This window comes from Rhizophagus irregularis, chromosome 2 (genome assembly GCF_026210795.1).
Source record: "Rhizophagus irregularis chromosome 2, complete sequence".
Taxonomy (NCBI): domain Eukaryota; kingdom Fungi; phylum Glomeromycota; class Glomeromycetes; order Glomerales; family Glomeraceae; genus Rhizophagus; species Rhizophagus irregularis.
In genome coordinates this window covers 418,322-490,410 of record NC_089430.1, presented here as the reverse complement: position 1 = coordinate 490,410, position 72,089 = coordinate 418,322, and the positions used below count along the sequence as shown (strand labels likewise).

Below are 72,089 nucleotides of genomic sequence, written 5' to 3'. Positions count from 1 at the left end.
TACCGGATTAGGTTATTAAATAAATATTACAGTAAATTCACATATTGGTTCGATTTCTTCTTTTATTAATTTTTGGATTGATGTTTGTGATTTTTTTTGGAACCCTTTTATGTTTACTTCTTATTTAATAGAAATACATCGTATTGATTGATATACTTATTGTTGTATTAGATGGTATGCATTAATTAGTTAAATAAAATAGTAGGTTGTTTCTTTCATGGATTTTGTATTTGTTTATAAATTTTATTTTGAAATACAGTACCTTAAAATATTTCTGATATGAAGCATGAAAATAATCTTATTTATCGTATTATTTGTGAACGAATAAGAAGAATCTTATCTGGTATGCTATTATTAGGGGATTTTTACTCATTAAACGTTCAAGAAAATTCGGCATTTATAATTTTGACTGGTTTGAAAAAATTGGAGAAAATTCACTGTTAAGAGAGAAAATTAAACCGGATTTAAATTCATCCAGCTCGGATGGCTCGGATGAAAAATCAATCCGGTTTTATTTTCTCTTTTTTTTTTGTATTAAATAGTAATTTTTTAAATTACTAGATTGTACATGATTAAAAATAAATAATTTAACGTTGAATTTAAAATGTTCAAAGTATAGATCGCAGGCATCCGAACAATTCAAGAGTTCATTTCATGCATGAATGTGATGGAGATTGTAATAATGATAAACATGTTTTCACAAATCGGTACTATTTGAAAAATATGTATTATTATTTAGCAGTATAATAATAAAATTTATTAATATTTTAAAAATATTAATAATATTTTATAAAATTGTAAAATTGAATAATTGTGATGATATATTTTATAATATCTTGGTAAGTATTGGTTCTGACATGGTTTTCAGAATGATTTTTATTATGTGAAATATCTTTACAATCTTATTAAAATACAGATTTTATGCTCTTTTATGATATTATATAAGCATTGCATGACATCTTGAAAAATTTGCATTGCCTAGTTACTCCGAAAAAAAATTTTTTTTTTATTTATTGTCCGAACTTTTTTCGTGGTCGTTACAATTTTTTTTTTTTTTTCCGCTTAAAATTATCAGTAATTATTTCGAATATTTTGAACTCTAATTCTTTCTTTGTTAAATCCTTTTCAAATTTTTCGTATTTCAATTTCCATTAAGATGGAATTTCATTCTTTGGTCGAGAACTGCTTGTGTTTTGTCTATCTTTTTTGTGAATCAAAATTTTATTTTCCATCTCTTATTAAATGTTTTTTAATAAAAAGATGGTAATCTGCTGTATTTTTGTGTAAAAAGACTATACGTTTAACTTTTTTATCATATTGTTCTGTCAATTATTTCATCCTTTAACCATATTTTCTCTTTTAAAAAAAAATTGATCATGTTAGTGAACTAAAAATCTCATTTAAGAATGAGTAATTTGCCTAAATATAAAAAGAGTGAAAAGAATTGTCATATTTATTTAAGGTCTAAACCAAATTTTTTATTACTGTTAGTTGTAAATAAATACATTAAAAATGAATAATTAATAAGTAAAAAAAAAAGATTAAATAAAAAAACTGAAAATAAAATATTTAAAGAAAAATTTTTAAAAAAAAACCGAAAAATAAAACCAACTATATATATATATAGTAAAAAATTTTTTAAGAAAAATAATATAAATTTCAGATTTAATAAGAACCGAAAAAAAGGAACCTAATAATAGAATAAAAAAAAAAGGTACCGTATAACGGGGGCCACAGTACCCCGGGTATGATACAGATTTCAGAGGTTTTGACCTTATACCCCCCACCATTGTGTGAGTTTTTATTATTAGTAGATATTTATAAAACTTATATAATAATTGGGTATTTATCATGAGTAATACCTAGGTATTTATTAAATTATTTTAAATAATAAAATTGGTAGAAAATGGGAGTTCTTTTTTGTAGGGTACTGTGTATAGGGGGGGTACTGTGGCCCGCAAAATACGGTATTTAACAAATTTCCTGATTTATGAGAACTGAAAAAAAAAAATTAATAAAAGTAATAAAGCCTGTTATTTTGGACAGTTATTTGGTTATTTTGCCAATCACATGGTTCCAAGAAGATGAAAAAACATATCTTTAGATAATACCAGGTACACGGAAGAAAATATTACAAAATATTAAAATATTTTTAATAAACTATACACAAATATGTCAAATAACACTGGTTTAACGCAGAAAGAGGAAGTTAACAATTTTTAGAAAAAAAAGAAAGGTTTTATGAGGAATTCGTCAAAGCAGACCTGTCGAGTACATTTTATAAAGACATTTTTAGAGAACTTTTCAAAGTGAAGTCGCCAGAACAGTTTAAGTCGTTAGTTACAAATGTAATAAATGTATGGAATATTTTACTAGCAGAGATAATAAAAACCAACAAATGGCAAAATGTATACAACAGACTATATTATACTTTTATTATAAGGATGAGTTGACTTTTTGTTAAAAAAAATTTTGCGAAGTTCCTTGAACATTATTCTTCATCTATCCAAAGCGAGCGCAGCAATGATACGAAATCACGTGAGCTGGATGAGAAGATACGCAAATTGGAAACCGAGGTAGCCAACAAGGAATGAATAATATCGAAGAAAGATGAGGAGTTAATAAAGAAAGATCGATTTATAGTAACTCAATTAGAAAAATTAAAAATCTAATGAATAGCAAAAAGGATTTGGAAGCGGAGATTACAAAATTGGAAAATCGTAACAGGGAGTTAGAAGTTGATTTAACAGTTAAAGAACGAATGAGATTAGAAAAAGGAGAAGAGATAAAAATTATTTCTGGTAAATTGACAGAACTAGAGCAGAAAAAAGATACAGACTGACACGAGTTTATCGAACAAAAGAGGGAAAGATAACTAAAGTAAACAAAGAAAAAAATTTTTCAAAGGGCGTACAAGTTGGAAAAGATACACAAAATATCCTAAAATAAAGATCACTGAAGTGCCGGTCAACTGTATGTCATGCATTACATGGAGATTAGTTATACGGATAAAACACGTGGAATCACGTTTTACGATTTTTCTTGGTACTGGAAGGATGAAGTAATATATGAGATGATAGGAGAAGTAGCTACGTAGAAAAACTAACAATCAAACAAAGTTAGAAATACAAGATGGTAAAGGCCAAAATTTTCTTTACAAAAGATTATGAAGAAATTTATAAGTGAGGAGGATCGATATAATAATTATAAAAAATGACCGTGAGTATTTTTTCCGAAAGTTTGATTCGAAGTTGATGTTACAAGAAATCAATAAGAAATTTTGCTGGCAAGCGATTAAAAAAATAACGATAGATAATGGAGTGACTGATGGAAAGATAATCAAAGAACATATTAAGAAATACGATGGTCATTTCAGAAAAATAATTAGGATAAATAAAATCACAACGAGAATGACATGATGAACGCAGTATATAAAATCAATGGAGGATGAAATCGGAAAAGGGTTTCAACTGAAAGCAAAGATGAATTAATCATGAAGGATGGCACATTTGGGACCAGGAAGATCCAAAGGACGAAGCAAAATAATAAAGTCGTTGTCAACAATCCATCAGAGGATGAACAATTTTGTGAGGTAACGGGTTTCCCTGAACTCAATAGTTCATTTACCCATCCAGTACCCAAAAATCGTTTGATCTTAAAAAAAATTCAACACCTTCCCCGTAAACTCTTTAGCCATCTTCATCCTCCTTTATCACCTAAGCATAAATTGGCAAAAAATGTAAGAAAAACTGTCGGACGTAGACAACAATTGAAAATTGCTCATCGGAAAGAAGAAAGACGCTTACAACAAGAATTAATAGAGAAAGAAAACCATGATCGTAAGAAAGATCTGGCATACATCCAAGAGAAACGTGTCAAATGAGAAGCCAAAGAAAAAGCTGCTCGTGAACAACAAAAAGCTGGCACAGCACGCTGCTTTGCTAATGAACAAAAACAACAGGAAGCTAAATTACAATAACAAGCACAAAAAGCAACGCAACATACCCAACAAATGAATAACGATACACCTCAACACACTCCGTCAGTCAAAGATGTCGACAAAAACATTATCAATGATCCAGGACCTTCAACATCAACATTAACCACTTCATCATCTACATCCTCCATATCAACATCGCCCACTACACCTCAAATACTTTTTCCACAAGTATTTTAATAACGCCCGTTACTAACATCAGTGCCTTTACACACGTTAGCGATGTTTGTTCCAACATGCAATCCAAGTACGAATTTCACATCAACAAGAAAGATGCTAAATTTCTTTCACGCAACAATATTTTCATCAAGTGCTCTCTGCCACCAACGAATGACAGTGACAATGAGAGCACTAATAACCACAAACGCTCAAAAGCAAGGATCAATGATGAAACTGACACTCCTACCTCTGGCTCTAAGAGGCAGTATTTACAGACGGTATTTTTCAAAATGAAAGATCAATACAGGAGGGATAGTAATATCGTGAAATTATTTATACAGTCATGCCTAAATAGTTCGAGATTTGTTTTTAGGCGGGATGGTCTCACGCAACGCATGGGATTAGGTTTCAACTTTTAGAATGTTTAGTTTTATTGCTTTAATTTAAAGTGATTACTACATGGTGTTGTACCTTCACTGTCGTCATGCATGTTAAAATTAAAATATAATAATAATCAATATACCGATATATATTAAAATTCGATATGATGAATTAATGATAAAATTTTACTTCTCAAGAACATACAATATAAATATTATACGTCAAACAAATTTTTGTTGTTATCATTCAGCCCAATAGAATTTTTATAGATCAATATTTTTATTAGGTATAGCAAATATTTTTGCAGGAAAAGTTTAAATAAAGCTTATAAAATGGATTAAAAATATTAAAAATGAAATTTATAGAAAGCTTATTAATAATTAATGCATGATCAAAAACGTCAGAGCGATAACACACTTATTAGATGTGGGGCTATATCGGTTCTGTGACCGATATAGCTACTCCCTCATTCAATAACTATTCAATATAGTGAATTTTTATATTAAAACCTAAATGTTTAATAAAATGACCTTTTTTTTTTTTTTTTTTTTTTTTTGGTAAAACGTATTTTATTACTTTATTAGTATATATAACGCATCATAATACAAAATAATTATAATATCAATACTTGAAATTCAATGTCTAAAGACAAGGAATCCCTTCATACCAAAGCCATGGGTTATCTAACCAAGGCGCGAATAAACATAACCAATGAATTTCAAAACTATACTGCTATACTGTTACATTTTATACTATCACTATCTTGTATTTAACTAATCTAATCGTAAAATTTTGTTAAAGCTATCGTTAATTGGTTGTATGCGACTAGTGAATTTGTTAAATCACGTACTAACAAAAGCAAATTATAAAATAAATATACTATTATGATGCTAATCTAGATCTACCTATTCTAAATACGTTACCTTACTTGCGATTTTATATATGTTTTTAGTCTTTTTTATCTATTTTACTATATTTTTTATTAATTTTTCCTTTATTTTTATTTATAGAACTTTCTCTTTTTCCATAAATCTCATGAATTATCTCCATTGTTTGTTCATTCTTAACAAAGCGGAATGCGTATATTCGTCACGTTGTTGTTCCCACTCCATCCGAGAATCATATGTTCTTGAATCTCTATACCGATTGTTCGTTCCCCTATTATATTCTTGTCTAGACGGTCTTGAGGCCCTGTTCCAATTATTCGTCCCTCGTGAATATTCTCGTATATATCTATTATCATCGATAAAATCATTTAGTCTTCTTCTCCACGGCGGTCTTCTATTCAATTCTTGTATATCGCCATTTTCGTCTATACAATCATTCTCTTTCTTAAGTAAAAATTCCTGTCCTATATTGTAAACTTTCATCGATTCCGTAATCGCGTTCAGCAATTCCTTTTCCTTATTAAAATATAAAATTAAAAACCGTATTCCTTTAACTCTAATGATTTTTCCAAAAAAACCACGGTATGTCTTCACAAAGTCTTTGATTATATTAACATCATCATATTGAGTTTCACTATCTGTTATTCGTTTAACAGCTTGCCAACGGAATTTATGTTTAATCTCAGCGTATTGTAAGCATGAATCAAACATTCGTATAAAATAAGTACGATTTTTCCTTGGTAAAGACACGTTAACGCCACCCTCTTTGTATATCTTTTCGTACTCTTTGCTGAAGCGCAGCATTGTCTTAACGGTCTTGTACTTATGACATCGTTTAGTCCACATATACTCAACGTGACCCACATTGTCGTTCAATAGATCAAAAATCTCCTTGTCAGTCCAATACGCTGGTATATCATAAAATGTAATATCACGTGACCTTTCAGCATAATATTTATCCAGATAATCTTTATCATTATTATCTCCGATCGTTCCCAAATCGATTTCGTTGATCGTCCCATTTCTGATATGATTAGCGCGCGCCCGTTTCCTTTTTTTGTTTGGGCGTTTTTTCTTTTTCAAATTACTCGTTGGCTGTTCCTCCAAATCCATATTTGTCGAATTACTCGTTGGCAGTTCCTCTTTTTCTTCTAATACTTTTATTTTTTCCCATAAAATATTATTTGCTTCATTTTTCTCCAATATAATTCGTTCCTTTGCTATTACATCAGCTTCTAAATTTCGAATTCGATTTTCCAGATCTGCAATCAATAGTCCACTTGTTAGATCACTATCGCCCACTCTTTTTTCCAATTTTTCAAAATTATCCAAAATTTCTGCGTTCTCCTTTTTGATTTGTTCATAATTAAGCGCAGCAACTCTCGCACGATATATTATTCCTTCTAAGAGTAAATTTAATCCCTGTCCTGCCCGTTTTATTAGGAATAAAGATATAAAATAATATACTGCAAGTACTTTCGTCGTTGGTTTGTTGAGGCGTGTTGGTATTTTTCCTGGTTTTGAAAGAGGGTCCGGTCCCATAAGCTTTCTTTCTACCTCTGTATACTCTTCTATTTTTTTACACTCTACAATCTTTACTAAATATTCGTCGTAAATATCATGAAAATATTCGAAAAATGCTTTAATATATTTCTTTTTGTTGTCGTTAACCCACGTCATCACCTCTTCATCTTTTACTTCCACTGTTGGTTCCATATTATATAGCTTCGTCAGTAAAAATAAAAATTATTTCTTCCAAAAAATTTGGTTTAAGAGATCGACGGGGAAAGTTTCGTTCTCGCATCCTAATAAAATGACCTTTGTTATAGTGAAGATTTTCACTATAACGAATTTTTAAAGTTAGATCATAATAAATTTTTATCACATGATACATATGATATTTGTCATATGCAAAATTTTTACAATGTTAAAAATTCATATTTTAATGAGTTAGACTTTTATCAAAGAAGAATGTCAGATTTTTTTTGCTATATCAATTTGTTCTATTTTTTAGTCAATTAAAATATATGTAAGTCACGTGATTATAATAAATTTTGGTATAGTGGATATAGTGAAAATTTTATCTTTATTTGCTATTTGCTATAGTGAGTTCCCCCACTATAAAAGAGAACCATTTTAAAAAAAAATAAATAAAGATACCATTTATTGGAAATGAATAACAAAAGAAATCAAGTAACAAATTAAAAAAAATGGTTCCTAAAAACTGCAAACGAATTAATAAATAAATAAATAAAAACGATCAATTCAAATATAAATATTAGTAATCAACGAAAAATAGCATTAAGCTATGAATTTTTGATCGAATCACTTTTAACTATGCTGAACGCAACAAAATCCTTTACTACCAGGTCAGGCGCAGACGCAATATGTTACACAATTCAAAATTAGGGTAAGTCTAAACGTGACAGTCGTGACATTGAATATATAGAAGTATATTTTTTTACATAAAATAAAAAAGATATACTGTACCTGGCCAAAAAAAATAAAATTAAAAATTTTCGAACTAGAAATAATTTTTTCTTAAATAATAAGTATAATCAATACTTATTTTAATGTTGTTCTTTTTATTTAATATTAATACTAATAAAAAAAAATTCATTTACAACGTTGTCACCATACCTATTTTATGTGAAAATAAGTATATAAAGCATCAGTTTTCCTATAATTTATCTTATTCAATATGGTAAAGTTTATTTTTTACTCACATTATAATTCCAACTATGAAATTATGATATAAATAAATAAAAATCTTTCTATCTCTTCAAGTCTTGTATACATTGGTCCTGGAAGACCTCAACCTGTTCCAAATTATTGATGAGTTGTTACTGCTTTTGTAACTCTTTCTGCAGCTGTTGAAGTTGCAATTATTGTTCGATTATCACTAAATTAATATTATATAATATATACAGTATACCGAAATTTCATCATGCAACATTGCAACATGGTACAACTAGTAATGGACTAAATAATTATTAAGAATCTTACAACTTTGTGTACTTACATTAAAAACAGAAATACAAAGTTATACTAAAAATTTAAATAAATCATAATAATACTAAGAAACGCTAATTGTGAGCTGACGATCACGTTAGTGAGCAGAGATACACCCAGATTACATTATCTTCGCTTTGTGTTAGAAATTAGACACGCAAACACACCACTCACACCACTCGCACTTAATTTTTGAAAAAAAAAATCAAGTTAGAATTTTTGGCTTTATTATTATTTTCTTTCTTTTTTTTTTTACTAAAGTACTTTAAGTATAGAAATTAAATATGAAAAAATAATTATTTCTTAACAAAGGTCAATAAGAAGAACCATCTTAGAAATGACAAAAACTCATAAGATTAAATGATTGATAATGGAAAAAAAAAATACAAATAATGATAAAAAGGGAGGAAGGGAAGGATGAAAGAGAGGAAAGGGTTTTTTCTTACGAAACTTTATTTTTTTTTATTTTATTATGTGGTGCTTGTAACAGAATGCTGAAATTATTTGATCTAAATTAACTTGTTGTTTTTTGAGAAGATACTTTCTTTGGTTGTTTCATTTACTTAGGTCTAAAAAAAAGCAATATCATCATCATCTCTTCTATTGTCTTCATTCTAATTTCATAAACATCTCAAATATTTAATAACAACTTGATTTCATTTCCTTGCCAGATAGAAGGTATGGTAGTACTAAATGTTGTTATATATATTGTATATTAAACAAATTTGGTTAACGATCGTAATGTTATACTACAGAAACGCATAGGTACTGAGATATAACAAGATCGTCACAAGGTAACTGTATATATGATATCATACGTTACACAATTCAAGTTATCAGTTATACAAATTTTTTTTTAATCAGCATATGTTCAGGTGACATCTGAAAGCGACCGCGTGAACGATGACGGTTAAACATCTAGAAGAGTTTGAGGAACGCACGTTTAGAGATATACAATTTTATTAAGAAAACTTCAAGAATATGACGGTCATCATCTTTGTATGATACGGAACAAAGTTTTTAACCGTACGTATAAGAATACTCAAATATGTGAGGACGCAAGGCGAACTTTTAAAATTCGATTAATAATTTTAAATAATAAATTGATAAATGTTTTTGCTTAATTACGTAAATCTCAATTTTTACATTTGTCAAAAATTAATATGCTACAAAAATAGACTAATACAATTAGATTTTAATTGTGTAACGTATAATATTATGTATACATTACATGTGACGATCTTGCGTTGTAGTTTATTATTACGCCATATTTCCTTTTTAACCAAATTTAGCGTCTTTCTTCACGCCATTTAAATTGAAGAGTTTGCTCAAAAATTAATATTCTATGGAATATCTTACAAAAAATTCTCTAGACCTAGACAGTGGAAAGGAAATTATTGCAAAAAATTTTGCAAATTGGACTAGTGGGAATGAAATATTTGATAACCTCATTCAAGAAAAGCAATTAAAGTACAATGGATTTGGCGTAGTATTTGAATGGATACCGTATAGTGAACTTATTGATATTAAAAAAATAGGAAATAATGGTTTAGCCACAGCAATATGGAAAGAAGGTTCATTGCATTATTGTGTAAATGAATGGATAAGAATATCGTATGAAAAGGTTGTATTGAAGTTTTTATATGACTCTCAAAATATTTCTGACGAATTTATAAATAAGGTATTAAATCTTTCTATGAATTTTAATTAGAATTTTGTTATATACATGTATGTTAAATTTTTTTTTTTGTATTTTTGTAGACCAGATCATATACTGATAAAAAATATGGATTATCTCAAAATCCAGACACAAGTGATTATATTTTTGTATTTCCTCAAAATTATCTTGAACGACTGTGTTGTGAAAAATGTGGTAAAGAATGTGTAAGTATACGAGATAAATGGTGTAAAGCATGTCAAATAAAAAATAATTTTACAAACTGGACAAGTGGAAATGAAAAAATTGATGATTTTATTCAAAAAATGCAATTAAAAATTAATTACTCTAATGATTCTCTATTTGAATGGATACCATATAATGAGTTCATCAATGTTAAAGGAGTAGGAGATGATTGTTTGAATACAGCAATGTGGAAGGATGGTCCATTATATTATGACACTAATAAAAAAGAATGGGTAAAAGAAGCATATGAAAAAGTTTGTTTAAAATATCTACATAACTTGCAAGATATTACTGACGAAGTTATCAATAAGGTATAAATAATTTGTAATTGATTAAAATATTAATACAATATTGATTTATTTTATTTTGATATTGTGATAGATTAAATCATATTTACTTGGTCATTATGGTTGTCCAAGTTATGGAATATCTCAAAATCCAGATACAAAAGATTATATATTGGTTTTTAAAATTGAATATATTAAATTGTATTGTAAAAAATGTGGTAATAAATATGGAAGTGAACGGGATAAATGGTGTAAACCATGTCATATAAATTACCTAAAAACTAATTTTACAAACCGAACTAGTGGAAATGAAAAAATTGATGGCCTCATTCAAGAAATGCGATTAAAAATTAATAAACCTGATGATACTGTATATGAATGGATACCATATAATGAGTTTATCAATGTTAAAGAAATAGGTGATAGTTTGACTACAACGATATGGAGGGATGGTCCATTATATTATGACACTGATAGAAGAGAATGGACAAGAGAATCATATGTAAAAGTTTGTTTAAATTATCTACATAACTTGCAAGATTTTACCGATGAAGTTATCAATAAGGTATAAATAATCTGTTAACTGATTAAAGTATTAGTACAATATTGATCTTTTTCATTTTGATATTTTTGTTAGATTAAATCATATTTACTTGGTTATTATGATTGTCCAAGTTATGGAATATCTCAAAATCCAGACACAAAAGATTATATTTTAGTTGTTAAAGCTAATTATATTAAACTTTATTGTAAAAAATGTGGTAATAAATATAAAAGTACCATATTGGATAAATGGTGTAAATCATGTATGAATTGCCTAAAAAATGATTTTATAAGCCGGACTAGTGGAAATGAAAAAATTGATGACTTCATACAAAAGATGCGATTAAAACCTGAGAATCCTGTATTTGAATGGATACCATATAATGAGTTTATTAATGTTAAAGAAATAGAAGATAATTGCTTGGCTACAGTAGTATGTAAGGAAGGTCCATTTTACTATGACACTAGTGAGGCAAAATGGATAAGAATATCATACAAAATAGTTTGTTTAAGATATTTGCATAACTCGCGAGATACTACTGATGAAGTTATCAATAAGGTAAAATAATCTGTCAATTGATTAAAACATTAATGCAATATTGATCTTTTTTTTATTTTGATATTTGATAGATTGAGTCATACTTAATTAATGGCTATATAGAATATTATGGAATGTCTCAAAATCCGGACACAAAAGATTATATTTTGGTTTTTTCCAAAAATTATCTTAAACAATATTGTAAAAAATGTGGTAATAAATATGAAAGAGGACTGTGTAATCTATGTTTAAAAGATAATTTTAATAAGTGGACTGGAAATGAAAAAATTGATAATTTTATTCAAAAGATGCAATTAAAAGTTAATGAATCTTATGGTTTTCTATTTGAATGGATACCATATGATAGATTTGTTGATATTAGAGAAATAAGAATAGATAACTTTGCCATTGCAATATGGAATGATGGTCCATTATATAATAGAAAAAGAAAATCAAATGAAAAGATACTTTTAAAATATCTACATAACTCTCAAAATATTAATAATGAATTTTTAAATAAGGTATGAGTTTTCTATTAGTTTAGTTTAATTATTAACAACTATTAATATAACAATTCATTATATTTAACAGATTACATATTTAATGGAAAATAGTTATGGAATATCTCAAAATCCAAATACAAAAGATTATATTTTAGTTTATAAAGTTGGATATCACTGTGAAAACTGTGGTGAAAAATATAATTACAAATTTGAAATAGATAATAAAAGCTGTATGTCATGTCAAACAAATCATGAAAATAGCAAAATTAATAATTTAATTCAAGAGATGAAATTAAATATTGATCATAACTCTATTCACTCTAGTATTATATTTGAATGGATACCATATAATCAGTTTAAAGATGTTGAAGAAATAGGTAAAGGTGGTTTTTCTACAATATATTCAGCAATATGGAAAAATGGTTTATTATATTATAGTAAAGAAAGTTGGGAAAGAAAATCGAATACAAGAGTTGCTTTAAAATGTTTACACAATTCACAAAATTTTATTGATGAATTTATAAATGAGGTAATAATTTCTTTATAATTTTTTAGCAAAATAATTTATACACATTTGTTGACTAATATTATTTAATAGGTTAAAGCATATCCGAATCAAAATATAAAAAATATCCTTAAAATATATGGAATATCTCAAAATCCAAATACGAAAGATTACATTATGGTTCTTGAATATGCAGAAGGTGGAAATTTTAATAATTATTTAGATAAAAACTATGAAAATTTTGATTGGTTTAATGGATTAAAAGTATTAACTAATATTATTAAGGGTCTTAGTGAAATTCATCAAAAACAGATGGTTCATCGGGATTTTCATGTAGGAAATATATTATTTATTAAAACTTTAACATACTCATATTCTTACGATCCTCACAAATATGATGCATGTATTTCTGATATGGGATTATGTAAAAAAATTGATGATATTAATGATACAAGTATTTATGGAGTTATGCCTTATGTAGCTCCTGAAGTGTTAAGAGGAAAAACTTATACTCAAGCAGCAGATGTATATAGCTTTGGTATGATTATGTATGTTGTAGCAACTGGACAACAACCTTTTATTGATTGTGCTCATGATGGAGTTTTAGCACTAAGTATATATAACGAGATTAGACCTGAAATAAATGAAAAAATTATACCAAAATGTTATGTTGATTTAATGAAAAGATGTTGGGATTCAAATCCAGACAATAGACCAAATTCTATTGAAATAAATGAATTGATTAATCTATTTTATTATTCGTTAGATCAACAATTTGAAAAAAAAGTACAGCAACATTATGAAATTGAAAAGCAATTTAATGAGACACAAAGATATAGAAGAAAAAATATTTTATCAATTAAAAATAACCAATTAATTACTCACACACAAGCTATATATACATCTCGATTACTTAACCCTTATACAAATAATCTTTCGAAATATGATACCGTAGAAATTACTGATTTTATAAAGTTGCATTTTTATATTATGTTACCTTTTCTTTTTTGTTCATTTCTCATTCCTATTTTACATTATAGTTTATGAGCTTTAATCATTTTACAAATGAATGATTTAAAATTACAAATGTAAATTATTTTAACTAAGCTTATAGCATATCTTGACAGTTTATCGACCAAAACTTATTAAGCTTGATTTTCCATAAATATTTTATGATATTATTTTATTTACAAGATTAAATTCAGAATATATAAATATTGGTTTGATTTTTCTTTTATTGATTTTTGGATCGAAGTTTGTGTTTTTTTGGAACCTTTTTATATTTACTTCTTATTTATTAGAAATATATCGTATTGATATAATTACTGTATTAGTGTAAATAATACATTAATTAGTTAAATAAAAATAGGTTGTTTATTTTATTTATTTTGCATTTGTTTATAATTTTTATTTTGAAATACAGTACCTTAAAATATTTCTGGCATGAAACATGAAATAATCTTATTTATCGAATTATTTATGGTACGAATTATTTATGGAAAAAGACGAAAAAGTATAATCAAATCATAATGATAAATAATGATACTCCCCAGAATTTCGTAAAGATGTTAGAATTTAGATTCTTCAAAAAAAAAAAAACTTTCATTACGGAATTAAAGAATCCATTTATGATGAATATTTTATGAAGTTGAGAAAATTTACTGAAAATCGTATCCTGGTATAGTTACATAATATTTTTATATATATTTTATAAAATAAGGCTTTGGAATATTAATTTATTGAGTGTTATTATGCCTCAAGTGTCGATTCGCGTCAGGTGATAACCGTGATAACCGACATGCGTCAGATATAATTGATTGAATCGTTAAATTTTCTCTCAGTAAATTTTTGTTATTAAATAAATTTATTTATCACATTACAATCCTAAATAACAGGTAAATAACAAGTAATTTCATTAATAAAAAAAAGTGTCTATTATGGAAGACTTGATTGTGCGACACAGGTTGACGCGCGTCAAATATCAATCAACACCTGACGGAAACCCAAAAGATCAATGTCCAAAACTATTTTATAATTCTGGCCAAATTTTTAGTTCTGGCCAGAATCATATATCACATGACATCGGATAAAGTTTAGCCACGCCGCCACGGGAAAGAATGTTACACAGAAATTTTCATGCCTGCGATGAAATTTTGTGTTACACAAATTTATAATGCGGGTCAAAATGAATAATGCTGGCCAGAAAATTTCGGCGACTTTCGGCTGGAGTTTCGTTTTGGAATGATTGGCCGAAGGCCGAATATTCCGAAATTGCCGAGTTTAGTGCGTCAGTCGCAAATTAAACATTATTTACATAATGTGATCTATATTAGCAATTTTAGATTATTTCAACCTGTAAACTCATTTTTTAAAAAAGAAAAAATATTTATTATGTTATACTATCTATAACTCCCGTATGATCATGTGGGAATTTACGATGAGGATCCATTAGAAGTTTTAAATATTATCCAAAAATGTATTTGCCATCCTCAATGTTATAGTGATAAGATTGCTGAAGAATTAAAAAGCAATATCATTATGGAATTTATAGATTCTTAATTTCTTATTCACAAGTATATAATAAAAGTGACTAATAAAGAGTTAATCAGGAAGAAGTGAATACTTGGATTGTAATATGATTGATAATTTCAAGTGTGTACAAAGCCAAATAATTTTATGTAATTATTTTATATAAATTAATTTTTACCATCACTAGACAGTCAAAACAAAAAAAATGCCACTAGGAGTCTACCATATAGTCACATCACTCACATAATAGTCACATGGTAGTATCGTTAAGGTTGCTAAATCAGAGGTTTCAGCAAAAGTAATACACAATACTAAATTGAAGCATTTATTGACACGGAATCAAATATTAGTTAAATAATGAAATATATGTATTTTCTGTTCCTCTCAGAAAATAAAAAAATTTCATATTTTACTATAAATTGCATTTGTGATATCGAAAAAACTGACCGCCATTCTTTTCGCTGGGGTCTGTATTAAAGAATTGATTTATATCTATCAAAAAATAAAAACATTTTATTTTTTAGCCAGATGGAAAAACCATCAACCAGTCTGGCAAAATTTCTTTTTAATTTTTCTTTTGATTAATTAGTTTATTTATCATATTAAAGAAAAAAAATACTTATCTAATTTAAAAAATGATATAAAAAAATTATTTTCAGCCAGATAGATTGATATATCAAAAACCATTAACCTGTCTGGCTGAAATCTTTTTTTTTTTTTGCTAATATGATTTTTTTTAAGAATGAAAAAATTTTTAAATTAAAAACATCAAAATTGACATTGCTTAATCCAAATATCCATCTTTCGATTGCCTGATATATGTGGATTTGACTACATCACATACTACACGGTTCATTTTGGTTAAGAAGTAGAGAGTAAAAAACTCTAATAATTTATTTACAAAGTCAATAGCAAAAAAAAAAAATTATTACAAACCAATTAAGATTTGACCAATTTTGCTATTATTCATTAAAAAAAAATATTATTATAATTATAATTAAGAAGAAAGATACAACTGAAGAACAATTGCATAATTTGTAAAAAATGGATAGTAAAAATATTTGATATAAAACCAATCAGAATTTGAACTAATTTTGCTAAATAATTCATTATCAAAGAAAAAAACTTTGAGAAATAATTTTTTAGTATTTATTTCTAAGTTACATTATTGTTGATTAATTTTTATATATTATTATTTCTTTATTAAATGTTTGAAGACATTTCCTAATGTTTAAATCAAATAAATGGATTTTAATCAATAAATATATTAAGTCTTTTTTTAAAAATCCAATGTAAGTTTTCAATAATAAATTTTTAATTAAATTGTAAATAATCAAAATGTTTAGGACTTCATTAATAATTTATTTCTCATCCGGAATTTAATATATATATAATGACGTCATACCGATCATTTTTCACATAATTTTGATGAAATTTTTTTTTAAAAAAATAAAACTTAATATAAGCTTTGTATAGCCTTTAAAATTGTAAATTATAAGTCATTTTGACAAATTTAATTAATACCTTAAGAAAGGTTATAAATACCATTTTTGACATTTTTGATAATTTACGACTTGGAGGGTGAGGAATATCGGATCTTCACCCAGGGAGGAACAAATTCCACTCTAATATATAAGTAGAGTAATGGAATTTCCTTTACTCGCTCATATTTAACTTAATGTTTTTTTTACTATTTTTTAAAGTGTTATTAACTTGAAACATTTTAATTGAATAATAGATTTGTTTATTTTGGCATTTCTTTTATGAATAATTTTTGTATAAATTTAATAAATTTTATCATTAAAAAAGCACGAAGATATTATATTCGAAAAAATGTATATATGAATTTTTTGGTAAATGTCACGTGATCCTGAATGATTGACAAATTTCTCATAAAAACGTGACTTAGTAAACCTACATCTATAAAATGTTGAACTCCTTTTTTTTGTAAAAAAATCGAATGGATAAATTTTCCAATTTATATTCTAGAATTTTTTTACAAACGTCGTAACAAATAGACAAAATTCAGTATTTATCATAGAAGAATCTTTCAATTCTAAATTATAATAAATAATTTGAAGTTTAAATTCAAAAGTTAAACAAAATACCTAATTTATTTTATTTTCCAATTTTGTACTTATTTTGAACATTATACATGTAATGCAAAAATTATAACCTAATGATGCTGTGCTACATAGAATTAGGTTTGTTGTAGCATGTGATACAAATTTGTTGATCAAAAGGCGGCGGTACACGAAAGTGACGAAACTCCGTTCTGAAACCCTTCTTTCCAACAAAATTAAAAGTAATATTTTGTTATGTCTGTTATACGAGTTGAGTTAATTAATGTGACAATCAATAGAGCGATTACATTAATAGATTATAATATTCATAATGATATAGACAAACAACATGAATTTATACAACAAACGGTTCTTGCTGATAAATCTTTCACAATGATGAAAAAAATGAAGCAATAAAAAGTACTGATAAAAATAAAGTTTTTTTTAATAAAGGGATAAGAAGAATTTGTGAAAATTGTAACCAAGAATGTTTAGCTATATCATATTGTGAATATTGTGTTCGAAATTATTTAAAATTAAATTTTTTAAATTGGACATCTGGAAATAATGATATTGATAATTTAATACAAAAATGTCAAATGGAAACAATTGAACCAGAAAAAATAGTTGAATGGATTCCATATGATAATTTGCAAAATATTAAATATCTAACAAAAGGTGGATTCTCAGAAATTTACACAGCAGTTTGGGATGATGGAAGATATGATGAATGGGATACTATGAAGCAGCAATTAACAAGATTTGAAAATCAAAATGTAGCACTTAAAAGATTAGAAAATGTTGAAAGTGCAGATCAAAGTTGGTTTGAAGAGGTTTGTAACCTAATGAATCAGTAATTGATAATTATCTTATTAGTGATAAATTAACTAATGTTCTTTTTTTTTTAGGCAAATTCACATTTTACTATAAGCAATAAACATCCAAATATTGTCCAATGTTTTGGCTTAACGCAAGATCCATCAAATGGAAATTACATGCTTGTAATGAATATAGCAGATTTGAATTTAAGAGAATATTTACAGCGAAACTATAATCAACTTACATGGAAAAGAAAAATACAATTTGCTTATAACATACTAACTACTGCACTCAAAGATATTCATGATGAAAATGCAATTCATAGAGATTTACATTCTGGTAATATATTATTCAAAGAAATTAATCAAAAATTTGTTATTAGTGATCTTGGATTTTGTGGTCCTGCAGACAAATCATCAAAAAGTATATATGGAAATCTTCCTTATATAGCACCTGAGGTTATTTCTGGAAAAGAATATACTTTTAAATCTGATATTTACAGTATTGCAATGCTTATTGTGGGAAATTTCATCTGGAAAACCACCTTTTAATAATTATGAACATGATTATTATCTTGCAATGAATATAATTAATGGTATAAGACCAAGAATAGTATCAGGAACTCCTTTAGAATACAAAAATTTAATGAAACAATGTTGGGATGCTGATCCATTAAAAAGACCTGATATTACAACATTTTGGAAAAAAATAAATAAATAAATATAAAATATCTGAATATGCTAAATGAATTAGAAGAAAATAACAATTTAGAAATAAATAAAACAGATAGCTTAGAAGAATCAAAAGAAACAAGCAGCATATTATTTACAAGTAGCAAACTTCATAATTTTGAAAATTTACCTGAACCAAGAAATGCTACGGAAGGTATATTATTACATATTGGATACTAATTCAATTACTAATAATTAATATAATATATTTTATTTTTATTTTTATTTAAAAACAACAGAAGAACAAGAAGGTATAAATTTTTAGCATTTCACAGCAAATCATATGATGATTTTTATATCCCTGATAGCAGTAAGTATTTATCAAATTTGTATTTGTAATAAATTTTTTATAGTAGAGCTTTTTAATTAATTTTATTTATGCTTTTTTAGTTAATGATTTTGCCAAACCAAGTAGTAGTAAGAATAACAGTATGTCAAAAAAAATAAGCAGTATTTTTAAAGGTAATTATTAGTATATTTTTTACATATTTAAAATAACTATGTATAATGAATATTAAATATATATCTAAAAAATTTTTGTAGTTAATAATGTTGATAGTCAATTATACGAAAAATTTGAGAAACTACAAGTCAAAAATGGCGAGTAAAATAATCAATATAATGTACTAAATTGATCAATGGCATTTTGTTAAATATGATTTATTTATTTATTCATATAGATTTTCATAATAATAACAATGAGACAATGAAACATCATTCTTATATTGATGGTATGTGAAGTTAGCTTTTGTATAACTGGAGTAATATTACTGATAATAATGATTTTATGTCCTTATTTTATAAGATGAAGATGAAGTACATAATAATCCAAATCTCCATTCAGAAGAACAAGACGAATTAGAAATTCCTGAATCCTGATGGTAAAGAAAATTTTCTAAATGATGATATTTAGATATTATTTATCATTAAATCTAATTTGTTGATTTTTCAATTTTTTAGATATTTGGATACGAATTATATAAATTTTTATGATTGATATTTAAAGTATTCTTTATACTTTTTTTTATTTTTTTTGAATTATTTAAAACACTAAGACTAGAGTAGTAAGTTATTCTTAGTTTGTAATTTTAAATAATTCATTTAATAAATTATTCAATTTTATATAAATTATTAAGTTTTTAGTAACTATTAATTATGTAATCAAATTAAATATTTACCAAAGTAATGAGAATGAAGCGTAACCCACATCTTAAATAACAGACATCACGTCAATTATCGTATAATTAATCATTCACTATAAATTACATCATCAAAAATTCTCATTATCACAGATGTAGTATAAACTATAAATGGTTAGATTAAATATTTTAGACGTACTAACCCAATTTAAATTTATGTATTCTCTTTTTTTTTTGTTTTATTAAGAATTATTTAATCATTAAGATTTGAATAGTAAAATATGTTTACAATTTACTTAGTTTGTAATTTAAATTTTAAATGATCCCTTTTATATTTATAAACTATTAGCCAAAATAAATTTTTCTCTTATAAAATGAAATACTGTCTAAAGTGAAAAACAAACAAATTTTAACTTTGTAAATTGCACTAGTAATATTTTATGAGGATATTTGGCTTTATAATCCCTCAAAAAAAAAAAAAAAAACTGGAAGTCAAAATATCTATTATTAGAACAAGATATTGATGTTATTTATTTATCTTTCTATCTTATGTGATTTGAATATTAGTTACATCACATTTCAAGATAATGAAATAGCCTTTATAAATTATGATAGATCGGACTTACCCTAAAGATTTTAATGTCTGCTATGCTAGTTGATGTGAACCATTAGAAAGTCCGAGGTGAGCTTCGTAAATTTTTACACGAGTTTAATTAATTACTTTAAAGGAACATAATAAATGAATATATTCATTTTAATAAATTTTTTCAATCAATCAAGAAATAGCTTAATTTAAAGTCTAATGGCAATACATGAGTAGATATAACGATTATCTAAAATTACTAGTCTAATTGCCAGTAAATGTCCTATAATTTCATAATCTTTTAGCGAGTTCTAGAATGTAAAATTTAAATTTAATAAAGTATTAAAATGCAGTAATCACATGAATATGCAAAAATGCAATGCAAAGATAATATTTATCCTAGAGAAATAACGTAAGTATAATGGATAAATAATTAGCGAATGGGTAAATTGAGAACCGAGGGAATAATTACTATGGTTACGCTGATGGAGATTCGTTTAAATCAAATAACAGATTAATGGATCAAAATAATAAATTAACTCGTTTTCACACGGTAAAACTACAATGGAAACTTCAGTTAATTATTAATGAGGTCCACAGACCTGAAAAATTACTCTAATAAAACTTTGAAATTATAAACCTCTTTTTTTATAAACTTCTAATACTTGGTCAACGTAATCTCTAAATAATTATCTGTTATTCCCAATTTTTGATTTCACTAAAATAATTATCCGCAATCACTTCCTCTGACAATTAGCAAAGACATGGTTGATATTTATGCATATGGTCTTGTGGGTGGAGAACGTTGACTTTAATGCACATACAGAACATATAACAGCTTTAACTCCAAATGCGCCAACTCTTATTTTTTACATACTGTGTATTACGAAAAAAAAACCCAGCTTTTACCGTATTAAAAAAAAAGAGAGAAATTTATTCATACTTTTTTATTTAAAAAAATGGTTTTAATGCAAAAAAAAAAAAAGTTTTCTTCGTAAAAATATCATATTTAATAGAACGATCGACTTGATGGAGACGTGTACATTGTATTTCGTTATTGAATGTAATTGAATCCAGAAAGTACTTGAGGGATAATGTATTTATGTAGAAAATGATACGACTAAATATAATTAAATTATACAAAATATTTTTTGATTAATTGTTTAATTTACATTTTACTAAGTTTATTTAATTTGATTTTAGAACGAAATTATTACTCAAAATATTGAGTTATATTCATAATATTGCAGAAATTATTTACAATTCGGACTATACAAATTAATTTATTTATGTAACTAGCAATTTTATTAATATACACTTTCAGAAGCAATAGATAAAATTAAAAATATAATGAAATTATTGACTTATCAATCATATTGACCTGAATTTGACTTGGAATACCTATAAAATTAAAGAGCACTAATGATGTAATGATGACATGTACAATAACCAAAATTTGTAACACGGGTCACTGTAACGATTAATTAGCAAAAGGAAATTTATAAATAGTCTATCAAGAAAACGAATAAGATTTAACGTCGCCCTTATTAGGGACCACCAATCAGATACTAACCACCTCACTTAACATACTTTCCTCCAACCTCCGATAAAGTATGCGTATTGCGATTGTATTTAATATTTGGCAATTTCAATGACATTTTTGAGGATCCTTATCATAGTCCTGCCATGTAAGAGAAGATTTTGCGGAATTAAATTATAATGATTGATTTTTTTTTAGTGAAAACATTTGTCAAAAGATTTTCAAAGTCCCAATTTCATCCAAAAAATTTATTAATTAATAAATTGTAATTACAAAATTTGACGTTCAATTAAAAATTTAAAAGTATTAAAACATATTATTATTTTTCAAAATTCATAAAATCAATTATTTAAACATAAAATTTTTATGTCGATAAAGCAAAAAAAAAAGGTGATAAAATAGTGAAATTAATTATATGTGCTTATAAACTAAAAAATACCGTCAGAGTTTATGTTCAAGAAAGAAAAAATATTATAAATCGATTTATGCTTATCTTGTGGATCTGTAATATAAGGTACCGGGCAATACAGAATTTGTATGAAAGGAAGACGCAAAGAAAGGGGCCTAAAAGAAAAAGACCTAGAAGACCTAGACAGAGAGAAGATAAACCTAAAAAAAAAGATGACGAAAAAAAAATAAAATGAAACACTACATACTCAACCCACACTCCCACAGACCCACACCAACCCGCCCTATAAAAAATTGGATACGTTTTTTATAAAGTTTTTATACGATTTTTTTCCTTAGAAATAACGTATCATAATAGGATACGGAAAAATGCACAATTCCGTATCACTAAAAATATGGTTTGGATACGGAATTTGCACGGAATTCATATGGAATTTACATGATTTGATCACTGATTTTATCACGAAATTTATACGATTTGGTCACTAAATTTACTAATTACAGCTTACTATAATTGTATTTACATAAATCTAATTTTACTTTATTAAATTAAATAAAAAATAAAAAATAAACAAAATACAAATATATTATGAAAATTCCCTCTTTATTAAAACCACCCTATTGCAACCAAAATTATCTGTAAGTTCAGGTTCATTTGGAGTCAAACAACCTAAAAAACAAAAAAAAGAAACATAAGAATGTCTAACTTAATTGGAAACAAACCCCCCCTTCATATAGTATCTGCAATCGTCCAAGTCACCAAAGGCCAGCATTCCTACAAAAAAAGAAAGAGAACTCCAGAATGTCTGACCTACATAAAAGAAAAGAATTATGAAGCATCTGATAAAAAAGAAACCAAAACAACAAAATAAATCCAATACTGACCTACAAAAAAAGAAGACTCTGAAGCAATAAAACTGAAACAACCTAAAGGACTCTCAAACTGATCTACAAAAAAGAAAAAAGAAACTGAATCCTCTCACAAAAAAAAATCTGCTGGCCTATGAAATAAAAAAAGGGATAAATATAAATAAAAAAGAAAAGGGAATAAAGAATAGATCAAAAAAAAAAAAATTTAAAGAGGGGTAATGAAGTTAGGAAAGTTAAAAAAATTTTTTTTTTAAAAAGAGGACGTCAAAGTTAGAAAAATAAAAAATTTTTTATAAAGAGGAAATAGAAATATAAAGAAGAAAATTTTTTTAAAAAAAGAAGAGTGGGAATAAAAGAATAAAATCAAAAAAAAATTTTTTTTAAAGAAGAGTGATGAAAAAAAAATTTTTTTTAAAAGAGGCACAAAAAAAAAAAAAATAAACGTATCATAACAAAACAATAAACAATCACGTGATCTCGTGTTATGATACGAGATTTTTGTAAAATTATTTTCTAAAAATATTAAGTTTAAAAATTCCGCATGATTAATTTTTTCCGTATACATTTTGTATACATTAGTTTTTTTAAAAGATGTTCAAAAATGAATTGCTTATTAAATACACGGAATTTGTATACGGAATCTATAGAAACGTGCATAAAATGTATACAAAACGTATCCTTTCCGTATACATATTTCTTATAGGGCCGCACTCCCAACCCACACTTCTACACTCCCAACCCACACTCCCAACCCGCACTCCCACACCCACCCGCACTCCCAACCCACACTCCCAACCCACACTCCCACACTCCCACCCGCACTCCCAACCCACACTCCCACACTCCCACACCCACCCGCACTCCCAACCCACACTCCCACACTCCCACCCGCACTCCCAACCCACACTACCCACATACCTAAAGAGAGGTGGAAAGAATAAAGGCCTAAAAAGGAGATCTAATGAAGGGAAGACCTGGACAGAGAGAAGATAAACCTAAAAAAAAGATGACGAAAAAAAAATAAAATGAAACACCCCATACACAAACCCACACACAACCCACACTCTCACACTCCTCCCACACTCCCAACCCACACTCCCACACTCCCACACTCCCACACTCCCACCCGCACTCCCAACCCACACTCCCACACCCACACTCCCACACCCACCCGCACTCCCAACCACACTACCCACATACCTAAAGAGAGACGTAAAGGAAAAGGACCTAAAAGAAAATCTAATAAAGAGAAGACCTAGACAGAGAGAAGATAAACCTAAAAAAAAAAGATGACGAAATAAAAATAAAATGAAAAACCACATACACAAACCCGCACACAAACCCATACTCTCGCACTACCCACATACCTAAAGAGAGACGTAAAGAAAAGGGCCTAAAAGGAGATCCAATAAAAGTGTTTGAAACGCCAAAAAAAATAAGAAAACTACGAAGAAGATAAGTTACTACCGCACTAAAGTGTGTGAGTGAGGTTTCTTATATATAAACAAAATAAAGTTAAAAATAATAAAAATTAAAATAATTTTTAAAAGAAACTTTTTGAAAAATATCCTCCACGTAGTTTTGAAACGCCAAAAAGGATAAGGAAACCATGAAGAAGATGGGTTACTATGTGAAAAAAAAAGTTTTTGTTCGAGTTTTTTTAGGAGAAGAGAAGGATATTTTTTTAAAAAAATTTTTCGGATGGAGAGGTACTTTATATAAAAAAAATTGTCATACAAAAAATTTTTTTTCCCATGGAGTTTGTGAGTTTGCTATAGCCAGAATCAATAATCGCGTCATGATCAAACAAATCAATAGTAAAAAGATGACTCATGGTTATTGATATTATTGATCATGTGATCATCATGTGATGAAAAATAAGCTTGCTTGAAGCTCGATATATTGGATCATGCATAAAATTTTGAAGGTCCGCTTATAAGATTTATAAAGTTAAATCTGGTTGTTTGCATGAGTCTATGAGACGTGATTTGTATATTATAAATAATATAAATAATATAGTGGTATGGTTTTTATTTTATTTTAACCTTTACGCCGCAGCTCCTGATCGTCAGTTTATTTGATAATGTAAAATAATTTTATTTTTTTTTATACAGATGTTAGTGATAATGTACTTCGAATAAAACAATATTATTTTCTTTATTAAAAATTATTTATTTGTAAATTAAAATTTATTCCTTTCGATAAGGGATTTTTGCAAACACATGCATTTAATATTTTAATTGTTTATGTACAAGATATCAAAGACGACTTATAAAGAAAATTCAAACTAAATACTATGAACCAATTCCATTCATTAGCGGAAGGACCAGAAATGTTACTTTAGAAGAACGTGTTCAAAGCATTGAAAATATACTTAAAGAATATTATCTTGATACCAGTTTCTTGAATTTATTAGGTAATAGAAGATAAAGTCAATTATAAAGTCTAGATCGTTACTGCGGCATAAATTTCTTGAATGTCACCTATAGAATTATGTATTATTAAATAAATACAGTTACGAATTTTTTATAAAATAGTTTTTTGTGCGAAATTTTTATTTGAAATTTTTTTTTTTTTCTTTTTTCAAATGACAAATATTTTCAAATGAAACCATTTTTTAGAATTTTTTTTTTTCAAATGATGGGAGATGAAAAGAAATGATGAGAAGATAAAGAGGAGTGATGGGAGACGAAAAGGATTGATAGGAGACAAAAAGAAGTGATAAGTAAAAATTTCTTAATATAAAATACGATTAACTTATATCAATTAATTAGTTACCTAAGTTATTTAACATGGTTTTCATTAGTTTCCCAAAAGTTTGTCATACAATATCTAACGCTAATAAAAAATGTACTAATTTCTAGACAATTTCACAACTAACAAAATAAATAAACTCATAATTAATTAATTATACACTATCATCTGCTATTATTTTATACAATGAGACTTATCCTAACTCAATAATTATTTTTAGAATATGCAGTAAACATTTTCAAATATCCATTATATCACTTCTAAAATAGGAAAAAGAGCAAACTTTTGAAAATTTCACTATGATTCCTATTTATGATTTTATGATTTATTGTGAACCTTAAAAACTTTAAAAAAAGTTGAGATTTAAACTCTTAAAGGATATAATAACGGATAAAAACTTTGTGCACTTATTAAATATGTCTAATAAAGTGTCTATTTATCCAAATATCAAAATAAATTTGACAAAAAAAATATTAAAATTTTATTGTAAGAAACGAAGTTGATGTGGCTTAGAATTGATCAACACATGATCGGCATAATTTTGAAAACCGCTGTAATTAATTTTTCATTTTTCTCCAAACACAAGAAATAAAAAATAGTTATCACTGCTTACAGTATCAAAAGATTAAGCCATTAAGGTATATTACACTATTAAATATATTTTTTTTTTATCAATGAAGTAAAAAAGTTAATTTTATCAGGATATAAGTTCTACCTAAAAAAGGAAAATTTCATCATTTACATATCAGATATGTTTATTTGTATTATTATAAAAGGAAAATTAAAATAAACCAGATAAAAAATTTTTTTTTTTTCTGAAACTTTAAAATCCGAATCTTATTTTAAATGAAGAAACCCTTAGTCATGAGGTCATAACATTAACACAAAAATTCTAAATTAAGGTCATTATGTAATATCAATTAGGGAAGATCTGCATTTAATGACAAATTAGATTTTAACGTAACATTCGATTTTTTTTTTTTTTACATTTTTTTTGAAAAATAATTTTTTTTTCAATTGAGTATTTTCACTAAATTATAAGTAAGTGTTATATTTTTACTTAGAAAATATTAATAAAATGGATACTTCAAAACAAAATTCAGATACAACTAAAACTGATGTTAAAAATTTATGGAAAGAATGCGATGGTGAATATCAGGTAAAAATATTATAATATAATAAACAATATAGATATTTATTAAAATTTTTTAATCTTTCATTTTGATAGCTCCACGCTACAATTTTTTCAACTGATTCAACTACTGAATCAGATGAAACTGGTTCCATTCTTAAAAGAGTAAATATTATGGATTTAGAAAAAAGAAAAGAAGCATACGGAGTATGTGGAGAATGTAATGAACCAGGTACAGGATTATATTGGTGCCAACCTTGTAATGCTAAAAGATTAAAGGAAAATTTTAACAATTGGACTAGTGGAAATAATAATATTGATGAATTTATACAACAATCACAACTTAATGCTTTTTTTTGCACAAAATGTCTTGAATGGATACCTTTTGAAAAATTTGAAAATGTTACCTATCTTACTAGAGGTGGTTTTAGTAAAATTTATTCGGCTGACTGGCCCGAAGGAAAAATTGGGCATTGGGATATTGAAAATCAAGAATGGATCCGAACTTCAAGAAAAGTTGCATTGAAAAGTTTAAATAATTCATCTAATAATATAAGTAATGATTTTTTTAATGAGGTAATTAAAATAAATATTGCTTATTAATATTTGTATTTTAATACGTAATTTATTAACAAAATTTCTCTTTTTAATGAATTTAGATTAAATATTATATTTCAGGTCATTTTCATTTTTCTATTACTGTTATGTGTTTTGGAATAACTCAAGATCCAAATACTAAAGATTATATGATGGTTTTAAAATATTGTGAGGGTGGAAATTTGAGAAATATTTTAACGAAAGGTTCAGATTATAAAACCAAAATAGATTATTTATTTTATATTATAGATGGACTATCAGGTATTCATGATGCTGGAAATATTCATAAAGATTTTCATTCGGGCAATATATTACAATATAATGATGATGAAATACTATCAATTAGTGATTTGGGAATGTGTCAACCAGTAAATGATAATGAACGAAAAGGAATTTATGGAGTAATACCATATATGGCACCCGAAGTTTTACGTGGATATCAATATACAAAAGCATCAGATATTTACTCATTTGGAATAATAATGAATGAACTTATGTCAGAAGAAATTCCTCATAATGATATTCCTCATGATCATTTTTTGGTTGTTAAAATATGTAAAGGATTTAGACCAAAAATTTCTGAAGATACACCAAAATTAATTGTAGATTTGATTATTAAATGTTGGGATGCTAAAGCAGAAAATAGACCAACTGCTAAAGAATTACGTCAAATATTTTATAAATATTTTTATGATGGCATTGATGACGAAAGTGACGAAATTTATTCTCAAATAAAAGAATGTGAAAAAATTAAAGAGAATAAATTAAAAAACAGAACAAATGAAAATAAATCTAAAAATCTTCAAACACACCCACAAGCAATTTATACTAGCAGACTTTTAAATTTTCAAAATCTTCCAGAACCAGTTAATTCAACCGATTATTTATCTTCAGTTCAAGGTAAATATACGTTTTATAAATTAATATGAAAATATATTTTATTGATTTTTTTATTTTTTTAATAGAAACTATTTCATCATCATCAGCAAATCCAAGTAAGTATATATTTGCATTATTAATGATTATCGTGATTATTATATAATAATATTTATTTTCATTTTATTAATAGTTTCTGAATGTTTGGATTGTGAATTAGATGAATTGGGTAAGATATCTGTTTATTAAACATATGAAATTATTAATTTAATTTAATTATTATTTTTTTTTTAAAAAAAAAATAGATCTTAAGCAAGATGATGATGAATAAATTTTAAGAAGTAAATTTATTTATTGCATCGCCTCTAGGCGAAATTATGTAATACCAACCAAAATAAAGGAGAGTGACATGGGTGATAAAAGGTAGCGATGACATCGCACGCGTGATGAATAAATTTTTTCAATTTTAAATTAGTATATAGTTCAAAAAAATTTTATGTTATATATTATTCCATTTTCTTATATAAATTCTTTTTTGATTTCAGTACTTTTATTATTATATTATCTTAGCAAATTTCCTTATATAAATTTTTTATTTTTATTATACAATGTAGCGACGTGATCAAAGAAAAATAAATAAAATAAATACATCATCTATTTTATTCTCTAAAATTTTTAGTTATAAATATTATTTTAATATTCTTTGACCAAAATTATTCGTATTGTACAGTATATACTTAACAGTAATTGTGCGGCAAATTTGACGGATTGACATGATTTAATTAATCATTGGCGAAATAGAAAATTACGTGGCTCCAAAACTTTAAAACATTCGGTACTTTATACAAAAAAAAAAAAGAATATCTCGATCTTTAATTTCCTATTATTTAATTTTATTTTTATTTTCAGCTAAATCAAGTTTTATGAGAGCAAATTGAATTCCAAATTTTAATATATTTGTTTTTTTCATTTAAACATTAGAATGTTTTCAAAAAAAAAAAAACTGAATTCAGTTTTTTTCAATAATATCGATTTTGGAAATTTTTTTTCAGAAGCATGATTTATTTATTATTTTTATTTGTTATTTCACATCATCTGAAATTTTGCGTAATACGGGTTAAAAAAATTTTTTTTTTTATGATTTATGAAAAAATATATATTCACGGGAAGGGGGAGTGGGCGTTATAGATTCATTATTCTTATCTTAAATCCAATAATCAAAATCTAAGATATTAAATTCGCGGGCAAAGTTTTCATGTAAAAAAGAGTATACGTTTTGATGATCGTTTACCTGGGAGTTTATGGTTCACTTTATTTTAAAAAATATAAAAAAAAAATTGTAATACAGTATTTTAAAGAGTACAACAGATTACCCAACAAGAAAAAGTTATTGTCTGATTTTTACTCTACGATAAAATCAATTATTTCCCAAAATTATAAAACCATAAAGAAAATTAAAAATAGAACTATGTAACTTGGAACGTTACATATGAGTCATTTTAATCTCGTGACCCAGGAGATTTTTAACAAATAATATTTCTCATATTTTTATATACTTCTAATAAATATAATACTGCGCCTTATACTTAATAAATTCACTGACTATACATCAAGCAGCTAACTTATTAAGGAACCTATTTAGTTTGATGATATTACTTTTGTAACTTTATTCGGGCAAATTATATCCCGTCTCGATGCTGGTACAAATTTTTTCTTTTAATGTATTAAATCGATCAAAACTATCATACCAACTAATGTACAATTTAGATGATTATCATCTTAAAGGTTGCTAAAAAGTTAGAGCAAAATAATTATCTTGTTGATATAGGTAAATTAATACATTTGTCTATTTGTATCCACTTAATTACTTAATTATAATTTATTATATTGTTTCATTATGAAATTTAGGACTCAAAACTACTAATTCCATAATAATTCACTTTCTTAAAATTATAAGATTTTTTTTCTTATTTCAAGAGGATTGGATATGCACATGTAATTTCAACGGAGGATATTTATGGCCAATTGGGGTCCAATAAAGTTCGAACAGTATTATTATATGAAAATGTGCAATCATGGGAATTTTCAGTATTAATAGAGTTAGAAATGAGAAAATCTAAAGATTTTATTATTTAGATTATTGTCTAAAAAAACTTTTGACGTCTTAAATAAAAATAATCTAACGTTAATTGGAATGATCGATAAATTGATACCGTGATTGTCAATAAAAGATTTATGCTTACGCCATATTCCCTTTGTTAACCAAATTTAGTTTTATTGCACCGTCTTTTCACGCCATTTAAATTGAGGAGTTATTTTTTCTCAAAAAATTTAACATTTCAATGGAATTTCTTACAAAAAATTCTCTGAACCTAAACAGTGGAAGGGAAATTATTGCAAAAAATTTTGCAAATTGGAGTAGTGGGAATAAAATAATTGATAACCTCATTCAAGAAAAGCAATTAAAATACGATAAATATGACGTAGTGTTTGAATGGATACCATACATTAAACTTATCGATATTAGAGAAATAGGAAATAACGGTTTAGCCACGGCAATATGGAAAGAAGGTTTATTACATTATTGTAGACATGAATGGATAAGAATACCGTATGAAAAGGTTGCATTAAGATTTCTATATGACTCTCAAAATATTTCTGACGAATTTATAAATGAGGTATGAGATTTATCTATAAATTTAATTAGAATTTTGTCATATATGTTAATATTTTTTTTTTTTGTATTTTTGTAGGTCAAATCATATGATAGTTTGTTATTTGAAGGTATTTTAGATAGTAATTATGGATTATCTCAAAATCCAGAAACAAAAGATTATATTTTGATTTTTTCCCAAGAATATTTTAAACTATGTTGTGGAAAATGTGGTAAAAAATACGAAAATAGACAAAATAGACGGAATGAATGGTGTAAAACATGTCAAATAAATCATTTAAAAAATAATTTTACAAACTGGACTAGTGGAAATGAAAAAATTGATGATTTCATTCAAAAAATGCAATTAAAAATTAATAAATTTAATGATGCTATATTTGAATGGATACCATATAATGAGTAAATCAATGTTAAAGAAATAGGAGATAATTGTCTGACTACAGCAATATGGAAGGATGGTCCATTATATTATGACACTAGTAAAAAAGAATGGATAAGAGAATCGCCACATGAAAGAGTTTGTTTAAGATATCTACATAATTCACAATATGAGGTACTAAATTTTCTATTGATTTTAGTTTGAATATTAACATGATATTAATTTCTTTTTTTTTTTATTAGATTGAATCATCTTTATTAAATTATATTTCATCAAACTATGATTATTCAAACGATGATTATCAAAATTATGGAATATCTCAAAATTCGGACACAAAAGATTATATTTTGGTTTTTGAAACTAAATATATTAAAATTTATTGTAAAAAATGTGGTAATAAATATGAACGTGAATGGGATAAATGGTGTAAAACATGTCATATAAACTATTTAAGAAATAATTTTATAAACCGGACTAGTGGAAATGATAAAATTAATGACCTTATTCAAAAAATGCGATTAGAAATTAACAAGCCTCATGATCCTGTATTTGAATGGATACCATATAATGAGTTTATCAATGTTAAAGAAATAGGAGATAATTGCTTGACTACAGTAGTATGTAAGGAAGGTCCATTTTACTATAACACTAGCGAGGAAAAATGGATAAGAATATCACGCGGAATAGTTTGTTTAAGATATCTGCGTAACTTACAAGATATTACTGACGAAGTTATCAATAAGGTATAAATAATCTGTATTGATTATATTAATACAATATTGATATATTATGGCATATCTCAAAATCCAGACACAAAGGATTATATCTTGGTTTTTTCCCAATATTATCTTAAAAAATATTGTAAAAAATGTGGTAAAAGAAATGATATTTATTCGAATATATGGTGTAAAGTATATGTAACGGGGTTAGACCTGAAATAAATGAAAAAATTATACCAAAATGTTATATTGATCTAATGAAAAGATGTTGGGATTTAAGTCCGGATAACAGACCAAATTCTATTGAAATAAAAGAATTGATTGATCAATTTTATCATTAATTAGATCAAGAATATGAAGTAGAGGAACAGCAATACCATGAAATCGAAAAGCAATTTAATGAGACACAAGAATATAGAAAAGAAAATCTTTTATCAATTAAGAATAACCAATTAACTACTCAAACACAAGCTATATATACTTCTCGATTACTTAACCCTTATACAAAGAATCTTTCAAAATATGATACCATGGAGATTACTGATTTTACAAAGTAAGTTGCATTTTTATGCTATGTTACCTTTTATTTGTTTTATTTCTCATTCCTATTTGCATTACAGTTTATAAGTTACTATAATCATTATCATTGATCGATAACTAATTTAAATGTTAGTAAAAGAATGTATTGAATTACCAATAAATAATGTAAAATTACAAATGTTTTACTAAGCTTGATTTTTCATTGAATATTTTGTAATATATTCTATTTACTAGGGTAGAGAGTAAATTCAGATATATGGTATTAATTTTTGGATTAAAGTTTGTGAATTTTTTGGGATTTTTTTATCTATTTCTTATTTAGTACTGTATTGTACGGTATATATTAAATAGTCAAATAAAAACAGTTGGTTTACTTCATTGATTTTATATTTATTTATAATTTTTATTTTGAAATACAGTACATTAAAATATTTCTGGTGTGAAATATGAAAATTAATCTTATTTATCAAATTATTTATGGAAAAAGACGAAAAAACGTTGTCAAATCATAGTTAAATCATACAATAATGAATACTCCTACGTATATAATATCGTGAAATATATTTATAGGTTTTTTTTATACCATATATACAGTAATAATAGTGTAATAATAGAATAGTCATTTCGTTAAATTCGTTTTAAAAACGTAAGAGTATTTTTTTTTTTAGTGATTAAAATTTTTACGCTGACATTAAACCCGTTAATCTAGACTTGTTAAATGAAATTTAGCTATAATAGTTATTTATTCAAAACATTAGTTTAACAGATGAATAAAGCAAATTCTTACCTTTCTTTATTCCTTTAGCCTATTATTAATTCAGTGCTGGTAAGTTAAATTTAATCACACCTAGGTACAAATTAATGAAACCTTTTTATACAATCAATAAATAATTAGGAAACAGTATTCAAGTAAGCTTCTATTAGCAATAATGTTTTATTGTCCAGTAGACGATTTATTGATAGTTAACCCATCTTCCTTCCATCCCCTTATTCACCCCTACATTTTTCTTTTTTGATTCTTTTTTTTTAACACTGATAATTTGCTATTTGTTTTATTATTCGGAATGGATTTTATTCCCATGATTTAAAATATTACCATCATGAAAATCACAATGAATAAGATCTTGGTTATGTATGTCATTAAGTCCAGAAATAATTTCATATAACATATATAAATTTTGATTCCGATCACTTTTGATTATTCTTGTTAAGTTTCCTCCTAAATTACCGTTGTTTGCATAATCCATTACCACCAATATAATTTTATATTAATTCTTTGATAATGTAATGTTAATAAACTGTTTGCTAGCTATTTTTGTTGTTTAGAATAGGGATGCCAACAAATCTGATCGGTTAATTGTATATATTTAATATATTCTGAAAAAATTTTCTTTTTTACACTTAAAAATTATGATTTTTATAGTTTTATATATATAGTATTTTCATTTTTGAAATTATTGTCAAAATTCAATTTTACACATTCATCACATGATTTTCGCATCACTATAATCGGTATTATTATTATTGCAAAAGAAAAATTATGTAATTAAAAGACATGATATATAAAGTTATAATCAATATTCTTTGATATTATCTTTATTCAGTTTTACGATTAGTTTTGTGTTCAGTTTTATTGGTCAGTTTTATAAGTCAGTTTTGCATCAGTTCAGTTTTGGTTTTAAAAACGAAACTGAACTTAACCGATTGTTGGTATTCCTTAGTTTAGAATGACAAAAAACATTAGTTTTTTTTTAAAAAGATAGAAAAGAAATTGATTATGGTGTCTATCGTTTATAATCCTAAATTTCAAACGTTAAGAATCGGGAATTTTCAAGAAATTAATTTTATGAGATAAATTTTTTTTTTCTTACAAAATAAGAGAGAATGATATAAATAGAGAAGTGGTTTGAATTTTGAGCCAAAAAAATTTTGATGTTTGTACTAAAAGTATTCGAGAGTTTTTCGTCCAAATTGGGAATTATGGTTAGATTAAATAATTTAATCTGATCATCGGATATAAATCTCTGTTACGTGACAATCGTGACATCCTTTTATGATAAACAAATCAAATATCATATTAAAAGATAAATAAAAAACTAATCTTTTTTTTACGAATGGTAGGGTGTTTATTTTAACATTCGAAATTAAACATAATAAACTTGTAATATTCTAAGAATTTTTAGAATGGATTAATTCATTACTTTTTTTCACAGCTACTGTAGGGAGTGCAGAAGTAAGTTTTATTATTTATAGTAGATAAAATACATATTTCCCAAGTTCAAAAGACGAAATAAAAATTAATAATAAAACAAAAAATTTAAGGAAGAAATGAATTTCTAAGTTATAAAAAATAAAAATACGTCTAAACTATTAAAATAACCTTAAATAACCAATGAAATTAAAAGTTTCCATTCCCAAAAATAATTTAATTAGTTCAAAACTGTATGGTAGCATAATAATTTCTACTTAAATATACTATAATGATAAATTCCTTTATTTTATACTTCAAAGGTGGACTAATTTTGTATAGAAAAATTACTAGAAGTAAAAAAATACATTTTAAAGAAAAACTAACTAAAGTAAGTTAACAGACGTGTTCCCCATGTAAAGGGATCACCCTTCGTGAAAGGAAAAGAAAAAAAGAGAAATAGCTATTATCAGTGAAACTACGCCGCTGAGATAACTCTTGAAGGAGTATTAGAAAAAAATAATAACAAAGAAGTACGAACTCTGATCAACTTTACACAATAACTTATTTATCTTCACCGTCTGTAAATACTGTCATAGGCGGAATTGTTCTTTTTAAACCATTTTATTGTCCTAATTAAGGGTATAGTTATTCATGCAAAGGGGAAGGTAAGTGAAAAATACCCGATGTACGAACCGTAAAAATCGGCGTATTAATAAGATCATTGTTAATATTATCATTGAATTATGGCTTTTTCTTTCTGTCGTTTGGATGAAGTTTCCTTTATCTCCGAATATGGTTACACATTTCCTAATTCTAATGAAGATCACTGGCCATTTTGGGTCTAGGTCAATTCCGAACCGCAGTAAATTAACGGTTAAATTAAATGTAACACTGCGTCCAAAATTAATAATATCATTGTGCTACGATCAATGAATAAATTATTAATAAGGTACATTTATGATTTTCTATAAATACTTAAAAAGAATGATTATACTACAAAAGTAATTATACATCTCAATTTGTCGTTATTTTATTTGCAAAAGAAGGAAATGATTTTTCTTATTTTCCGCTTTTGTACAAATTATTGCTCCATTTTTTTTCCGTTTCTTTTCATACTAATTTGTACTTACCATCATTATCTTCTATACTGAAACTACGCCAATTGCCTAGATATTTCCACTAATTGATCATACTAAATAACTGATAAGTAAAAATGGCAAATGTATTAACTGCGCTTCGCTATTGATAAAATGATAAATTCTCAACGGATTTTCCCGTCCCGTAGTACTTTAAGATTACAATGAGAAAGTTTAGAAATGCTTTCCGTATAACCAACAAAAGTCCTGATAATTCAGATATAAATAAAATACGTATATTCGAATTTTCCGAATTCATTGTCTGTTTATAACATATATTAATTAACTTAATAAAATGGAAATTGTAAATACAAATGATAAAAATTCTTTTGATCCAACACCAAGATTAAAATCTAGTCCTATACCAATTAAATTCATTTCTTTTAGTGTGTTAGATGAAAATTGTACTTATTGTGGCGAAAAATATATTAATGCGCTTTTTACCTCGCAAAAATATTGCAAAAAATGTCTATCACGTTATATTAGTGATATAACTGATAATAATGTATACTTGGACGTATACTTTTACACAATGGACTTGGAATGTAGTGAACATGTAATAAGTGGGACAAAAGTACCACAGAATATTCAAGAATGCTGTGGAAATTGTGTGATAATTTTATGTTTTAAACAAATAAATGGATTTAGTATTAGTGATTTTAGCCTTGATAAAAATGATTTCACTCTACTATGCAATAAGGTGATTGAAAATGAGAAAAATTGTAAATTATGTGGAAAGTTATTATATCAAGTAGCAACCCAATGCATTAAATTATGTTCAGATTGTTATCTAATTTCTTCCGAATTGATAGAATCAACCTTGGTTAAAAAGCAAATTTCAATTCTTTATTTACCATGGTGGCATAATGATTTTAGGTGTGATATTTGTGAATCAAGGTTAATATTTACATCAGACTGTCAAAAGTATTGTGCGAACTGCTTTATATTTTATGTTGGATGCAGATATTGTTTAACAACAAACATTTTTTTTGGACCTACGGATCAATCTCAATGTAAAAAATGCAAAAGAATGACGCACATGAATAGTGTTTTCGATGATTTTCTTTTTAAAAATAATCTTATGTGATAATTTAAATTATTTAAAGTATCTGAATTTGAAAATATTGTAAAAAACATTAATAAATGTTTTGTACCAAAGAATATGTTAGAGTCTATATTTAAAGAAAAAAAACGGGCAAAACCAATTAATTGGATACCTTATTCGCAATTAAAAGATTTGAAAAAAATAACAAAGGGGGGATATGGTATTATATATGAAGCAACTTGGCCAAATAACAATAATAAAAATGAAACTGTTATTTTAAAAAGATTTGAAAATTCTAAAAGTATTAGCAAATATTTCTTAAATGAGGTAAAATATTTTTTAAAATATTTCTTATAAAATTTATTTTAAATAAACTAAATTTTTAATTTAATTTTTAATCTTTAAATTTAAATAGTTAAAATCATGTTATCATTGTTTTAAAGACAAAAAGAGATGTCATGTCATTGAAACTTATGGTTTTACAAAAGATCCTAAATTAGATGATTATATATTAATTATGAAATATGCATCAGGAGGGGATTTACATAAGCATTTGCAGAAGGATTTTAAAAGTATTACATGGAATAAAGAAAAATTACGTATTTTACATCAAATTTCAATAGGGTATTTATATTTTATATATTTATTAATTTCTTTAAATTTAAGTTATTAATTTTTTTTTTATATTTTTAGACTTGAAACTATTCATAATAAAAATTTTATACATCGAGACTTTCATAGTGGAAACGTATTATTTGATCCAAAAGTTAATAGAAAGTTAAATGATGATTGGAAAATTGGAGATCTAGGATTATCACAAGCTGTAAATAGTGAATCATCAAATAATGAAATATATGGAGTAATACCTTATATTGCACCGGAAATATTTAGAGGGTCTATATTTTCTAAAGAAGCTGATATTTATAGTTTGGGTATGATTATGTGGGAGCTTACAACAGGTTGTAAACCTTTTGTCAATGTTGAACATGATCATCATCTTGTATATAAAATTCTTGATGGAGAACGACCTAACATTACAGAAGATACACCAGAATGTTATGCTGAATTAATGAAAAGTTGTTGGGACCCTGATCCTAAAAAAAGACCTTCTATAAAAGATATTCGTTTGACTTTTGGTAGGTGGATATATAGAAAAATAAATGAGGAAGAATTTAGCCAAGCTGAAACAAAAAGAGCGAAATTAATAAAATTAAAGAAGATTGGATCGGAATTTGTTGAAAAACGTCATTCAGGAGCTATTTATACAAGCAGGCCATTAAATTCTTTAATTTCTAAATTCTCATCCATATCAACAATTTCATTTGGTAAGCGAGGTATTTCAAAAAAAAACTTTAGAAAATCATCTAGTTATACAATTAAAGATTATAGATATATCTCAACAGAATTAGATCTTGATATAAACACTGAAAGGTATTTAAAATAATAATAATAAAAAATGATTTTAAATGACACAACTAATTCGTATTTAATTTACCATATAATTTTTACTTGGTTTCAGATCACAAAATTTAAGTTCTTCAATTCAAAATTTTTCAACCTCTTTAAAAAAAAGAAGAAATGTAGAATTTTTAAACGTAGAAACTCATGATAATAATGGTAAATATTTATTTAGTTCGATGTTATTTTATTTTACTTTCATTTTAATCAAATTACATTAATATTTAATTTTTTTTCATTTAAATCAAATAATTAAAATATAAAATATTATTTATAGGAAAACGTATTAAAACTAATTTTTAATTATCAATAGAATTATAAAAGTAAAATATTTTGTTATCCTACAGATACGAGTATATAGAAATATTTAATAATTTATTATTATTTTTTTTTATTAGACTTTCTCACTATAATAATTTAAAAAATCATCGATTTTTTTTTTTTTGGCTTGATATTTTTATTTACAAAATATATTTAAATAAATAAAAAAAGGAATATTTATTTTTATTACATCGCATCCAATCCTAAAAGGCAAAAGAACGAAAAAAAAAATTAGAAAAAAGAAAATATATTAATAAAAAAAATAACTAAGGAAAAGAAGATGCTTACCGTAGATCACTGGAAAAAAAAAATATTATTACTATATAGGTTATAAAGGGGAAAAAAAATTAAAACCCGAAAAAAAATTAAGGTTTAAAGGAAAAAAATCAGTTTAGTCATAGAATTATTTTATTAGAAAATTATTTCAAAATTTCAAAACTTAACTTATTCAATCTTAATTATTTAATTTAAAAAAATTTAAAATTATATAATATTTTATAATTAATTAAATAAATGTTAAAAGAAAAATTTCATGTTTTAAAAAAAACAAAAAAAAAAAATATATATTGAAAAAAAATTTCGGTTTATATTCCGTATATCATTATATTAAGCATGATGTGCTAAATATTCGTACGGCCGCTTAACAATGATCTGATGTAGCGCTTCGGCATTAATGTTATCCGAATATGATTTCCATTTATTTCCATTTCTATGTTATCCAATTGTTATTAGTTACTTATAAGTCTATTTACAGCAGTAATTTGTACAAATAACAAAAGTGATAATAAAAATATTAATTTTGAAACTTGAACTAGATGAGAAATTTGTATTACAAAATATTTCTGTATTCCTAAATTTCTGTCAGAATCTATAAAAAAAGAATTTCTTACCGAGATTTATTCGTTGACTTTGTGATCATCAGCTGATTTTTTAACGCCCAAATTAAAATAAGATTTGTCGATCACTGCCGTGCAACTGTAAACTGTAATACGTTATATAAGGCCGCTTTTTTTTTTTAAAAAAAAAATCTTTTTACTCTGTTTAAACATAAAGCTGACATGGAAGAATTTAAACTCAGTAATGATGTAATTGAGCAAATAAAAGATTTTTATTATCGGAACTTAACAGATGAACAAGAATTGTTAATTGATAAGCTAATATTAAATGAAGAATTAAAAGAATGTTATAAAGAGAATGGTTTATGCAAAGATTGTAAACAACCTAAAACTAGATATGATTGGTGTAGGTCATGCAATGCTAAACATTTTCAACAAAATTTCAAAAATTGGACTAGTGGAAATGATGAAGTTGATAAGCTTATTCAAAAAACACAACTTAAAGCTAAAGAATTTAAGGAAATTTTAGAGTGGATTGAATATGATAGATTTGAAAATGTTGAATATTTGGCCAAAGGAGGATTTGGAATTATTTATAAAGCAATTTGGAAAGATGGATATATAAGAAGATGGGATTCTGAAAATAATCAATGGGAGAGAAGTAAAAATTGGGTTGAGGAATATGAAAAATTTCCGGTTGCTTTAAAATGTTTACACAATTCTCAGGATATTACATCCGAATTTTTAAGAGAAGTAGGTTACTTATTTGTATATCATTTTTCAAACTACTGTTCCATTATAAATGTTAAACTTACTATTATTTATTATTTTTGATTCTTTTTTAGATTGAATCACATACTACGATTATTTCAAATAGTGTAACTAAATGTTTTGGCATTACTAAAGATCCAGAATCTAATAATTTCATGATGGTAATAGAATATGCAAAAGAAGGTAGTTTAAGACAATATTTAAATAATAGCTTTAATTCAATAAAATGGGAAAATAAGTTTGATTATCTAAAAGATATTGCAAGTGGTCTCAATTCTATTCATAAAAAAGGATTAATTCATCATGATTTTCATTGTGGCAATATGTTAAAAGCTGGTTATTGGACCATTATTACTGATTTAGGATTATGCCAACCAGCAAATGTAAAATCTTCTCAAAATGAATACGAAAAAAAAATTTATGGAGTATTACCTTATGTAGCGCCTGAAGTTTTAAGAGGAGGAGAATATACTCAAGCAAGTGATATTTATGCATTTGGAATTATTGCATATGAAGTCTGTACAGGGCTTCCTCCTTATCATGATATTGCTCATGATAAAATCTTAGCTATTAGCATTTGTCGAGGGAATAGGCCAAAATCCAATTATAAAATTCCTCAACTAATTTTGGACATAATTAAGCAATGTTGGGATGCTGATCCTTTAAAACGACCTAAAGCAAATGAATTACATAATTCATTATATAATTTATATGATGAATTACGTTATTTACGTAATAATGGTGATAGTGAAATCAAAAAGCAAGTTAAAGAAGCAGAAAAAATTAATGAAAAGTTTACTTCTACTTCATTACCATATAATGGTACTACTCTTTTATATACTACAAATCCTCAAGCAATTTACACGAGTAGGCTTTTAAACTTTAAAAATCTACCAGAACCAAAAAATGCTACTGATAACAAAGATGATGATAATTCATTTGGAGAATATTCAGGTAATTAATATATCAACTTATTTTTACAAAAATATTTTTTAAATACTTTTAATATACAATTATTTTTCATTTTCTAGAATCTATAGAAGCAATAGATTTTACTAAACTCAACCTAGGTACTCATTTACATTAACTTGCTTTCTACATGATTAATTTTACTAATAATAATATTAACAAATTACTTTAATAATTCGTTCTTATAGATGAAAACAACTAAAGAAAAAAGAAAAGGAAGAAAAATTTACAAATATTCAGAATATAAATTTCTTTATTTTATCTATTATTTACTATTTATTTTCTTTATCACTACAAATTTGTATATCCTATCGGAATATATTTATTATTATTTGAATCTTTTAAATAAAGTTTTTATAAATTAAACAGAATGAATTATATGTATGTTATAAAATCATAACAAAGTAATAGATTACATTTATATATATATATATATATATTGACTTTATAGTCGCATTTTCAAAGTTTAACATTATAAGTTATAACATGATAATCATAAAGAGATATCTAACATTGGAGATTACACATTTGTTTTTGTTTAACACATTAATATTTAACTTTTTTATATCATGTTGTATATAGTCTTATATATATCTTGGAAAGAAACATCAAAGTAAATCCCAAAAATAAAAAAAAAGTTCATTAATAAATGTTGGCCAACATCGTTAGTTGACTTGAATCATTTCATATTTTCAAAAATCATACTTAGAAGAAAAATGTTAATGCAATTCCAGATGTAATTATGTTGATTTATTAACAACTAAGGTCCATAACCAACTACAACCTATTTCTTTTAGTCATTCAACGACATATTAGTCATCTTCATTACGTTGTGAAGCATTCATCAAAACAGATTTTTACACAAATAATAAAAAATAATGGATGAAGTTTTAGTAAGTTCACGAAATTACTCGCAAAGCGTTTGCTATAGCTGTGCTTTTGCTTTCATTGTGATAATACATATTCGGTTTGTAGCTGTACTAATAAAATAGAAAGTCCAAAAAAAAACAGAAAAACTTATTTTACTCCAGAAGATTTGATCCAACAAAATGATATGTGAATCACAACAACTTTTCTTAAAGACAAAAATTATGGACATAATTCAGATTTTAGTCAAAAATTTTCAATTGTTATTTTGTACCAAATGCAATATTAGTGCATATAATAGATTAAGATCTTCAAATAATTAACGAAAAATACTGTATCTAGCATGTCTAATCCTGAAATCCTGCTATTGGCGAGTTTAAATTTAAACTAATTGTAAAAAAAAGAATGGTAGTTTACTTCAGTAAAAGAGAATTATCATCATTGGAAGCTTCAATGCGAAATTCATATTAGTTGATAGATCAATTAGCAATAAAAATGTTATGATATGCCTCAGACCTTGAGTTTAAAAATTTTTTTTTCTAAACGTAAAATCCTCATCTCATGACATAAATGTCGATTTGCGTCAGTTGATAATTAACGCGCGTCGACGCCAAGTGTTGATTGACATTTTGACGTGGTTCACCTATATCGCACAATCAAAAGAAATGATGATAGTTTTTATTAATTTCAGTTATTTCTATAAATTGCTTTTTGATTTCATTATTTATACTCAGAAAATATATGCAAGCCAATTAAATTGAGGTATTCATAATTAGATGCTACTCTTACTAATCCTCAACAAATTTTTATGACCAAGAATTCATCATGTGTTCTTATCATGATTGCTGTACAAATTTCATATGCAATAATTTCAAATCCATAAATATCATTTTCTTGAGGCATATTAGTTTCCTCTTCAGGTGCTGTGCAAGGTAATACTCTCTATACTTTTTAATTACAATCTTGAGAAGTCTTTACATTGGCTGATTTACATAATCCCAAATCGGTATTATGAGAAATCGCTAAATATATTTCCATAATGAAATCACGATGAATTAATCCACAATTATGAATATTTTTTAAGATCATTTGCAATACCTTGCAGACTACGCAACTTTCGTTTCCAAGTCTGTGAAATAAAATTATTATTTAAAAAATATACCTTAGTTCTTACCATCATAAAATTTTTGATTACTGGATCTTTAGTAATTCAAAAATAATGAATTACCAATTCAAATAAGTTTCACGTGCTACATTATTTAATTCAACCTTAAAAGAAAATCAATAACTAAGCTAACATTTATAAAGACCAATATTAATAATAAAATAAAATTAATGAAAAAATATCTTGCCTCATTAAAATTTGAGCTGTGATGCTTTGAGTTATATAAACATTCTAGAGGAAAATTTGGGTTCACTACTATTTCTTTCCCATTGATTATTGTTACAATACCATCCCGAAATAGGTTCATCTTTCCAAATTGCTTTAAAACAGTTTCAAATCGTACTACTGCCAAATATTCAACATTTTCAAATTTGTAGTTCATAATATTCAATCCACTCTATCGTTTGATAACTATTTTTAGCTTTTAATTATGCTTTTCAAATTAGTAATTCATATCAACCTCATGATTTCCACTAGTCTAACTTTTAAAATTTCGTTGAAAACAACTTAATACGCAAACTATAATTTTTCATAAGCCATACCTTATATAATAGGTTTTTAATTCTTCATTTGATATTATTTCATCTATTAACGATTCTTGTTCTTCAGTTATATCCAGTAAAAATCTTTTATTTTTCAATTATATAATCACTGAGTTTAAATTCTTTCCATTCTAATGAGTTATTTGATGAATTATTACAAATATATGTAAAAATAATAGAAAATATGAACAAAAAAAGAAGCGAAAATAAATATTATTTATACCGAAAAAATAAATTTGTACAACGTCATAATACTAAATTGGGCAATTTCATGTTATATGACCTTTGATTTAAAAAAAGAAAAAAAAGATGAATTAACATCAATACGTTAATCAGCCATCTGATCTATGGAAAATTTGAAATTAATTACATATAATAGTGATGCAAAATTTCATGTGATCGCGTACAACATATGAGTATAATGTTTTACCGCTCCTCTTCAGCAAAGGATTTACAATAATGTCCTAGCTTATATAATTTATATAATTTAAATTATAAAATTCACCAAAAGGCTTTCAAACTATTTTAAAATTGTATACACAAACTTGAAATATTTTTACTTCAAAGTTTTTTGATCAAACAAACATTATTAAGAACTTACATTTTTTTCAATAAGAATCAATTGATTAATTACACAGTATATTGAAAATGGATATAAACTAAAATTACAAATATTATATATAGCCAATATTTTAACCAATATTACAGGAATTTTTTTTTTTATTTTACATTACTCTTTTAATATTATTTGTTTATTTTAAGAGATTAATTAATTAGCATGTTTGCAGGTGGAGGAAGCTTAACCTAGACCCCGGGTGAAGGTTAAAATCGCTCTTGCAGGTGATAGAATTTGGTTAGGTAATTAAAGAGTTCTTACACGAATGCGGGTATATGAAAATCTTATACTAATTCTTATATAATTTTTTTCGTTTCCTAGGAATATAAAATCATTGATTAATTTAATAATAAAATATACATATTTGAGATGCTACATAATTTGAATAATTACTAAAAGAAAACAAACCGAATTGATCCATGAATTATGATGCTATTACATTTATTAAATAAAATGGAAGAAATTATTGATGAATATAATCACAAACATTCCGAATTTTACATAATTATTAGGAATAGATGTGTAGTTAGTTATCTTAACATGATGGTTTGAAATTGATTAATTTTTACTACTGTATCTTCTATGTATCGCATTTTTATATAATTGTAATAGATTTGCTAAAACTTTTATTTGCTATTTACATTATCCGTCATGATCAGTATTACTACTATTATCATTACTAAAAAAGGTTAACCATAATTTTCTTTAGTATTTTTGTTGAACTAAATCATATGCATAACTATTGGTCCTTTAGTTATGAATGACAGATTTTAACCGTTTCCATTTCTAGTAATATATTTTGCTGCTGCCATAAATAAGCTAAAGATATAAACTAATCTTGGAATATTAAATTGTAAAATCTAACTTAATATAATACATTGGACGTATCTTATTTTACATTATTTTAATGTGAGTGAATCATATATTTCCAACTGCATGATTTTAAAATATGAATGAAATCATAAGTATTTAAATATTTGTAATATTTTAGCATGTTTAATATACCTTTAGATTCCTTAATACTACTTTCTTCAAATTCTTCAGAGTCTTCAAATTCAATATTACCAGAAACTAGTTTAAATTTGTTTAAAAATATTAGAATTGTATTAAATATTTATTTCATGTGTTATTACCTTTATAATCATGTGAAAATTTATAAAAAAAAAATTTAATTTTTTTTACATAATCGCGTTATACCAAAATTATCATAACCTAATATTGATACTAACCCTAAATTGTGTAACTATACATTATTGAGAGCCATTACTATATAATTATATTAAAATTCTCTCTGACTGAAAAAGATAATATAAATATTTTATTATCATCATCATCATCATTAATATTATTATTAAACGCCTTTATTAGTATATATCATCAATCCTCATTGTTGCAAAAATTTCTTAATACATAATATATATTTCACTCACTCACTTACAGTGTATAAAATTCATGTGCACAACGTGCACGTGTGCATAAGTTTTTTAGTATGCAATTTTCTAAATTGGATGTGCACGTGTGCACACAAAAAAATTTCATAGTGCACAATTTAAATTAATAGTGTGCATTTCTGTGCACAAAAACTCTATTCCATGCACAATGCACAATTCCATGCACAAAAAAAATTGATATATCGTTATACGATGACGCATGCGGACGTAGATTTAGATTTAGATTAGAGATCAACGTTAATAACAATAAGGATGGTTAGATTCTATTATAGGTTGACAAATTATAGGTTTATAACAGGGTATAATTTATGGTTTTAATCGAGATAACTGTATCGAACCGATAACACAGTTCAATCTGGAGAAACTAACATTTTCTTTTATGTAGGATTTATTTAGTTTACTATGTATTTAGAGATAGGTGGTTCTATTTAGTAGATAGATACTTTATTAATATTGTAATATTTACGCTATGTAATTTATAACAATGTAGACGTCAAACAACATCCGTTAAATAAAGTTATAAATTAAAAAAAAATATGTCGTTATATAAGGTATAATAAAATGATAGTCTGATTTTTATTTCTTATTTTTTTAAACGTAAAAGAATGTGAGACTTCTCACTACTTAATTTCTAATTTCTTCCTTCAAGAGTATTAGTCTTGGCTTTGTAGTATAAAATGCTTATAAATAAAATTTAATCATAATGCATTCAATTTAAGAATTTATACCAAGATATTTGTGTGACAGTGTCTCAGAAAATCTTTGAAAATAAGCATTTTTCTAAGATATATAAATGATAAACCGCAAATCATCTGTGACTCAAATGTGTAAATAATAAGAAACTTAAAAAAAAGCAGTTAAAGGTGCATCGCTAAAGCCATAAAAAAAGCCATAAAAGACGCAACACAAATGTTCTACCTGTAGTAAGACTGGATACAATTCTTGTAATAGTCCTCGAAAGAAGAAAAAGAGTAAATCTAAGATTAATATCACATAAGAATATTTCAATTTTTTTCTCTTTAGCAGAATAATGACTATTGAAATGTGCATTTACTTCGATCTATGACTATTTTTGCAATGGGCCTTCATTGAGACTTCCCAAATTTTTTCCAGCTTCGAATATATGAGAAAGTTGGGCAATCGAGAAGTACGAGTGAAATAAAAAAAGTCCGTATATGCATTGTCCCCAACGCCTTTATAAATGTCAAGATCTCCAACGCACATTCCACATGCCGTTATTCTCGAACACCAAACTTTGACAACTTTGACGTAATAGTCCGTATTGCAAGTTTAGAAAGACACAAATGGAGAACATTTAAAAGGCAATATAGGTAATACTTCACTTGCTAGGATATTTCTTGTTCTTTCACGATTTTCTAACACCAAGTTTTTTATAAAAAATGTCCACTGAATTATACCAAAAAGTCCATGACTTTCTCGCTGACTTCCCATAACCGCTTCTTCTATTATTTTCAGGTTACAGAAGAAGAGCCTTGGATCTCCAAAGAATAAAGAACCATAGTAAATAATGCTGTTAATGCCTCATTAAATGATACATCTGCGCAGAATAAACCTCAATTCTAACGACTATCATAAAAGAATTAAAATTTTGTTGGTATTAAGGATGGGCCCCGAAATTGAGTTGAATAATCCGAAATCCGAAATTCTGCCGAAGTTAATTCATAATTTTAGCCGAATTCATAATTCCGGCCGAAACAATATGTCGATCATTTCAATTTTAGGGATAGCCAATTGATGCCAAAACGATCGACATTCTGATCATCACGCCCATTTCCATTTCGGAATTTCGGGCAAATCCGCCTTGCTTATTTGTATATTTTATATTTTCGTATATGTAACAAATATTGATTTAATAGTTATTCAATAGTTATTCCGCCCGCTTCTAGAAATAGATTTTACTAATTAAACCCGTCCCAACCCGTGACCGTGAAAAACAGTAGACTTAAAATCTATTTTTAGAAGCGGGGCGGGATGGCTGATCCGATCGCAAAATTTTTCGATCGACCATCAATCTTTATTATTTTCACACAAAGTGGTCAGTTGATGTATTTGTGAGACTTTGTACTTAAATTCACAAACGCAATAGCGCTGACTAACGTTAAATTCCCCTCAAAAATTTTAAATTTAGATGACACCAAAAATAAACACAAATTTATCAAAAAAATTTTATATAATATTCCCCTCACCGTATAAATCTAATTTTTGGATTTATTTTTTTTTTTTACTTTTTCCTCCCTCATATTTAATAGTAAAAAAAATTTTGTAAATTATTTTTAACCCTCTCCCCCCTAATAAAAATGCAAATTGGAGCTAACGCCGGTAAGTCAGTAATATATAATATTAAAGTTTGATCCCCACATTTAACACAATATTTTTATGAAATATAGAATTCCCTAATCTAGGAGAAATTCCAGAATCTGTCAAAGTTCCGGAAGGGAATGTCTTCAAATTCGCCTTATACGGAATCGGAGTATTAGACTATAAGTATGATGCAAGTGACTCTACTTGGAAGATTTGTATGTCTTTGGTTATTGACTTTACGTTGTCCACGTGATACTCGCGCCGTCGCACGTCTAATTAAACTAGAACTCCTTGTTAGGTAAGGGCGAGACATTTCTTGTTAACCGTCTTGAAGATTTTTCTTCTTTTAATGTAAGCTCAATCGTGGCTGTAACATCAAGTTCCGCATTGGATAAATGTATGAAAATCTTATTTAATATATATTAATCTTTGTGATATTCTAATGATCGATTTTATTAATTTACCTACAGTTGGTAATCGTCATAATGGAGCTTTAAAATCTGTTATTCCAGGAGATACGTCATTTGCCACTGGTCAATCTGTGGCTTTCGAATATGATACTAAATCAAAGATCGTTCGTTGGTCTTTAGGGAAAATTACGGTATGCTTTATTCCTTTTACATCTTGTAATAGTTTTATAAATATACTAATGTAAAGTATTATTGTATTATTGTAATTAATAGACCTCTGAAGGAGCATTTTCCGGTATTACTTATACATTAGGTCATCAAAGTTCAAAACATGACCTTTCTGAGGGTTCTCGTATGTTACTTTACATTGAATTATCAATATATCAGTAGTACCAAATAGTTGATTAATTATTATATTTATTTTTATAGATCCCGATGGATACGTCCGTAGTATTACCGTCGAAATTACTACTTGTTTTTATTGTAAGGAATAGATTTATTCAATACCATGTAGCAAATGTAAAAATTTACCCTGTCCACACACACAATTCTTTTTTTTTTATTATTTTTGATACATAATAAATAAAATAATTATTTTATTGGCTTAAGTTTCTCTCAATTATTTTTCGAATGATATTGCATTATATGGTCTAGGATGCGTCATATATTATGTTTAACAGACTGTAAAAAGAAATAATAAAAGTTTCGCCTTTAATTTTATTATTATTTTATTTCAGTCGGTGTATTATAGGTTTTATTTTTCATATCTAATAAGTAATATCTTCGATTTGTTGGAGTACGTCACTATAGAACTACGGATGCGTTACAAGTGATAGAGTGTAGATTTTTTTTTAAATTATCTTCTCTCCAACTAAGTAAGATCAGCATCACAAAATAAACTTTTTGATTACAAAGTTAGGCGATGTTTTAACGTCAGTTCAAACAATATAATTACGGCTATGCCCGTGCATTCCAACTACATCAATTACGGAAAAGAATACCTCCTATGATTGTCGAAGATGTCACCGAAAAAGCGAACGCTGACGCGTTCTTCATCATATCAGACAAGGATCGATCCATCATCAATGACTCGTCCATCTTTTTACGACGAACACCTCCACCAGATAATGACTCTCATACAGCACTCAGTGATAACTCGTACGTGTCCGCCGCCGTCGGACAATATCGGACCTTCATTCCGCACCTAACAGTATTTACGTGCGGCATCGTTAGACGAAAGAAAAATACGGTTGATAGATTAGTTAAAATTTCTCTTTTTTGTTTTTTTTCACTTTTCTCGCTCAATGCTCGCGTACAATGCTGGTAATGCCTAGTGTTGTAATTTTCAATAATAAGCAGTACAATTCCTTTTTTGAGGAGGTTGGGTTTTTATGGGTACAGTGTTAGCAATAGTTTCCTTTTGTAAGAACTCAGCCCACAAACTTGTAAGGCTCCCGTCATTGTCTACATTTTAAAAATAAAAATAAAATATTGTCTAAAAGAGGATTGAACAAACTAATTGATTATCTGAAAGTTGAATTGAAAAGCAATTTAATGAGACACAAGAATATAGAAAAGAAAATCTTTTATCAATTAAAAATGACCAATTAAACTACTCACACATAAGCTATATACACATCTCGGTTACTTAATCCTTATCGATATATAACAAAAAAGTTTCGAGAACCAATCAGAAGTACGACAATATAAATAAATAATCCACTTACCCATCCAACACAACTAGAAATTTAACTCTGCAAAATAAAATTAAATAATTAAAATAAAATAAATGACATCACAAACAATACATACTTTAGTATTTTCTCAAATATATATACAATTTTTTACAGACATTTTAGCGAATAATTTATTGATAAATTTGTGGACATGATGCGATTTCAATAAAATAAATATTTTTATGATAATATTTATTTTGAAGCGAGTTTAAGCCGCAGGTCATATGTATTTATTGCTGATCATTGACGGAAACAGTTTAGACTAAAATAAACATGGTTTATTTGTATTACTTAATAGCTGCACATGTTACAAAACTTTGTTTGCCATTTTCTATTTTTTTCTTTTTCCTTTTCCTTTTCTTCTTTCTTCGTAAAAAAAGTTCTGCATTTATTTTCCAACATTTAATTAATAATTTTTTATAAATGTCATATCAAGACAACTGCGATCAGTGTAAAAAATGTGACGAAATATATAAGAACAAATATGAAGCAAAGTATAAATGGTGTAAATCATGTCAAATTAGTAATTTAAAAAATAATTTTACTAATTGGATCAGTGATAATGAAGTAATTGATAATTTAATTCAAGAAATACAATTAGAAATTAATGAATTGGATGATATAATATTTGAATGGATACCATACGATCAATTTAATGATATTAAAGAAATAAGCGAAGAAGGTTTTGATAAAGTATATTCAGCAATATGGAAAGATGGACCATTAGATTATGATAAATATGAATATGAATATACAAGAAATCAGAAAAATACAAAAGTTTCTTTAAAATTATATAATTTACAAAATATCGTTAACGAATTTTTTACTGATCAGGTAATTTATTTATAAAATTATCCTTCGTGGTTTTAATAATAATAATATTTTTTTTTTGTAAAATTTATTAGGGTAAAAAATATTCAATATCTTATATTGGTGAAGTTCTTAGAATGTATGGAATATCTCAATGTCCAAATACAAAAGATTATATCATTGTTTTTCAGGATATATATTGTGAAAAATGTGGTAAAAAGTATACAAATATAATTGAAGAATGGTGTGAATCTTGTCAAATAAATTATTTTAAAAATAATTTGACCAGAAGTGAGAATGAAATAATTGATAATTTATTTCAAGAAATGCAATCAAAAATTAATTATGAATCAGAAATAGTATTTGAATGGATATCATATGATCAATTAAGTAATATCCAAGAAATGGATAATGATGATTTTGATAGTATAATGTATTATGCAACATGGAAGGATGGTCCATTATGTTATAACGATAGGGAATGGATAAGAAAGTCAAATAAAATGGTTGCCTTAAAATATCTTTATAATTCACAAAATATTATTGGATTTCTAAACAAGGTATGAATTTTTTAGATATAAGTTTATTTGTAATTATAGTTCTTTATTAATTTTTTTGTTGATTTAATAGATTAAAGTTGATGAACATCTTAATATATATGGAATATCAAAAAATCCAGATACGGAAGACTACGTTATGGTTTTTCCATGTATATATTGTAAAAAATGTAACGATCTATATAAAAATAGATTTGATGCAAATTATGAGTGGTGCAAATCATGTCAAACAAATGGTTTAAGACAAAATTTTACAAACTGGACCAGTGAAAATGAAGAAATTGATAGTTTAATTCAAGAAATACAACTAGAAATTAATAAAGTGAATGATATTATATTTGAATGGATACCATACAATCAGTTTAATAATATTAAAGAAATAAGTGAAGAAGGTAATGATAAAATATATTCGACAATATGGAAAGATGGACCATTACATTATGATAAAATAAGAAATGAATTTACAAGAAATAAGCAAAATACTATGGTTACTCTAAAATCGTATGACTCCCAAAATATTGTTGATGAATTTTTAATTGAGGTATAAGATATCTAATTTGATTTACTTATTAATTTAATAATAATTATTTTTTTATCCCAATAGATTAAAGAAGATATAAATAAATATCGTGGTAAAATTTATGGTATATCACAAAATATATATACCAAAGATTATATTATAGTTCTTCAAAATGAATATAGTGAAATATGCGAAAAATGTGGTGATATTACAGATTATGCTTGGTGTAGATCGTGTTACATAAATTGTTTGAAAAATTTTTTTATTAATTGTACCAGTGGAAATGAAAAAATTGATGATTTTATTCAAGAAATGCAATTGGAAATTAATGATCTTTATGACACGATGCTTGAGTTTATACCACACAATCAGTTTAATAATATTAAAGAGATAAACAATAATAATCTTGCTACGATATATTCTGCAATATGGGAAGATGGTCCATTACTTTATTCTGAAAAGAAATGGACGAGAGAATCAAATAAAAAAGTTTCTTTGAAATTATATTACTTACAAAATACTGATGAATTCCTAAATGAGGTATGAAAATTTTCATATACAGTATATATATTAATTATATTTTGAAATAATGATGTAATTCATTTATTTTTTTTTTTACTTTATAGGTTGAAAAATATCTATCAGATGATGATAATCGAGTATATGGAATTTCTCAAATTCAAGATATAAAATATTATATTATTGTTTTTAAATATAAATTATGTTGTGAAAGGTGTGGTGAAGAATATAAAGAAAATAATATTAGAGTTGAATGGTGTAGAAAATGTCAATTAGATAATCTAAAATTAAATTTTAAAAACTGGACCAGTAAAAATGACAAATTGATAATTTGATTCAAAATATGCAATTGAATATTAATAGTAAATGGGATATAATATTTGAATGGATACCATACGATCAATTTTATGATATTAAAAAAGTAAATGATGATTTGACTAATAAAATACATTTAGCAATATGGAAGAATGACTTTTTATATTATGATGATCTTTATAGTAAAGAAAATGTGAGAAGACTAAAATTAAAAGTTACTTTAAAGTATTCACAAAATATCACTGATGAGGTAATTTTTTCTATAAACTTATTTTGAGTATATAATATAGTTTATATTATTATAATTATAATTTTTGAATATATTAATAGGTTGAAGAATATTCGATTGGTAAAAAATATGGAATATCTCAAGATCCTATTACGAAAGATTATATTTTGGTTTATGAAAATAAATATTATTGTGAAAAATGTGATAATGAATATACAAATACAAATTTTAAATGGTGTAAATCATGTCAAATAAATGATTTAAGAAATAATTTTACAAATTGGACTAGTGGAAATATACAAATTGATAATTTAATACAAGATATACAATTAAACCTTAATGATCCGGGTGATACAATATTTGAATGGATACCATATAACCAGTTTAATAATATTAAAGAAATAGGTAAAGGTGGGTTTGCCACAATATATTCAGCAATATGGAATAAAGGACCATTATCTTATAATAAATATGAATATATAAGAACTCCGAAACAAATTGCTTTAAAACAATTATATGGTTCACAAAATATTACTATTGGATTTTTAAATGAGGTATGAAATATTTTATTCAAGTTAAATCATTCAAATATATTAATAATTAATTAGTGTATTTTAATAGATTAAAGGATATTCTATTAATGAATCTGATAGAATTCTTTCAATATACGGAATATCTCAAAATCCTGATACAAATAATTATATTATGGTTCTTGATTATGCAGAAGGCGGAAGTTTATATAACTGGATAAATAAACATTATAAAAATCTTAACTGGTCACATAATATAGAAATATTAATATGTATTATAAAGGGTCTTGAAGAAATTCATGAAAGACAAATGGTTCATCGTGATTTTCATACAGGAAATATATTATCAATGTATGCTTTTTTAGAAGATTATAGTTCAATGTGTATAGCAGATATGGGATTATGTGAAAGAGTTGATAATACGGATGAAGAAAATATTTATGGAGTTATGCCTTATGTAGCACCTGAAGTGTTGAGAGGACGACCTTACACTCAAGCAGCAGATATATATAGTTTTGGTATGATTATGTATTTTATAGCAACTAGCAGACAGCCTTTTTCCTATTGTGCACATGATGAAAATCTAGCATTGGATATCTGTGAGGGAATTAGACCTAAAATGAATGAACTAGAAGTACCAGAATGTTATGTAGACTTAATGAAGAAGTGTTGGAATTTAAATCCAGATAATAGACCAAAAGCAACTGAAATAGCAGAATCGATTCATTTATTTCATGAATCATATGTACCAAATTCACATTTGTTAACCGAAGAAAAAAACCAACAACATTATGATATTGAAAAGCAATTTAAAAAAGCGGAAGAGTACAAAGAATCAAATACCATACTTTTAGAGGAAAGAAGACAATCACCCACTCATCCACAAGCTGTTTATACATCACAACTACTTAATTCCTATACAAATGATCTTCCGAAATATTCTGAATGTTTAGAATGTGAAATATAATATTACTCTATTTATTATTGAAAAAGATGCAAATAGTTATATTTAAAAACATTTGTCGTTAAAGAACATTTAAAAGCTCTATTATATTGATTCGTTCAACACCGATTATAGAGTATGTGTGAACTTTCCTTCGCATAAATAAAATCAGTTTGTAATTGAACAAATAGCTTTTTACGAATAAAATCAATTTTATGATTTAAATTTTCCAATTTACTATGATATTAATATTATGAACTACTATATGAACTAGGGAACGCAAATCGTTCAGGTCCGAAGCATAACTGGGGTTAACGTTATGACAGGGCAAACGTAAATTAAATACAAAATCTAATTGGTCGATAAGCATGCGGAATAGAACGACATTGCATTTGAAAATGCTTAGAAGTTATGGTTTCGGACAATAAAGTATTGTCATAATAAAAAAAATTAATGGTGTATATTTTAACAAAATATTATAAAGAATTAATATTACATAAAATATCAAAAATTATGATGTCAAAAAATGTGATTTATTAACTTGTGAATTTATTATACTTATGCACCTTAAAAACATTTTTTAACGTCACCTTTACTTAAAATTCTTATAAAAAAATATATATATGATATATTAAAATTAAAATATTTCAACAATCACTAAAAAAGAAAAAAAAAATTTAATTAATTAATGTACGAACTTTTTTTTGTTCCTAACTTATCAAGTTAATAAACGATATTCTTTATTAGTCCTGTTCATTCTGGTATTCATTTTTGATTGGCTGATCTTTTTGTGCAACGAAACAGAAATTTGAAACAAAAAAAAAACCCAAAAATTGGTGAAAAAAAAATAAAGCGGTTACCAATTAAAGTCAGTTTTCTAATTTATTATTTGTAAACTAAATTTAATTACAAACTTAACTAAGCCACTTACTTCTACAATATAATGATAATCTTCAGTAAAATACAAAAAACTCGCCAAAAAATATACCAACCGCTAAACAGCAGCGTGTGCGCACAAAGTACTGTATTATTTTTTACATCCATCCAATAATTGTGTTATTGTTCAGACACCGTTGTTAATGCTATAAATAATACAAATAATACAGTTGTCATTCTATCTTAATGGCAATAATACTGTTTATCTTATAATTTCATAAATTTGAATGTCAGATTTTTATTGTATATTAAACAAGGGGTTTATATATGCAAAAATGTGGCAGAGCTAAAGGTGACGCGTGGCGCAATTTTTTTGGCAAAATTCGGGCGGGCTATGCAGAAACAGGGCTTTTACCGAAAATGCAACAAACGTTAATCTGATTGGAGATACTAGAGATAACTATAATATAAAATATTCAATAGTTATTTAATTTGTTATAACCATAAACAGTTAAATAATAATAATTTATTACTTAAATATAATATATATTATGCTATTACGTATACATTAGTAATTTCTTAATAAAATATTTAATTTGCATATTATTTTCATTATCTATACAAAATCTCATAATAAAGACCGATTGATAATTTGATATTTGGTGCAAACTGCAAAACATCCCGTTTTAGATCTGAATCATCTGGTAGTATTACAATAATCGACTGCAATCAAATTATGAAAAAAGCTTCATTGCTAGTTTCTTTTGAATGTACCCTTATTTGATAGCCTAATATACAAAGAAGTTTTATATTATAATAGGACACCAAAATGTATAAGGTAGAGAGAATTTTGAATCGTGTTGATCATTCCTTTTTAGATAATTTCTTTAGATAATGCCGGTCAAAATTTTATTACTATTTTAGTAACTGACTGAGGTTAGCATAATTTCGGCCCTGAAAAACATAATTTACTGAAATCACTTGACCTTTACATATATATTTTGGGTCCTGATATAATTATATAATTATTACATGCAAAGTCTTAAAGCACTTTATAATATATGATTTAATTCTAAAGGTTAAAGTATTTTTTGCTTGAAAAAAAGCAAAACATCTGGTGACGTCACATTTTAATTTTTATATAGTATAGGCGGTATATATATATATTTTTTAAGTAACAGTTGCTGAAAATTAAATTCAAATTACATATATTACTCAGTATTTGGATATATTTTCTCAAGTTTAAGTCAAAAAACTTGTGAAAGAGTTTGCTGATCTTTGTATCGTTTCTTTAAGTATATTTATATTATTATTGTCCGTTAAATTTCACTAATAATGTAAGTTAAAGCATAGATGGTATAGTGAGAGTTTACGAAAAAATCTCTTTTTTTATTTTGATAAACTTGAAGTATTAATTTTCATAAAAGAAAAAGAAATAAATATTTTGTTTAAAGTAATAAATTTTTGTATACTTCGTTTCTATAAATTCACGTAAAATTAATTTTTTTAATATTTCCTAAACTTAATTGGTAAAATCGTTTTGGTAAATATTTATTCAAATTTTATTATTTTGGAGAAAAAATGTTAACAATATCTCAAATAAATTCATTGATAACTTTAGTAACTTTTTGATCTCATGAAAGACGATTAAAGTTATATCTATAAGCGTAGCATAGTTAAAATTCCTGATACATGATTTTGTTTATTGCTTTTTCTAATAGTAGAAGTTAGAGCTTCTTGCTGGAAAAAGAGATTATAAAGTTCAATGAAAAATTCAGAATTTATACATTTAGGTTTAACTTTATTTTATTAAAACTAATAGAACAATTTTATTATTTACATTATTGTAAAATTTGTACATTTTTATAGACTATAGGTAAGCTGTAACCGTTCTCTTAACGAAATGCGGCAGTGCAAAAAATTTTGGTCATCAGGCTACTCAGGCTACTCAGCAACTGGGCTTTTTCTGAAAATAATAACTGTTGGTCTACTTTGAATATATTATTTCTTTGTTTAGTTGAGGCTTACCAAACTGATTTACAATTACATTACGTAAATTTTTATTTTATATGTACTTGAATAGTATTGATTTGTATTTATTTCTATTACAATATTACAATATGAGATTATTACCGCTTAAATTTTAGTATTAAATTTTGTAAATTATATTTATAGGCACGCTTTTAGTAGTATATATTGTTCATTTCTCCTAAATCGAATTATAAAATAGTATAGCTAAATATCACTGTCATCTTACCGGAATTAGGGTAGAATTTTGGGCAGAATTAAAAATGACATGAAACTCTGCCCTCCGATATTTGCTAATGCTGGTACGGTGATGATCACCACGTGGTGATTTATAAAAACCATGTCTGAAAATTTTTTTTTCATTATAAATTTTAGTCCTTTCCTAATAGATAAATTACTCCTAATGTACAGGATTAAAGATTTATACTTCACAAACTTTATAATTGTAAAGAATAATTGTAAAAATAATTCCAAAACTTTACCTTTACCTGTCAGTATATGTAGTTAATGAAATAACAAAGCAAAGCCATATTTACTGGGCTAGTATCATAGTATGTTTATTATTCTAATTAATAAACAAACAAATACTTTTCTATCTTTTTTGGGAAATAAAAAATTCAGAAGGAGCAATAAAATAACGGTATATTTTCTTATATATATGATTATATTGACTTTTAGTTATTGATGTGGATAAGCAAATAGAAAAGGAATATGTTACTTAAAAAAAATAATTTTCCAATTATATTAAAAAGAAATATGTCATTTAAGCTAAAATCTTTGATTATACTTGAATATTTATTAATTTTGAAATTTCAATCATAATTTAACATCAAAATTTGTTTTATATGATTAATTAGATAATTATTGGATCAAGTTGTGAATCTTATTTTTTTTAAATACTTTATTATATATGTTAAGTATAAGAAATGTTTTTGTGAACATAATCTCTGAACTTTGGAAAAATTCCGTGCAAAATCTGGACACCAAGGAAGACAAAAGTTATTAAAAATAGAATAATTTTCCAAAAAATTTACAAATAAAAACTGGCTTTGCCTTCTTTTAATATAGTGTTAAACATTGGCAGCAAGCTTACAACGTTATTATCTATGATTTCTAGATATACTTAAAGCTGAGGTTTGAATTGGGTAAATAGTTACCTAATTGGTAGACTAAATAATTTAGTTTCGCCCTAAATATTGCTTTTAAGAATTTCATAATACCAATTCTTTCGAAATAAAAAAATCCGAATCATTTTGTTATTGTAAACTTTCATACGTAATAATGTTTTAATCAAATATTTTAAAAGAAATTTGTCAAATTCATTTTAACAGTTATAATAATTACATCGATTATCTTTACTAAACGTCATGATTTTTTAATACAAAGCATAGCGGAAGATACAAAGCATAGTGGAGGATACATGATGTAGCGGAAGACACTTAGTAGTGTGTAAATATCTGTTAATACGCACACATATGAAAAACAACTTTTTGTCAAACTACAAATCGCATCTTGAGATTCATAAAAATCCTTCTAGTGAAGAATTTAAAAATAATAATAATAAATCATGAATCTATCTTATAATTTTAAAAGTTCCCGTTTGCAATAATTAATTTAAAAATAGTAATAAAAAATCATTTAATCCTTTTTACACTAAAGGGTAATTTTTATCTGCGATCAATATGATTAATTATTAATTATTTTAATTAAAATATGTTTAATGATTTTAAAATCTTCAAAAATTCAAAAATCAAGATGTTACAATTCATTACTTGAAAATGCTTTTGGGCTTGTTGCATAATGTTGTAATAATTTGATCATTATTTGTTATGTACCATACAGAAATTCAGTACATTTATAAAGAGAGTGACGTAAAGAATATAAGTTTACTCTACGAACTCTCAATTACCTTTCTAATGGTATACCAAATATTAAACCTTAAAAAGAAAATATATAAACTGATTTTGAAAGAATCACTATTAATTTTGTGGACTCTGTATCCCGTCATCCTAAATCCAGACACTCAAAATCCGACGAAATCTTAATCCAAATGCCATAATCTCGAAATTAATGTCGTAATCCCGTACCACCATAATACCGATCTCAAGATTTTTCTTTTCCGTATTTTGAATTTCGGACTTATGAAGTGTTGGGATTATAACATTTCGATATTTTGATTTTTCGAGAAGTAACTACGGGTGAATATCGGGATATTATACCGTCAGGATTATAAGTATAGTTTCAGGATTTCGTGTTCAAATTATGATGGAAATGGAATTGGATTACAAATGCATTATATCGAAAAATACTATAGACTCAGCCAAAAATAAAGAATTGTTCCGTTTCACAACCATACTTTGAAATATTTTCCAAAAGTAAAAACTTTGGTTTAAATTTATTTCTTTTTTTTCCTATAATATTTTAAAGAAATTTAAGTGATTATAATTTTATTATTGATTTTAAAGTTAGGCGAATTTTACTATTCAAATTTTAAAGAAAGTGAAATATTTTATTACTTTTAGATAGCTACTTAATTATAATAGCTCTTTTTAATATCATTATAAATCACCTTAGTTATAGATTCGGTTTAATTTCATCTAATTAGTCATGAGTTTATAAAAAATTTCTCTGTCACTATATTCTTATTTGATATTTTAATAAACACATCAAAGCAATTTTATATGAAATTACGTATTAATTTTGTATAATTTATCTAACAATTTAAATAACTTAATTCTCATACTACATATTTTTTTTTGCTTGTACAAAGTACATTCGCTTCCAAATTATCTGAATCGGCATCATTTTAGTTTTTTATTATGGTAAACATTTACAAAAAGATACTTATAATGAGAATTTTGTTAAATTTTTATTCTTTAATTAAATTTAATTAAAGCTTATATATACTGTTGAAAGTTATATTGGCTTCCGGACTATAGTTTCTCCAATTTTTTTCAAGTAAATATCGTATAAAGAGAACTTGCAAAACAGTGATAATTAGAAAAAAACATTAATATATTTTATATATATGATTTTTTTTAAACATATTATATAATTCAAAGCATATTAATATAGTTGTTAAATATTTATTTATTACCTTTAATTAGCAATAAAAGAATAAAATCAGGACCCCGAAATATACATAAAAGGGTCAGGTCAGAGTTTGCGTATAATGAGTCAAAAAAATCATGTAGATCATTCCTTTTATGGATAATCCCAGCCAAAATAATATTTCCTAATTTAGATAATGGCTGAAATTATCGTAATTCCGGCCCTGAAAGAATGCGTATTTTGGACCACTTCTGGACCTGACCTCTACATATATATTTCGGGGTCCTATAAAATCTAGATAATAATTTTATTGTATGGCGAGAGTTTAACAAATTCTTTCTTTTTGATTAGAGTATTGATAAAGTCCCAGCCTAGGTTAAATTATATATTTTAAATTGTATACCATATTTTTATAAATTACAGTGTCAATTTTTTGCATTCCGTCTTGATAAGTATTGTCACAATATTTTCATAACCAAATCTTTAATAAAGAGACACTATGTTTATCTGTAATTAAATAATTAAGTGTATAATAATTTTGATATACGAAATATAACCGCATAATAAGAAAATTTGTTATTTTGAAAGAAAATGTTAGCAATAAATACACTATTGAATCTATTATTAGTAATAATTCGTCAATAATAGGTTTAAAAAAATTGATAATTACCATTTATATTTATTATTAACTTATTTCTAAATTTTAATCACATAAAATTACAGTTAGTAATAATATTTTCAAAACTTATATTTAATTTGTTCAATTACAAACTAATTTTTTTATTTATGTAAAAAAAATATTACATATACAGTACTCTATAATTAGTGTTGAACAAAATATAATGATATTGTTACCGAATAATGACGGTAATTAAGGGACGAATGGCGGATGACTTATATCGTATAACTACACGAATACCAACAAAATTCTTACTCAATACTACCTATCCAAGGTACTTCCGGTATTGTTCGTTAAGAATCGTCAAGGTAAACACTATAAATACGATAAATGAAAATAATACGCAATGGTTATAACAACAACTGTTATATGACTGTTAGAAACAACGTGTAATATTGACCAAATATAACGATTTTATTAAACAGGTGTAAATTCGGATCTTTACAACAAAGTGATAAAAAGTGACAGAAAGGGATAGGAAATATATCTTAAAGATATTTAATGACAAAATAACTACAGAAAAATAGCTATGAGATAACTACTCTATCAAAGAGTTGGCGGAAGGTGTATTTATATCTTATTTTATCTAACCGTCATCTCTTTTTCCTGTCATCAAGGCAAAATCTAATCTATAGATGTCTATTGATGGGTTATTGATTCGTAATATATCAATACAATTACAATACGATTATAAGCCACTTTTAATAAAGTACAAATGATAATTTTAGACGGTTAATTACTATTGAGCTAATTTCCCTACAATAACTTCTAATAAAATCTTATATATAAACAATACAAATAAAGAAAATAAATAATATAAATAAATTATCTAAATAAAATAAAATAACTATAAAAACGATATATAAGTAAATCTATCAATTAAAATCAATATCTTTAATATAGTTAACCGATATACACAAATCAGCAACTATCATATATCGGCGTAAATCGTCTCATAACATCGGAAATCGACATGTACACAAATGTACCGAATTTCATCGGATCACCATATAATATCGGAAATCACATGCGCAAAAATTCGCGTAACAATATCAACAAAAAAAAATAATATCCTAATTATAAAATTTGTATTAATAGTAATATTAGGCTTAAGTTTGTTGCATCTTATCTGATATAAGGAATTTAGTATCAAATTATAGTTAGAAAATGAGTTTATCACAACTGTGTTACAACCTTTTATATTTATAATCATCACTTTTTTCTTAGATGAAACTTCATAAAATGTATTTTCTATTTGGTGCAGATGCATGTTCTAATTGATTTATTTTCATTTGTTCGATAACCTACCTATAAAATGATTTGTAATTTAATAAGTTTTCAATAAAAATAAGTAAATAATAGTAATTTATAATAGCTTCAGTTCAATCAATAATAACGCAATCTAAACATTCAGTACAACTAGTATCATCTTTTGAAAGATCTTGTGTAAATGGATTGAGTAATCGAGAAGTATAACAAGCTTGTGGATGAATTGATTGACTATTTCTAGTAGACAAAAAATTTGTTCTTTTATATTCTTCTGCTTTTTCAATTTGCTTTTTAATTTCTTCATCTATAACAGAACAATAAGGATCATTGACCAATTTTACTATTTCAATAGCACTTGGTCTCTTATCTTGATCTTCATCCCAACAATTTTTCATTAAATCAATATAAAATTTTGGTGCTTCTTGTTCATTTATTTCAGGTCTAATTCCATTACATATATTTAATACCAAAACACTATCATGAGCACAATTGGCAAAAGGTTGTCTTCCAGTTGCAATATAATACATAATCATACCAAAACTATATACATCTGCTGCTTGGCTATATGGTTTTCCTCTTAATACTTCAGGAGCTACAAATGGCATGACTCCATAAATTTTTGTTTTGTCTATATTACTGACTTCTCCACATAATCCCATATCTGAAATATATATATTACTTGAATGATTTTCAGATATATAATAATAACTATTATTATTAATTGATACCAATATATTTCCTGTATGGAAATCGCGGTGAACTACTTTATTTTCATGAATTATTTTAAGACCTTTACCAATTTTACTTAGTACAACCAATTTTTCATTCCAAGTGTAATTCCTACTGATGTAATTATTGTAATTATTAAAATTTCCACCATCTACATATTCAAGTACAATAATATAGTTATTTGTATCTGGATTTTGAGATATACCAAATATTTTGAGAATTCCATTATTAATACTAATAGAGTATGCATTAACCTATCAAAAAGTAAAAACAATCATTATTCAGAAGTGTTTAATGAAGCCTAAACAAATAAATTTCATACCTCATTTAAAAATTCATTAGTAATATTTTGTGAATTATGTAAGCATTTTAAAGCAACTTCTTTATTACTAGTTACCCTTTTGTATTCCCTTTTATTATAATTTAATGGACCATCTTTCCATACTGCTAAATAGACTGTAGCAAATCCACCTTTACCTATTTCTTTAATACTAATAAGCTGGTAATATGGTATCCATTCAACAATTATATCATTATAATTGTTGATTTTTAATTGCATTTTTTGAATAAAATTGTTAATTTTTTCATTTCCACTAGTCCAATTTACAAAATTTTGTTTTAAACCATTAATTTGACATGGTTTACACCATTTAGCTCCTATATCTGTATATATTTTACCACATTCTTTACAATAACTATTATTAAGTACTATGATATAATCATTTGTATCTGAATTTTGGGATATCCCATATATTTTAGGAATATTGCATTCATCTACTTTAATGGAATATGTCTTAGCCTGTTAAATATAAAAGTTGTTATAATAATGTATTTTTAAGATAGAATTAAATTACAAAAATTAAAAGTTTTATACCTCATTTAGCAAGTCATTAATGACATTTTGAGAATTATTCAAGCATTTTAAAGTGACTTCCTTATCAGGTTCTCTTTCATAATCATTATATTCTAATGAACCATTCTTCCCATTCTTCCATATTGCTAAATATGCTTTAGAAAAGCTTATTTCTTTAATAGTATTAAATTGGTTATAAGGTATCCATTCAACAATTATATCATTATGACTTTTAATTTTCAATTGCGTTTCTTGAATGAATTCATCAATTATTTTATTTCCACTAGTCCAGTTTGTAAAATTTTGTTTCAAATTATTTATTTGACATGGTTTACACCATTTTCTCCATATATCTGTATATATTTCACCACATTCTTTGCAAAAACTATTATTATTAAATACTATAATATAATCATTTGTATCTGGATTTTGGGATATTCCATATATTTTCGGAATATTACATTCATTTACTTTAATGGAATATGCTTTAGCCTGTTAAATATAAAAGTTGTTATAATAAAGTATTTTAAAGGATTAAATTACAAAAATTAGAAGTTTCATACCTTATTTAGCAAGTTACTGATAACATTTTGAGAATTATTCAAGCATTTTAAAGTGACTTCTTTATTAGGTTCTCTTTCATATTTTATTTTTTCATAATTGTATTCTAATGAACCATTCTTCCATATTGCTATATCAAAGCCATCTTTACCTATTTTTTTAACATTATTGAATTGGTTATAAGGTATCCATTCAACAATTATATCATTATGACTTTCAATTAACAATTGCATTTCTTGGATGAATTCGTCAATTTTTTTATTCCCACTAGTCCAGTTTGTAAAATTTTGTTTTAAATTATTTATTCTACATGGTTCACACCATTTTCTACATATATCTGTATATATTTCACCACATTCTTTGCAACAACTATTATTATTAAATACTATAATATAATCATTTGTATCTGGATTTTGGGATATTCCATATATTTTGGGAATATTATATTCATAATAGGAATATACTTTAGCCTGTTAAATATAAAAGTTGTTAAAATAAAGTATTTTTAAGAATTAAATTACAAAAATTAGAAGTTTCATACCTCATTTAGCAAGTTACTGATAACATTTTGAGAATTATTCAAGCATTTTAAAGTGACTTCTTTATTAGGTTCTCTTTCATATTTTAGTTTTTCATAATTGTATTTTAATGAACCATTCTTCCATATTGCTATATCAAAGCCATCTTTACCTATTTTTTTAACATTATTGAATTGGTTATAAGGTATCCATTCAACAATTATATCATTATGACTTTCAATTAACAATTGCATTTCTTGGATGAATTCGTCAATTTTTTTATTCCCACTAGTCCAGTTTGTAAAATTTTGTTTTAAATTATTTATTCCACATGGTTCACACCATTTTCCCCATACATTTGTATATATTTCACCACATTCTTTGCAACAACTATTATTAAGTACTATAATATAATTTTTTGTATCTGGATTTTGGGATATTCCATATATTTTAGGAATATTACATTCATTTACTTTAATGGAATATGCTTTAGCCTGTTAAATATAAAAGTTGTTATAATAAAGTATTTTTAAGGATTAAATTACAAAAATTAGAAGTTTTATACCTCATTTAGCAAGCCACTAATGACATTTTGAGAATTATTCAAGCATTTTAAAGTGACTTCTTTATCAGGTTCTCTTTCATAATTTATTTCTTTATTATATTCTAATGAACCATTCTTCCATATTGCTAAATATGCTTTAGAAAAGCTTATTTCTTTAATAGTATTAAATTGGTTATAAGGTATCCATTCAACAATTATATCATCATAACTTTCAATTTTCAATTGCATTTCTTGAATGAAATCATCAATTTTTTCATTTCCACTAGTCCAGTTTGTAAAATTTTGTTTTAAATTATTTATTTGACATGGTTTACACCATTTAGCTTCTATATCTGTATATATTTTACCACATTCTTCACAATAACTATTATTAAGTACTATAATATAATCATTTGTATCTGGATTTTGGGATATTCCATATGTTTTAAGAATATTATATTCATAATAGGAATATACTTTAGCCTGTTAAATATAAAAGTTGTTATAATAAAGTATTTTTAAGAATTAAATTACAAAAATTAGAAGTTTTATACCTCATTTAGCAAGTTACTGATAACATTTTGAGAATTATTCAAGCATTTTAAAGTGACTTCTTTATTAGGTTCTCTTTCATATTTTATTTTTTCATAATTGTATTTTAATGAACCATTCTTCTATATTGCTGTAGCAAAGCCATCTTTACCTATTTTTTTAACATTATTGAATTGGTTATAAGGTATCCATTCAACAATTATATCATTATGACTTTCAATTAACAATTGCATTTCTTGGATGAATTCGTCAATTTTTTTATTCCCACTAGTCCAGTTTGTAAAATTTTGTTTTAAATTATTTATTCTACATGGTTTACACCATTTTCTACATATATCTGTATATGTTTCACCACATTCTTTGCAACAACTATTATTATTAAATACTATAATATAATCATTTGTATCTGGATTTTGGGATATTCCATATATTTTAGGAATATTACATTCATTTACTTTAATGGAATATGTAGTGCTTCGACCCGGATGAAAACCGTCATCCGGATTACACAAAAAAAAAATCCGGATTATATCCGGATTGACCCGGATTTTGAATCCGGATCAGATAATCCGGATAGAAACCGGAAACCGGATTGGATTTACAAATGATCGGCAATAATTCTGGCCAGAATTCATAACGCCGGCCAGAATTACAAATTGTGTAACATTAAATTTTCATGCCAGCCGATAAAAAATTTTTTGCCCGGTGGCTAAACTATTTTTCCGGTGTCACGTGATTTTAATTTCGGCCAGAATTACAAATTTGGCCAAAATTATCCAAGACCACGAAATTTACATAATTCCAATTTCATTAAATACTTTTCTTTAAAACAATTTCATATTATTTCAGCATTGTCTCAGACTATTGTTTAACATTTCTTTGTAAATTAACTAATTATGAAATTTTAAACAAGATATTTTTATATACAGCTAAAGATTACTATAAATAGATGTGTTGGGTTAGTAAGGCAATTTTTTAAGGATTTGTTTCTTCTTTCAAAAATTAAAGAATCATTTGAATCAAATTATATAACACTAGTTTTAATTTTTTAAAAAAGTCGTTATAATTATATAAATTTATAATATTGAACAATTTTTCATTTAAAACAATAATTATTATTTTGTTTTAACAAAAATAATATAAAGTTTTTTTTCTTTTGAACGTTTGAATGTGAAATCTAAAATTATTTGTTATTTGTTAATGTATAAATTTAAATAAACAAATCTGATACAAACTTCAATAAATAAATTATAATTGAAAAATCTTCTTAAACTTACTGTATTAAAAAGTTTAATATAACAAATATAAATTTAATAAATTTTAATAAAAAAATTGGTATTAGGCGCAAAAATAATTAGCCATAATATCATTTAGATATAGATCTTTATGGATCAGCAAAATTATTATTAATAAAAAAAAAATAATAAAAATTTCATCCGGATTCCGGGTCAAACCGGATATTTTTCATCCGGTTTATAATCCGGATGAAAACCGTGAAAATCCGGATATCCGAAAAAAAAAAAAATCCGGATCAATCCGGATTGATCCGGATACGGGTCGAGGCACTAGGAATATGCTTTAGCCTGTTAAATATAAAAGTTGTTATAATAAAGTATTTTTAAGAATTAAATTACAAAAATTAGAAGTTTTATACCTCATTTAGCAAGCCACTAATGACATTTTGAGAATTATTCAAGCATTTTAAAGTGACTTCTTTATTAGGTTTTCTTTCATATTTTATTTCTTCATAATTGTATTTTAATGAACCATTCTTCCATATTGCTGTAGCAAAGCCATCTTTACCTATTTTTTTAACATTATTGAATTGGTTATAAGGTATCCATTCAACAATTATATCATCATATATTTCAAATTTCAATTGCATTTCTTGGATGAATTCATCAATTTTTTCATTCCCACTAGTCCAGCAGTTTGTAAAATTTTGGTTTAAATTATTTATTCTACATGGTTTACACCATTTTCCACATACATTTGTATATATTTCACCACATTCTTTGCAATAACTATTATTAAGTACTATAATATAATTTTTTGTACCTGGATTTTGGGATATTCCATATATTTTGGGAATATTATATTCATAATAGGAATATACTTTAGCCTGTTAAATATAAAAGTTGTTAAAATAAAGTATTTTTAAGAATTAAATTACAAAAATTAGAAGTTTCATACCTCATTTAGCAAGTTACTGATAACATTTTGAGAATTATTCAAGCATTTTAAAGTGACTTCTTTATTAGGTTCTCTTTCATATTTTAGTTTTTCATAATTGTATTTTAATGAACCATTCTTCCATATTGCTATATCAAAGCCATCTTTACCTATTTTTTTAACATTATTGAATTGGTTATAAGGTATCCATTCAACAATTATATCATTATAACTTTCAATTAACAATTGCATTTCTTGGATGAATTCGTCAATTTTTTTATTCCCACTAGTCCAGTTTGTAAAATTTTGTTTTAAATTATTTATTCCACATGGTTTACACCATTTTCCCCATACATTTGTATATATTTCACCACATTCTTTGCAATAACTATTATTAAGTACTATAATATAATTTTTTGTATCTGGATTTTGGGATATTCCATATATTTTGAAAATATCATCATATTCATTTACTTTAATGGAATATGTCTCATCCTATTAATATAAAAGGTTGTTATAATAAAAGCACTTTAAGAATAAACTACAAAAAAAATAGAAGTTTCATACCTCATTTGATTGTGAATTGTTCAAGCATTTTAAAGAAACTTCTATATTAAATAATCTTTTACGTTTCCTTTCTTTTTCATCATATTTTAATAAACCATCCTTCCATATTGCTGTAGCAAGACCATCTTTGTTTGTTTGTTTAACATTATTAAATTGGTTGTAAGGTATCCATTCAACAATTATATCATCATATTTTTTAATTTTTAATTGCATTTTTCGAATAAAATTATTAATATTTTCATTTCCACTAGTCCAGTTCGTGATATTTTTTTTTAAGTTATTTATTACACATGGTTTACACCATTCATGATCAATATCTGTATATATTTTATTACAACTTTCACATATAATATCATTTTGAGATGACATGATTTAGGATTTTTTTTGTTTTTTTAAAAACAAACAATAATCGGTGTTAATTAAAGAAGGTGTCAAAACAATTACACAAATATGCGATGATTATCACAAAATTTAAATCGAATTGGAAATCATGTGATAATAATTACGCCATTTTTCTTTAAGCATAACACTTACTCAATAAATTTGTCATACTGTACAATGCAGATCAAAATAAAATCGTTTGGCTCACTTGAATGATCAGAATGTTGATCATTTTGGCCAACATTAACGTTAATTTTGGCCAAAATAATTGACATTCCGATCATAGCTTTCTTGAGCTATAAATATTAGATTTTAGGTTACACTTTTACAATTCTATTAACAGAAAAAATAAGAATTATATAGTAATATACTTACCCAAATGAAGAGGTTTTTAGATATTTTTCATCATTTTTATTTTATTATAGTAACTTAAATATTTATACTTATACTATATATAATGATCATTTAGAACAGGTTGTGAATATATTGAGGATAAATCAAAAGGATATTACTAATAAAGCTTAAAAATTAATAATTGAAAATTTTACTGTAAGTTTAATAGATATCTTTAAAAAGAGCAAAAAATTAAGTTGATTTATAGAAGTTGACGATATATTTTTCACACTTAATTTGTGACATACTAATATATTTTCAGTACTTTTTGATTATTACAACTAGGAAACTTTATTATATTCACAAATTATTATGTCCGCTTTTCAAATTTATGGAATAGAATTGCAAATTATACTGACGAAATCATGGAGGCCATTTCGCTAAAATCATTAAAATTAACAAAATAAATATATGTTAATGTATTTTAATAATGAACAAGATTTGTTTAACTCCACATACGAATCTGCCATGAATGAAGACCTGAGTAAAGGCTTGCAGATTAAAGAACAAGACGAAATCATTGGCAAAGATGGAAGTTTTAAAAAGCCAAGATATTGAAAGACAATAGACCGAAATGCACTGCCTCCTTTAGAGGATGAACATTTGAAGATGCTTTATCGAGTCTCAAGATATCAGTGGTTTCTCCAATGCCAACCAAGGAAGTAGTAGGAAATTTTAACCAATTAAATAATGAATTTAGTGCTTGAATTACCAAGATCAGCTGCAAAGAAGAAATAATTAACAAAGGAAAAGATAAGGTTGTAGAAAAATTGAACGAAAACAAAAAATGCAGGGAAGAAGAGACGACTCTGATAACGAATAAGCAAATATTTCGTTCAAATAAGCAAACAAATTCGAACAATGTAACGTTTACGTTAGGAAAAATTAAAAGAAATAACTGTTGAATAGAGTAAACAAATTTAGAGAAATTAGTCACGGGATGATAAAGCAGGGTCGAGTTTAGTTTCGCCAAAAAATTCGTTATTGACATACCCCTATGGTGTACCCTTAACATCTTCTCTTAAGAGATTTGCTGCTAGATTTTCGTGGTATACTAACATTTTTTTTTAGCAAGGAAGGTATATATATATTTTACAGACACTTTACTTAACGGATGTATAAATTATATTGCATAAATATACAATATTAATAAAGGTTAAAGTTAAAAAAAAAGAAGATATTAAAGGACCAATAAAATAAAAATTTCCCATTTTATTGTAACGAAATTTCTAAAATAAATTTCTTTACATAGTTCTACATTTCTCTAATAATAGTTTTGTAATTGTAAATTCTGATAACTAAATTAATTATCCTTGTGATATAGCCTCTGTTACACCAGTTGCCCTATAGTTGAAGATCATTTCGGATCTCAAAGGGTCATTAAAGTGGTAGTCTAATGTACAGGATTAAAGTAGATTTATACTTCACAGTTTTATAATTGTAAAGAATGATTATAAAATAAAGGTAATAAGATTAAATTGATAATTGATTTTGCAGTTAATATCAATCCAAAGATTTGACTTCACCTGTCAGTATTCTATTTAATGAACAAACAAATAATCATAGTTAACTATAATATTTGTACAAAT

General features: G+C 25.8%; 11 protein-coding genes across 11 annotated transcripts; 8 read left to right on the top strand and 3 right to left on the bottom strand.

The window, feature by feature from the left end:
- Positions 1-2,523: 2,523 nt before the first annotated feature.
- OCT59_011560 (uncharacterized protein) lies at positions 2,524-2,842 on the top strand (the record flags this gene model as incomplete). The annotated part of the gene is made up of 2 exons (XM_066133825.1): positions 2,524-2,576; positions 2,680-2,842. 2 exons carry the CDS (start codon positions 2,524-2,526, stop codon positions 2,840-2,842), a joined length of 216 nt encoding a protein of 71 aa, XP_065989147.1.
- A 1,170-nt stretch (positions 2,843-4,012) lies between these two features.
- On the top strand, positions 4,013-4,598 carry OCT59_011559 (uncharacterized protein; the record flags this gene model as incomplete). Its single annotated transcript, XM_066133824.1, has 2 exons — positions 4,013-4,168; positions 4,530-4,598. 2 exons carry the CDS (start codon positions 4,013-4,015, stop codon positions 4,596-4,598), a joined length of 225 nt encoding a protein of 74 aa, XP_065989146.1.
- A 979-nt stretch (positions 4,599-5,577) lies between these two features.
- OCT59_011558 (uncharacterized protein) lies at positions 5,578-7,140 on the bottom strand (the record flags this gene model as incomplete). The annotated part of the gene is made up of 1 exon (XM_025326156.1): positions 5,578-7,140. The coding sequence occupies one exon, from the start codon at positions 7,138-7,140 to the stop codon at positions 5,578-5,580; it is 1,563 nt and encodes a 520-aa protein (XP_025177496.1).
- A 20,089-nt stretch (positions 7,141-27,229) lies between these two features.
- On the top strand, positions 27,230-29,087 carry OCT59_011557 (uncharacterized protein; the record flags this gene model as incomplete). The annotated part of the gene is made up of 7 exons (XM_066133823.1): positions 27,230-27,310; positions 27,380-27,515; positions 27,777-27,859; positions 27,943-28,780; positions 28,846-28,875; positions 28,950-28,985; positions 29,062-29,087. 7 exons carry the CDS (start codon positions 27,230-27,232, stop codon positions 29,085-29,087), a joined length of 1,230 nt encoding a protein of 409 aa, XP_065989145.1.
- A 3,698-nt stretch (positions 29,088-32,785) lies between these two features.
- On the top strand, positions 32,786-33,155 carry OCT59_011556 (uncharacterized protein; the record flags this gene model as incomplete). The annotated part of the gene is made up of 3 exons (XM_066133822.1): positions 32,786-32,795; positions 32,874-33,081; positions 33,149-33,155. The coding sequence occupies 3 exons, from the start codon at positions 32,786-32,788 to the stop codon at positions 33,153-33,155; spliced, it is 225 nt and encodes a 74-aa protein (XP_065989144.1).
- Positions 33,156-36,690: 3,535 nt separating this feature from the next.
- Positions 36,691-39,201, top strand: OCT59_011555 (uncharacterized protein; the record flags this gene model as incomplete). Its single annotated transcript, XM_066133821.1, has 7 exons — positions 36,691-37,292; positions 37,359-37,408; positions 37,502-37,767; positions 37,856-38,064; positions 38,518-38,871; positions 38,960-39,057; positions 39,176-39,201. 7 exons carry the CDS (start codon positions 36,691-36,693, stop codon positions 39,199-39,201), a joined length of 1,605 nt encoding a protein of 534 aa, XP_065989143.1.
- A 1,076-nt stretch (positions 39,202-40,277) lies between these two features.
- Positions 40,278-41,997, top strand: OCT59_011554 (uncharacterized protein; the record flags this gene model as incomplete). The annotated part of the gene is made up of 4 exons (XM_066133820.1): positions 40,278-40,808; positions 40,901-41,780; positions 41,858-41,896; positions 41,984-41,997. 4 exons carry the CDS (start codon positions 40,278-40,280, stop codon positions 41,995-41,997), a joined length of 1,464 nt encoding a protein of 487 aa, XP_065989142.1.
- A 5,310-nt stretch (positions 41,998-47,307) lies between these two features.
- Positions 47,308-47,660, bottom strand: OCT59_011553 (uncharacterized protein; the record flags this gene model as incomplete). The annotated part of the gene is made up of 2 exons (XM_025330404.2): positions 47,308-47,413; positions 47,491-47,660. The coding sequence occupies 2 exons, from the start codon at positions 47,658-47,660 to the stop codon at positions 47,308-47,310; spliced, it is 276 nt and encodes a 91-aa protein (XP_025177504.2).
- Positions 47,661-48,661: 1,001 nt separating this feature from the next.
- On the top strand, positions 48,662-49,785 carry OCT59_011552 (uncharacterized protein). The gene is made up of 6 exons (XM_025317824.2): positions 48,662-48,776; positions 48,845-48,973; positions 49,057-49,155; positions 49,229-49,359; positions 49,442-49,520; positions 49,598-49,785. The coding sequence occupies exons 1-6, from the start codon at positions 48,755-48,757 to the stop codon at positions 49,660-49,662; spliced, it is 525 nt and encodes a 174-aa protein (XP_025177505.1). The 5' UTR covers positions 48,662-48,754; the 3' UTR covers positions 49,663-49,785.
- A 2,066-nt stretch (positions 49,786-51,851) lies between these two features.
- OCT59_011551 (uncharacterized protein) lies at positions 51,852-55,351 on the top strand (the record flags this gene model as incomplete). The annotated part of the gene is made up of 10 exons (XM_066133819.1): positions 51,852-52,274; positions 52,345-52,423; positions 52,697-52,812; positions 52,876-53,331; positions 53,418-53,577; positions 53,766-53,875; positions 53,956-54,024; positions 54,238-54,408; positions 54,476-54,902; positions 55,071-55,351. The coding sequence occupies 10 exons, from the start codon at positions 51,852-51,854 to the stop codon at positions 55,349-55,351; spliced, it is 2,292 nt and encodes a 763-aa protein (XP_065989141.1).
- Positions 55,352-68,552: 13,201 nt separating this feature from the next.
- Positions 68,553-70,095, bottom strand: OCT59_011550 (uncharacterized protein; the record flags this gene model as incomplete). The annotated part of the gene is made up of 5 exons (XM_066133818.1): positions 68,553-68,570; positions 68,642-69,109; positions 69,181-69,329; positions 69,498-69,654; positions 69,727-70,095. 5 exons carry the CDS (start codon positions 70,093-70,095, stop codon positions 68,553-68,555), a joined length of 1,161 nt encoding a protein of 386 aa, XP_065989140.1.
- Positions 70,096-72,089: the final 1,994 nt, after the last annotated feature.

Excerpts from the sequence above, each read along its gene's own strand:
- OCT59_011552 (XM_025317824.2), top strand. The coding sequence starts at position 48,755 with ATGCAAATTGGAGCTAACGCCG. Across the intron at positions 49,360-49,441 it reads GGTCTTTAGGGAAAATTACG|ACCTCTGAAGGAGCATTTTC; the intron begins GTATGCTTTATT and ends TGTAATTAATAG. Across the intron at positions 49,521-49,597 it reads TGACCTTTCTGAGGGTTCTC|ATCCCGATGGATACGTCCGT; the intron begins GTATGTTACTTT and ends TTATTTTTATAG.